The 72,089-nt window shown below is 33.6% G+C and overlaps 4 protein-coding genes, 1 long non-coding RNA gene and 1 pseudogene across 6 annotated transcripts; 4 read left to right on the forward strand and 2 right to left on the reverse strand.

Moving 5' to 3' along the window:
* Positions 1-2,005: 2,005 nt before the first annotated feature.
* LOC148611335 (uncharacterized) lies at positions 2,006-18,313 on the reverse strand. The gene is made up of 8 exons (XR_015924110.1): positions 18,177-18,313; positions 16,620-16,734; positions 14,472-14,590; positions 9,292-9,481; positions 8,496-8,605; positions 6,053-6,152; positions 5,133-5,262; positions 2,006-3,678 (listed from the first exon to the last, which is right to left on the reverse strand). It is a non-coding gene; the product is annotated as an uncharacterized LOC148611335 (long non-coding RNA).
* On the forward strand, positions 17,693-18,387 carry LOC148611336 (uncharacterized). Its single transcript, XM_088595242.1, has one exon. The coding sequence runs from the start codon at positions 17,803-17,805 to the stop codon at positions 18,385-18,387; it is 585 nt and encodes a 194-aa protein (XP_088451368.1). The 5' UTR covers positions 17,693-17,802.
* A 111-nt stretch (positions 18,388-18,498) lies between these two features.
* Positions 18,499-20,870, forward strand: LOC148611337 (uncharacterized; annotated as a pseudogene).
* A 7,857-nt stretch (positions 20,871-28,727) lies between these two features.
* Positions 28,728-34,444, forward strand: LOC148611338 (phospholipase A and acyltransferase 3-like). Of its 2 annotated transcripts, XM_088591790.1 has the most exons (5): positions 28,728-28,834; positions 28,928-29,087; positions 30,499-30,682; positions 31,102-31,231; positions 34,305-34,444. In XM_088591790.1, exons 2-5 carry the CDS (start codon positions 28,973-28,975, stop codon positions 34,395-34,397), a joined length of 522 nt encoding a protein of 173 aa, XP_088447916.1. In that variant the 5' UTR covers positions 28,728-28,834; positions 28,928-28,972; the 3' UTR covers positions 34,398-34,444. The 2 variants fall into 2 exon arrangements, with proteins under 2 accessions (XP_088447916.1, XP_088447917.1); XM_088591791.1 differs by having other exon boundaries at positions 28,767-29,087.
* A 9,711-nt stretch (positions 34,445-44,155) lies between these two features.
* On the forward strand, positions 44,156-49,461 carry LOC148611339 (phospholipase A and acyltransferase 3-like). The gene is made up of 4 exons (XM_088591789.1): positions 44,156-44,302; positions 45,478-45,658; positions 46,815-46,944; positions 49,133-49,461. The coding sequence occupies exons 1-4, from the start codon at positions 44,188-44,190 to the stop codon at positions 49,232-49,234; spliced, it is 528 nt and encodes a 175-aa protein (XP_088447915.1). The 5' UTR covers positions 44,156-44,187; the 3' UTR covers positions 49,235-49,461.
* Positions 49,462-67,632: 18,171 nt separating this feature from the next.
* Positions 67,633-71,094, reverse strand: LOC148611340 (alpha-N-acetylgalactosamine-specific lectin-like). Its single transcript, XM_088591792.1, has 5 exons — positions 70,987-71,094; positions 69,610-69,744; positions 69,112-69,206; positions 68,206-68,293; positions 67,633-67,897 (listed from the first exon to the last, which is right to left on the reverse strand). Exons 1-5 carry the CDS (start codon positions 71,042-71,044, stop codon positions 67,707-67,709), a joined length of 567 nt encoding a protein of 188 aa, XP_088447918.1. The 5' UTR covers positions 71,045-71,094; the 3' UTR covers positions 67,633-67,706.
* Between the last annotated feature and the right edge of the window lie 995 nt (positions 71,095-72,089).

Raw genomic sequence — 72,089 nt, forward strand, 5'->3', positions numbered from 1 at the left:
AGCATGCAATTGTTTGGGTAGTGTTTCTGTCATACGGCCATGTTAAGACTACAGTCCGCATCAGATGTAATGAGCATGAATGAGTTCCGACTCGAAAGTGCTATTTCACGGACTATGGCAATGTTAAAGGTACAGTTGGGATCTGATATGATGAGCATACTTTGGTAAGGAAAGTGCAATGTTAGTAGTATTGGCTATGTGAAGAGTAGGCTTCGAATCATCTGTTTAAAAGAGTTTGGACATGTCAAGCATACAATTCGCATCAGATTACATAATCAGGCTATATTTTGGTTTTGGGTAGTTTTTCGGACAAACGGCCATTTTAAGCGCAGGGTCCGCATCAGACGTTATGAGCATGAATGGGTTTTGACCGGAAAGTGTTATTTCACGGACTATAACAAAGCAAAGAGTGCAGTTTGCATCAGATGTAATGTGCATATTTTGGTAAGGGAAGTATGATTCCAAGTAATATGACCATGTGAAGTGTAGGTTTCGAAAAAGGTGTGAGGGAAATGAATGATTTAATGGATGTATAGAAGGGTAACATTTGTATCCATTCAAGATCCTTGATATTGTTCAATTTTTCACCGCTTTAATTACATATCACAACTTTCTAGGTATATGCCTTTAAAAAAAAAAAAAAAAAAAAAAAAAACGCTTTCTTAAGAACAGACGCATGATGTAACCTTCTGATTTAAACAATAACACAATATTTGAATGGCTAGATTAGTATACAACATTTTCCCTCCCAGGTTTTCTAGGTTAAGTGAACTATATTTGACATTACGCGTCACTTAGATTTAAACAGCGATTTGAATTTGAGGAATAGTCATAAGCTACAACCTTCAAACAAAAACAGTCTAAGCCATTAAGCAAGCCATTTTGTATCAAATATTTACTCTTCATATTACATAAAATAAGAAATTGAATATTATTTCAAGATTACCTACTGAATTATGTTACACATGCCTTATTTTTTGGTTGATAAGGAGACAAATTAAGGTTATTTTTTTTACATAATTAAGTCCATTTTTCAGTTAGTGAAATACTTAGACTTACCAATTTTATACGACTGCAAAACACATTTGGATGTATTATGTTAAAGGTGTGTAGTTGGAGTCTGTAGACAATTTGATTTCCGTAATTTAATACGAGTTTCCCTTGTATAGGTACTTCTAAGTTGGTACATGAAAGTTTAACACATATATGTCCACTGTGGTGGACGCCTTTTTCAACAAATGGTGGGCATTCCAGTGGGAACAAATTGTGCTCTTCTACTAGCTGACCTATTTCATCACTCTTATGAGGCCGACTTTATAGCTGATCTGATTCGAAAGAAAGAATATCGTTTAGCTAGAACCTTTAATTTCAGTTTCCACTATATAAGTGACGTATCATCTTTAAAATTCCTAATTTAATATTTGATACATAGCATCTATGCCCCCCCCCCCAAAAAAAAAAAAAAAACAAAAAAAACTTTGAGATAAAGGATACAACAGACCTTGACCTACAGTTAGAAATCGATGTATGATCAGATTCTAAAATTACAGTTATTTAAATGGTTGAAATTTTTACCATTATTTCTTTTCTCAGCTCTTCGCTTCACACAAAATTACTAGAAGATTTTTGTTGTTTATTTTCTAGTGATATTTAACTGAACTTTTTAGTGCCACCTGGGGATAGAACTACTTTGATTTGTGTATGACTACAATTAAGGCAAAGTCTTCTTTCTCCTTCTGATGTTATTTTTTAGTGTAACAGAAATGGCCAAATAATTTGGATTGACAAATTAATTCACTTTAAGACATTAGAGTTAAATAACTTTGAGGCCTATCGAAGGACTAACTGAAAACACTGCCATTGGTATTTGACCACTTATTGGTCAATTTGCTCAAATTTCTTTGTTGAAAATAGGGTAACTTTGCTAAGGGTTTAAAAAAAAACCTGGATGGATTTTGGTAAGTGTTGTTCAAAAGTAAAGGTAAAAGATAGGGGAATGGCAACATATATTTTTTCAATTTATTTAAAATAAGTGGAATACAAATACTTTCAACTATTATCATTACACAATTATCAAGTATCATGATACTTGCGAGAAACATACTTTAAATTATATAAATAACCCCATTCCCTCAAAGTGTTGTAATACTTTAAACAAATGCTACTACCAATTAATTTAATGTTAATTCCAGTAAGTAGTTAAAACTATCACGAAAGAAACTAGAGGCTCAAGAGAGCCTGAATCGCTCACCTGGTTAACCATTTCCTTATTTGAAAAACTTGAGGAATGAGACAGGCTAAGTTAAAATCAACTAAATTGTCAAATGCAGGAAATGCTTTTCATAGCATTTTCATGGCCTGAACCAGAATTTTGCTAAAGGCAACAATTTTTTTTTTTTTTCAAAAACCCGTCTTAATCCGAACGGTCAATTTGTGTGGGATACCCTAAGGAACATGTATGCTAACTGTCATTGAATTCTGTAAAATGGATTTTGAGAAGCAGATTTTCAAAGTTGCATATGCGAAAATATAAAAAAAACTGTTTCAGGGGCCGTATGACCAATCGTTTTGAAAATTTTGGTCATAGGTCTGTCTCATAATGCTAATATTACCCAGACAGAAATTTGCTAAAGGCAACGATTTTTGAGTTATTTGCAAAAAATTGCCATCTGAACCTATGTTCTATTTTTAGTAACGGCGGCAATATTTTTTCATGAATCAACAATACCAACAACCATTTTGTGTGGAATACCCTAAGAAACATAAATGCCAAATTTCATTGAATTCTGTCCAATAGATTTTGAATAGATTTTCAAAGTTGCACATGCAAAAAATCCGAAAAAAAATCTGTTTCCGGGGCTGTAACTCCTACATCAGTTGACCAATCATTTTGAAAATTTTGGCATAGGTCCATCTCATGATGCTGAACAATTTTATTCCTGCCAGATATTTGCTAAAGGCAACGATTTTTGAGTTGTTTGCAAAAAACTGCAATCTGACCCCTATGTTCTATTTTTAGTAACAGCAGCCATGTTTTTTCAATGATCAAAAATCCCAACGATCATTTTGTGCAAAACACCCTAAGGAATAATCATGCAAAGTTTAAAACCTGTCAGTTTAGTAGTTTCAGAGGAGAAGATATTTTAAAATTTGTCCACGACGACGACGGACCCCAAGTGAGCTAAAAAGCATCGTTATAGAAATATCCTTATTGTGACATGAATCGCCATTCATACAGAAGTTTAAAGGTACCAGAAGTTCAGCAGGTTTTTTTTTCCACACTCATTTGTAATATGCAATCTATCAAAATTTCATATTCTATGTATTTTTTAAAATAAAATAAACCTATTTTTTTTAAACTTCTATCCTTAAAAATCTGAGAGAAAAATGCTCATTACAAACTGTGTCAGTATACCAATCTGTTATTCCAAAGTTCTTCTTCCTTTCATTTGAACAGGGTACGTGACTGATCAACCTAATGCCGGAAAATAAATGCTATTTTTCCTCCATTCCCCTGGGTGAACAAATAGGAAAAGTGTTTTTTTTTTTTTTTTTCAAAAAAATACATCCATTTTATGACACAAATAAATATTTACAAAGGTCTAATACTATAGTTTGACCCTTGTCTGGGAATATTACAATCACTGAACACATCAAGGAAGACAGCTTTTTTCCCTCCTGAAAAAAAGAAATAAATTCAATGCAGTTCAATCCATAAATAATGAAAACTGAACAAAATAAAACCATATTACTTATGGCTGTCATGAACTTGTAGTGAATCCATCTGCACAATGAATACTTATTTGTACAAAATGCCAATAGTTTTTCTTTCTTTTTTCTTCTTCCCTGAATTGACTTTTTATGAGCAACTGAGCGGGTGTTGCTAGAAAAACAGAGGATGCTTACCGTATCAGTGCACTATGGTTATGCTTCCAGTTTTTGTGGAGTCTTAGATGCTTATTTACTTCTGTTTTACCTTGCATGTACAGTAGTCCCACTCTTGAGAGAACAACCCATTTGCAACATAAAAGAGGCTTTACAAAAGGGGTGGTCTCTATAAAGGAATTGATCTGAAAATCAAAATGGCTGAAAATATATACAAAATGTTCCTTATGTAACAGATTTGCTTTTCTTTTGTAGGACCTTTATGTATAATCCAGATAATGTCTGTTACATGTTTTATGAATATTAAAATGCCTTTTATTATCTGTTTAAAATGCAAGTATGACACATTAAAATATAACAATGTATTTAAACATAAGATGCATTCATTAAAAGAACTTGAACGTGTACATTGTATCAGATTTACTTTGAAAAATGAACTGATGTCAGACTGTTTTCATAATTAAAATGTTCTCCTTTTTCCAAATAATATTTTGAATTTGCATTTTACACACCTTAAAATCTGCCGCCAGCTTCCTCAAACTGTGACCCTTTTCAGTTAATTTAATGACTTTAACTTTGTTTTCGAGTGTCAACACTTTCATTTTTTTTTAACAGATGTCATCTTTGTTTACCAATTGTGCAATCACAGAAGTGTAACTTTAACCTTTCAGGTCAAACTATTGAACATCCGGTCTCAAACTTCTGGTTTATCATTGTTATCAAAGTTGTCAATAAACAACAGCATGGTTGTTTTTGAGAGGACAAAGGATATTTTTGGCCGAAAAAAGGTGGCCTTCAAAAAGGGGTTAATTAGTATATAAAAGAGTTAATGCAAGAGAAATATGGCCAGGAGAAAGGAGTGGTCTTTCAAATGAGGGGCCCTAGAAAGGGGGACTGCTGTATAATATTTCAGTGATTTTTTATTCTTGGTTGTGTGTCAGTTATCCATGCCTGTCTTTGTCTCTGAATTACATTCTTTTAGTTTCCACTATAATCCTTGAACTCTCTCATCATTAGTTTGATAAAGAAGTGTATTTCTTATAAAAAACATATCCCCAATACATAAACAAAACTGTAAAATTTACTTATTTTATTCATCTCTTGCTTTCTAACCTACTAGGTAAATTAAGCAATGAAAAACACATTTTTTACTAAAATGCAGTTCTTTTTTCTGGAAAAGTAGAAAATCAACATTTTAACTACACAATTTGATTGTGCTTTATATGCTAACAAATAAAAATGCTTACAAAAATCTCTTAAGAATGTCATTTCCAAACAGTTTCCAAATACATAAACCTATGGTGCTGCTGCAGGGCACAGTTGTTCAGTTTAACCTAAACAACCTGGCATCTGACATCTATCATTGATTGCTTGATCCTATAAAAAACAGATAATTACTTTTAATACATGAAATAAAACACAATTTGCCAAAATTATACCACAATACTTGAAATTCTATGCATTATGCTATGCAAATTAGGCCTCAGACTGAATCATGAACAATTTATGGTTTACTGCAAGAAATATCACTAAAGTATGATAAAAGAAGATATTCCAGACCTGTCAACAACTACAATATTCGTCATAATAGAAATTTGCATTAAAATTGTTCTACAACATGGCAAACATGAATAAATTTGATATTAAGTGACCAAAATCCTCAAAAATATATATTATTTTTAGAAAAAATACCAATTAAGAATAGCAAAAATGCATTAGGTGAGTGATTTTTACTTTCAAATGTAAGTGTGCACACATACACAGAAAAATTCTATATCAGCCCAAACACAAAAATATGTTTGTTTGCTGTTTCTCAACCCAATGATTTAAAGCTTAGGTCAGTAGGTAGGAAAAAACAAATTCTTCTATTGAAATTATCAGAGAGGAAGAAATGCATAAGGAATGTAACATAAGTGAGGTAATTAGTTAGTCTCGTATCCATGATGATTTATTATTATTTTATCCATAATTTTATGTTGCTTATGATGTTATATAAAAAGTGTGTATCAATTATATCATTGATATGTTAATTTGTAATTATATTGTAATGATCAATATCTTGAATTATGATACATGTACAACTTTCATGCATATAGAATGTTTCAAGAAATTTGATTTTAACTTAAAAAACCTAGACCAATCCACAAAGATTGGGAAACTGTCAAACCTTAAAGTCAAAAGCACATGTTTTCTACTTTCACTTTGGTGGTGTTGTGCTGCAGTACTCCTTATCAACTGGACATACCTCCTCTTTCCTGTCTTTGAATCTGTATATAAAAATCACACATTTTATCTACTTGGATACATCTTTAAATATGGCCAAAATTCAAGTCAAAAATTACATGCAGCTGTTTAAAAAAAAAAACATAAAAGGAACTCTGACTATTTTATTAGCCTCCCTGTTTTGACGTAGACCCGCTCAAGAATATCAATACAATACTTGTACCTATTACTATAGGCAAAGTTTGCGATAAATTTTTTAAAAAAATCTTGAGTAAATGTGATATGTTTTGAAATACCTTACAAGTTTTTTTTATAACTTCCATGGGAAATAAGGTTGTAGCCGAGAAAGAAGTTGGTTTGTTAAGGGCAAAATTTGGCCTCAAAAACAAAGTCTACATGAAAAAACTCTAATATTGTTTCTCAAGCTCTTTAATGTGTTCTATAGTTGATTTGATTGGTTTATGGTAATAATTTGAACATATAAGCCCTTCAAACTTGACCGAGATTGGAAAAATCTGTTAAAAAGGCTGGAAAACACCAAATTTTGTGTAGTTTATTACTCTTTGAACAATGGCCACATGCATGTTGAATCTCTTGCTTCATATATTTTGTGTATAATTGTCAGTTACAACTCGTGTAAAAATATCTTGAGTCAACAGATGTGTGGCAACTTCCGCTCCACACAAAAATCACCGTAAAAATTGCAGAAATGTTCAAGGTTTTTGTAAAAGTCTCATAAATGCACACTGTTATTTCTGGAATAAAATCATAAATCTTGTCAAAAACATCTTAAATTCAGTGTTTGCCACCATTTTACTATACTGCTATTACTTAGAAATCAGATAATCAAATTTTCAAAAAAGCCCAAATTAAGAGGCAAAAAGGGTCCTTACCAAACATTCTCCTTTATAGGTATAAATTCTGAAAAAAAAACTCCCATTACTTTCTATGCTTAGCCATCACAAAATCAACACCCATATTTTTTTACCATTCAAAACCTGGATTTTTCATATATTGTTTAGATAAAAAGATATATAGTTTCATCTTATGCCGCTGTCAAACTATATGGTCATGCAGAACTTTTTGGCAATTCACATGGCTTGTTTGTAAACAATGTATTTCAGCACTGTGTTTCTATACAGGACATCCCTATTCTTTAGATCTTTGGTGAAAAAAAATATTTCAGTTCTTGAAAAAAAAAAAAATAAAAATTACTAGAAAAATGAAAGTACTGTAAGAAAAAAATTCAAACCAAGCAGTGTTATTCAATGGTCTAAGTTCTGGCACTCATTTCCTTACCTCAAATTTTTCTCCCCAAAATGGGCAGTGCTTGTTGATCTCATGAATATTTAGTGGTTTTATACCTATAAGGGAACAAATTCCATCAAACCTAAATATTTTTCAGTAAATTACTCATTTTTATATTCAAAGACCAAATATTATGCTTTATTTAGTATCTTGCCTCCACTTGTGGCCAGAGTAAATTTTATATTATTCAGCAAAACTTTCAGGGGTTGAACATTTTTTTGGGAAGACCCGAGCCCTGGACTTTTTCATCTTTTGTACACTAAGCCCGAACAATGTTATGTCAAGTCCCAATAAATGCAATTTTGTTATCTGATATTCTTATGTATAATTCTAGGTTTGCAGGGAAGAAGACACAGTGTCAATTGATTCAATCTCCACATCTGATGCCTTGTCATCAGCTTTCCATTTCTGCATTTTTTTTAACTGTGAAATTATAATTGAGCAACGATCTTATCCTCAAAAAATTATCAACAAAATTTGATCTTTATCATTCCAGCGCTTGATTAATAAAATTTGTAGCATGTCAAAAAATGTGTCTGATCAAGCGCAGGTGTGATTCAGACTTGAGAATGACTAATCAATAGATCGATCTAGTAAATACCCATTCTAAAAATAAAGTTATTACTATTTATAGGTCAGGGAATAGATCAAGAAACATGGTCCAAATAATGACAACGAAATCTTTCAAAAATTAGTTCTATTTTTTTTAGATTTGCCATGCCCGACAGACTTATTTCATTGAAAAACGACAAGTCCCGAGGTGCATTTTTTTTAGTCCTGGGCATCGGGCTTTAGGAATTTTCAACCCCTGACTTTTCAATTTAAAAAAAATTCTGTTGATTTCTTGAAGAAAACCACTTAACCAAAAAAAAGGCACAAGAATATCTGGTAATGATAATCAAATATTGTTTCTAGAATTTTACAATGTAATTTCATGACAAAATTTTAAAAAAGGGACACTATGCTGTTCACTTGAAAAAATACAAGTTTAGGAATGGAAACACACCCCACAATAAAGGGCTTACACATACAAATTCTGAAGTATATGAAATACAAGTGACTAATTTTGTGAAACTAACACTGGATGAATATGATCTTGTGACTAAATCTCCAACAAGCAAACATTCAACAGAAATTCCAGTCTCCATGACATCTATGCAGTTGTTGTGTACAAATCAGGCAGCTAAGACTGAAGTAGAAAATGTGCTGAGAATAAAATTAAGACTGCACAAGACAAATCTTTACATTAATCTAACTAAATAAGTTATTCAGAAGTACTTTGATATATGAAAGCCATATTTATACATGTAAAAAAAGAAAGTTTTTCAATACATGTAAAATAGAGAGTTTTGGAGTTTTTCAAATGTCTATGGTAGAACACATGAAAATAGCTCCCCCCCCATTTTTTTTTTGAAATCCCTAAAAACAAGAGAAACCTACATAAAACTTTTATTTTTATTCACTGTCAAGAAATACAGTTATGAAATTACTATAAAAAGTAGATATGGAAAACAGAAATATGAGCATATGATGTAAATGGTGCATGATAAAAAAAATAATGAAAACAAGGGAGGTAATTAAATAGACCATTTTTCAACTGATTGATTATATGAAAAATAAATCCTTTCTAAAATTGAATTAGAAGGAAATTTATAGTAAAAACTTTTATTTGTGCCTACAGATCTGAAAGAAAGACAAATAGAACTGTAACAATAGGAAAAAATAGTGACATGTAGAATAAAGTATTTAGAGAGCACATACAAATGTCACCGAAGTAAAAAGGTTACTTAGACAGGATTTATTGAAAGAACAGAAATGGGATTCAGCTTGAACAGAAGTGGCAAAGTGTACTAAGTGCAAATACAAATCAAAAACCTTTAACTTGTACGAAGACGTTGAAAGCAACAAGCACGGTCGTCGTGCAGCAAAATACATGTAAATGTAGGCAGGCAAGTGGGTCTTCAACACACACCAATAGGTACATCAAGTTACCATCAAGTTTGTATGGCATCAAATATCCCCCCTCCATCTGTATCAGGTATGCAGTATAGATCAAATTAAGTGGCTAAAATAACAGAAAAGAAAAATGAAGACATGAAAATGCAGAGAGAAAAGGTAAAAAGGGTGAAAAGACTACATGGCTAGGATCCTAAGACAAAAAATGTCCAGGCCGATGGAATCTATATCAGCAGAATATATTAAGGTATTGGAAAAACGCCATTCCAACTAGCAACACAGTCTAACTTCTCTGTAACTGACAATGAAACATTCAAACATTATGTTGTAGCCACAAATCAAAAATCAAAGCTGTGCTCATAAAAAAGAAAAAGCATACAGTAAACCAGAGGCTCACGTGAGCCTGTATCGCTCATCTGGTTTAATTACTTGCTAAATATTTCATATAATTTTGCGTAAATTTACAAGGAATTTTCCTTAGATGAAGATTTTCTTGCAATTTAAAGCATTGGTAAACAGGAATTATTGCATGGGACAGGTTGGAAAGGGGACATAATGCATAGTTTGCAACCCCAACATACTAAAATCCGGAACCAGGCCTTTAAAAATGCAGAAATTGCCATTGTTTTGCGGAATCCATGAAATTTCTGCAAAACACAGCGTTTCTTAGCCTCCAACATGATTACTTTGCTAAAAAACTAATCTTATTAAACTAGGCATTTCACATCCAGTTTTGTATGGAAATATAGTTTACAAGGCACATAAATGCAAACAATGTCCATCAAATCTTAAGAATTATTTAAATAGACTGATTCATAAAGGATATAAATTCGACATTGTTGTCAGATCATTAAATCTTGTCTTTGTAGGAAAAAATATTGATACTCTTATTAGATCATTACATTATAACTTAATCATTCATATTTTAGCATTTTAGTCATTGCACAACTTCTTGCTAGACCAACATAGTCTATGATGTTGCAGTTCTAAATCCTTTGGAAGTTTTGTAACTGATATTTTTTGTGTTGGGAGGCTTGAAGATTTGTCATCCTTATTTGTGTCCTGAGCTTGCTTTCAGTAACTGCGAGCATTCATTGTTTATACCTCATTTGTTTGTCTTCTATGTTATTGTTAATAATTGTTGAGGTACTTTTCTAATGAATTGGATGTATTTCAGGTTGATTTTTACTGTGTGTCTAACTTTGTATTTATTTTAGCCTTTGACCATATAGAGGGGGAGGGTTTGGATCCAACAAAACTAGTTTAACCCCGCTGCATATTGTTTGCGCCTGTCCCAAGGCAGGAAATATAGTCGCTGGCATGTAGTTGTCTTTTTTTAAAACATTTTAGTTTCTTACCATAAATGATAAACTGATATAGTATTGAGGAAGGGCCGGACCTTTTTCGGGATGCTGGGATCAGAGGTTTTTAAGCTCAGGATTTCGGGATTTCTAAGAATTAAGCCCGGGATTTCCGGAAATAAATCCACCGGGAATCGGGATTTTAGCAGTTTTTAAGTTCCTTTGTTGTTCGGGATTTCGGGATTTAGTAAAAATAAAGTCGGGATTTCGGGATCAGACCCCCTCCAGCCCCCTTCAGTATTGTGTTCACTGATTTATCCACTTTGTTTTTATTGGGGCAATTTAGAGCTTGCTACATGGAGGAAATTTCCCACTTGTTGAAGATCATGTGGCGACCTCTAGATGTATATTTTCTCAAGCGGAAACTTTGGTTAAGTTAAGATCCACATTGGCAGCCATTTTGAAATGGCAAAAGAATCACAAGCTTTCATCTCCTCATGCCAACGATCATTTGTTTCCAGTTTTGTTTCATTTGGTCAAGCGGTTTCCGAGAAAAAGATTTTTACATGTTTTTCTCATAGGGTCCAATGTTAAAGTAAGATCCTCAGTGGCGGCCATTTTGAATTTCCGATTGGCACCAAAATCACAAACTTACATCCCTTCATAAAAGTGAACATTTGTGTCAAGTTTTGTTTAATTTGGTCAAGTGGTTTCCGAGAAGAAGATTTTTACATGTTTCTCCCATAGGGTCCAATGTTAAACTAAGATCCTCGGTGGCGGCCATCTTGAATTTCCGATCGGCACCAAAATCACAAACTTTCATCCCCTCATACCAGTGAACATTTGTGTCAAGTTTGGTTTTATTTGGCCCTGTGGTTTCAGAGAACAAGATTGAAATGTAAAAGTTTACAGACGGACGACGGACGCCAAGTGATGGCAAAAGCTCACATGGCCTTTGGCCAAGTGAGCTAAAAACTAAATTAACATGCAAGACAGTATTGGAAATGAACAAGCCTGGGCAAGAACTGCGAGATGGGTTTGAGCTTAATGAAGTAACCACAGATCCAGACAGTAGTGCATATAATGCTGCAGAAAGCATGGTCAACAAAGGTCTTACTTCAACTGAACCAGTACATTACCTCAACAAAAGACCCATGTCAGCCAACCATAGGAAGTATGTGACAAATCTGTCAAGTGTGTGTGATATAATGCCAGCTCGCTTGAAAACCCCCCCAAAAAAACACCTCCATGGGCTGTTTGCTTCTGACATAGCAGCAAGGTGACAAGCAGAATACATGACACTACAAAATTCCTGATGGGGCTCTATCAAAACTATCATATGTTACTGATGCCATAGTATCATAGTGAACTGTTCCTGTGGTAACCATTCAAAATGTTAACTTTATTTATTTGCATGTTCAAAAATTAAGAAATCTAAGACTTGGATTGAAAAAAATGCTTACTTAAAGCAGGGAAATTTTGAAATTGAATCAAATGAGAAGTCCAAACATGTTTTACAACAAATTATAAACTACCGCCTAGATAAAGTGATGCTTGCTACATATAAGTTGAGCCCCGTAATCACGCTATTAGAAGTACTGTACCAGCAAATATAAACTATGCGAGAAATTTTTCCAGTTGAATCCATACGCCAATCCATAAAGTCAACAAGGGCACTGGCAACTCTATCATCAGACTGTGTGTAGTCTGATCAAATCAGGGTCAACAGTGGCCAAGTCACTGAAAACCAGAGGCTCCTAGGAGCCTGAATCGCTCACCTGGTTGAATTTTGCCTTTCAAGGGCAATAAATTAAACAAGAAATTCCCCAACAATTTTGACTCAAGAAAACTTTGATAGGACTTATCATAAGTATCATTTCAGCAAATGAAAGTTAAAATCTATCATAGTTTTCAAGACATTGGCTGAAAACTGAAAAAATAAAAACCTGTCATTTTCCCCTGTCAAGGGCAATAACTCTTATAAGGAGGCATCTAACAACTCTTATGCCTGAAGACTTTTGTAGTCCTACAAATAAGGATCGTATCATATTTTGAAAGAATTTGGCTAAACCTAATGGTTTTGGAGATATATGTGAAAAACTACTGTCTAACCCCTTTGTTCTATTTTTATTAACGTGGACCATTTTTTTTATGGATCAAAAATCCCCACATCAGTTCTATGCAGGATACCCCAAAGAACACTCATTAGAAGTTGGGTACCAATTGGTCAAGCAGTGTCAAAGGAGAAGATTTTTTAAAGAAATAACATTAAAAATAGGAAAAAACATTGAAAAAGAGCAATAACTCCAACATGGCTTATCATATGAAAATGAAAATTTTTTAAATCAGCTAAACCTACAGTTTTGGAGATATTTGCAAAAAACTACTGTCTGACCCCTATGTTCTATTTTTAGTAACGGAGGCCTTTTTTTTTGATGGATCAAAAATCCCCACTTCAATTCTATGCAGGATACCCCAAAGAATATTCATACAAAGTTTGGTACCAATTGGTCAAGTAGTGTGAGAGGAGAAGAGTTTTGAAAAATTGTTTAACGACGACGGACAAGTACGACGGACTCCAAGTGATGGCAATAGCACATACGGCCTTTGGCCAGGCGAGCTAAAAATGGCACTTTGAAGATATGGGTTCCCAGAAAACACACCTATACTAGCTGAAACTGACACACAATACAAAAAAATTCTTGTCACCATAGAACAACACAGTTTCAGCCTTCTACCCAAGCTAGAAGCTCACTAGCAGAAATGTAACAGTAAAGAAGAAACTTATAGTTTCATGATGCCTCCAAGTGATGGCAATAGCACATATGGCCTTTGGCCAGGCGAGCTAAAAATGGCACTTTCAAGATATGGGTTCCCAGAAAACACACCTATACTAGCTGAAACTGACACACAATACAAAAAAAATTCTTGTCACCATAGAACAACACAGTTTCAGCCTTCTACCCAAGCTAGAAGCTCACTAGCAGAAATGTAACAGTAAAGAAGAAACTTATAGTTTCATGATGCAAACATACTTTGTAAGACAGCAAGCAATCTAAGATCACTTGGACGAGATCCAGAGTGCCCAGGCTATCCTGGTAACTGTTCAGCCAACATGAAATGGAGTGCTACAATAGGCAATGAAGAGAGGTATTTTGAAATACTGGGTGATATGCTAAATGACCATTTATATTTGGACAATTAACAACAGATGGTGATAGTCATACGTTCAGATGATTTAGCCGGAAACAAGAAGAAAATTTAATTATCATACCTGAGAACCGTCGCGACACCAGATACTTAGCCAAATCACAAATGCGAGACTGTGACAATGCTAAATTTAATGAAATGATGCTACAGTTTGTAACTAAAACAGATTGCACAATGCTAAAAAAAAAAACGATTTGCTTTTGACTTAAGCAACAGCTGCACAAAGGGTTCAACTTCGCTCTTAGTCTTAGGGAGTTTGCAAGAGATATGAACAAACTTGTAAACAGATTTAGCTATGCAACAGATAGTATCATTGCGTGTTATACAAGACATTGTTTAGAAAAGTACAAATCATACTCCTATGTATGTAAAGGTACTGAGCAAGATCACTGGGGCAAAGACTTTATGCCAGATGTGGAAGCAAAATGCTTGTACATGACAGAGGATGATAAGAGGCTTGGGTGTAATATAATCAACATTAGATTTGGTCGGACAAACTTCGTTAAGACTCGTTTTGGGACAGTGACACTTAAGTGTGAGGCTGTAAACCGAGGCTATGGAAAGTCAGGTCCAAAAGAATCCACTCACCTGAGGATCTGTTCTGCTCCTATTAATTCATACTACTGTCTGACTACAAGTGCAAGCAGGATTAATCATGGACCAGGGGAATCTTGCCACTTCCGACAAATTTGTATCCAGTCACCAAGCTGAAAAGACAAAATGAGAAATATGAATATGATAAACAAAAGACACAAAAAATGAAAAAAGTTAAGAATTGTTTCTACAATCAGGAATTTTACAACTTATGACTCAATACTGGATGAGCCTGGAACATATAAACAAGAGGCTCCCAGGAGCCAAAATCCCTCATCTGTTTAAATTTTTGCTTTCAATTGCAATAACTGTAACAAAATGGTGTTGGACAAGTATGACTCCATGAAGACTTTGTTAGGGCATATCATGAGGATTATTTCGTCAATCAAAAGTTTCATTCTATCTATTATAGTTTTCAAGATATTATCATATTTTTTTTTAATTCAAACTCATATTAAGTATTTACATTTCATGTCATTTAAAGACATACAATTTGTGTTATTACTAAGAGCACTGAAGATGAAATGTGTAGATTTCAGATATTTAATATCACAAATCTACATGTATTTACCATATTTGACTGCACAAGGCAAACAATAAGGGCATCTTACCATATTTGACTGCACAAGGCAAACAATAAGGGCATCATGTTAATATAGTATTAATGTATGGCTTTTTCTGTATTGGCCCTGTTACATGCCCGAGGTATTAATAATGGCCATTACAGCCATCCGAGGCTATTAATAAAAAGGGCATATTACAGGGCCAATATGGAAAAAGCTTTGCATTGATACTTTTTTTAACCAACTTTATATCTATTACTGAAACATATGATTTCACCTTAATTTGAAATAAGTCTGTATCTCGATGAATCAAATATTTATGAAAATAAATCATGATGGTGTTGTTTCTAATAATCACCCCCCCCCCAAAAAAAAAAAAGAAAATAATAATTAATCTCTAGTACAAGATTAAACATACCTAATAATTCAATATACTCAGTTCCAGTACCATCTTTCAACAAATTTAAATCTCCTAATCTAATTACATGTAATTGAATTAGATCACTCTTACTTAAAGTTGTCACTTATTAAAGGTAAGAAAAACTATTAATGCCCCATACTAAAATTAGTAATGCATGGCTGTGATTTCCTAGTGACCGGCTGTAGGAATTTCCAAATCGTAACTACCAGTTGTAAATGATGGGCATTTCTATACATTTTATGTTGGATAATAAAATTCTATAAAACTTTTAAAGTTTGGACAAACAGAGAAGACAAGCAATAGTTAGAATTGCAAACTAATTCTTGGTCTATTTATTAACAATTGACATTATTTCTATCTTACATCTACTCCACATGATTTTTCATTGATACATGTAGGAATTAATACACATTTGTACATATATGTAAATAAACTAAACTGGTCATTGTGCCCTGTACAAGTAATACAAATGTACACTCTCCCTTGCATAACTACTATTGATCCTGTCACATAATATGTGTCTGAACAAGGTTTAATTTAATATATATACATGTATCTTCATATGTAGACTGCTCTATTTAGGTTACAGACCACCAATTCAACCAATGAGCATTTGGAACGTACGCAAAAATAGTTCTACGCAGAAATTACCCCTGTTCCTCATAGTGCTGTGAAAAAAGTTCTCATCTCCTTTAAAAAATTTAAACAGTTTCTGAAAGGAAAAACATTTCTGTACATTTTATAGGTGCATTTTGCTTCTTGTGATGTGAAGCCTAATCTCCATAATGATTTCTAAATATACCCCTATCTTGTGAAAACACTGGGATTTCCCATGCTATTTATAGACACTTCACTTCCGGTGACCAGTACTGCACTGCAAGTCAGCTAACCCCACATGCCATTCAGAGGATTGTGAGCTGGCATATGTAGAATCATGCTGATATATAGTCCTCTGCAGGTTAAAGTTAAGGTAAAGTCCAGAGAAGCCATTGAATATTGTGAAATTAGCATAGAAGCCTATGGGAAGTGGAATTAGTGGTTTTTAGCCTCTACTGTTATTGGATGAATATATATATAATAAGGTTAAGATTATGTTTTGTAAAAATAAATTCATCTTTTCTGATAGTTTTCAAGCCTTTTCCTATTTTTTTTACTTACATTTATTTCAAACAGTGAATGTGATTTTTAAAAACTTCAGGAAACACATGGATGTATGTACAGGTACGTGTATCTCCGTTGTTCCACTGTTGCTGTTGTCAAGAACCTACCTCGCCTGGGAAAAAAATATAACTCCAAATGTATTATCCACATCAAAGCATAGCTTTTCCATGATAGGAAAGGCAATCATTGTCTTATTTGCAGCTGTCAGCTGTGTCTGAATTTTGTTTATGTTACATGATATGTGTAAAATATTCCCATCATCCATCGAGAACTGCAATAGGATACAAGAGTACAATTATTCGTAATGCATTTTCCATAGGGTACCTATGTACTTTGAAAATTAATTTCAACAAAACCACACAAATTAGCAGAAAATGGGTTTCAGTTCCTAAAACTAGAAAAGCATACTTTTTATTTGCATAAAAAAAAGTATATGGTCATGCGGCAAAAGTTGATCGAAATTTCAGTTGTTATGGACTCTTGAAAATTCAGCACAAAATACACTGGAAAAAAATGAAGCACCTAGATTTCATTTATGAGAAATCATTTCAACCCTATAACAAATTATTAATTATTACCAAAATAAAATCAATCATAAATGGGTAAGTTTTGAAATGAAAATAAATTTCAAGCCATATCCAACCAATCAGGTACCACCTTGTATTCAGTACTCAGTACCATGTTGGAGTAAAAAAGTTCCCGGTAGAATGTAAACAAATAATTGCGCATTTGTATCCTATCAAAACATGAAGCGGTTAAGAATCAGTACTCAAGTTCGCATTTATAAAGCACATCTTAACACAAGTACAGAAACCAAGTTAGGTGAAAATCTGTTAAAGTTTAGTCGAGATATTCCCTTTTTAGGTTGGAGTGCGAGTTTGCGGCCAGTGCTGAAAAATTTCCACAGAAAGCAAAAATCAAAAATTAAAAATGGAAAATTTCTTGTTAAAATATCTTAGAAATTATTCTCACTTATGTTTTCCAGCACTTTAAGCAATACTCCTTTTATGCATGTACAAGTTGAAATCTAAATTTATTAAGGGTAGAATCTACCCTTTTAATAGTAAAAATACAAAAAAAATGGAAAAAAGGTTCAAAACTTTCTAAATTAAGTGAAATGAAGATCCACTTTCTAACTTTATCATGTAATTTTTAATCGTTGGTGATAAGAGGTACCAGAATGACAGCAACAAATTTTGCTTGTCATCATAATAACTATAGAAGAGCCATGAGATCATCAAATGGCATCTTTGAAGAATTTTATATGTTTGAAGGGGGGGCACCTGTTGTTTATCCTGTAAATAGTGCAAAGACTGAACTTTTCACATCAACCTGTACTGCAAAACAAGTGTATAAAATAAACTTGCATCAGAGCACATCAACACTTATCAATGCTAAATTAACAGAGTCAACATTTCTAATTTATAAAATGTCAGGATTCAAAAAAGGAAATAAATACACATTTAAATCTGGGAATTTACCTCACAAAAAAGCAAGGACTAAACTTTCAACAGTGAAAAGTGACTTAGAAACACCTAAATACATTAGACTTACAAGGAAAACTCATGAACTGGTTGTTAATGATCCATACACTGATCCTGAGGAGAAGGCAGAGCGGTCCAGTTGTGCGGCCAAGTTACTGCGACCAAAATCTAAATCTGTTCCTGTTGCTAGGAAATCTAAGAAAGGAGCTAAAAAAAAAAAGGTAGGACATGTAATAATAAATAATGTAATTAACTTACAATCAAACAGCTTATTAATGTAGATTAAAAAAAAAATAAATAAACAATATATGCCATATGTGCACAATTTTCAAACTATTTAGTTTTTCCTTAAAACTTGCTAATTTATTTCCAAGAACACAAATTCTTGCACTTTGTATAGTAATTAACCTTTATTTAAGTTATAAAGTAGGAAAAAATCAACTAGATATCAGCCAAATGTACATAAATGCTCCATTAAAAAAAAAATATTAAAATTAAGGGGGAGATAACTGTAAATTGCATTTGAATATAGAAATAACTTTAGTGTTAGTAGGACATAAAATATGGTTTCTTCTCTTATTTTCAGGTTGAATTCTGATTCCCACAGAGTGCTGTGCCTTTACAAGTCAGAAAACATGTGGAATTGCGCATTTAGAGAGCATATGATGAAAAGTCCAGACTGTGATGGTATTTTACTATACGATTTGGACATAGAAGAAAAAAGAGGTTTCTCATCAAGATTCCGACTTATTTGCGCATCGTTTAAATACTTTTCGAAGATGTATACACAGTATGAGGAACTTGAAACCGGCAGACCGGGTAGAAAACCCTCAAAACTAACAACTGGTGTACTAGTTGGCCTGAGTCAGACTCCAATTTGTCCTACAAGCTTGTGCAAAATCTTTCTAAGTGGCAATATCTCAACTCCAGCAGCCTCTAGCCTGCAAAGAAGGACAAATAAAGTATATAAAAACATTGTACAAGTTGTAAAAAAAGACATGAAAAGAAGAAGGGAAGAATTAGTTGAAATAAACCGCCTCCGAGGAAAGAAAAATCCAAGATGTATTAGTGTTCAAATGGATGGCATGTACAGCAACAGACCCAACCCAGGAATTGGACGCACACCGTTCCAACAAGCTAATCAGCTGAAAATGTAACAAAAAAACATAAAATTGTTAATTTGGTTGACAAAAATAAGCTCTGTTCAGAGCATTCTTCTTAGATATTGATTTTTGACTCAGGCCAACTCCAGTCTGAATGTACTGATGAATGCAGTGCTAATATTCCAATGGTGAAGAGCATTGGTGATGAATATGCATGGGCCAGGGAGTGCCTTGAAGACCTTTTAAAAGACAACATAGAAGTAGACTATTTAGTTACTGACCCAGACAGTTCAGCTTACAGAGCTGCAGTTGATTTGTATGAGGAGGGAAAATCAAAAACTGAGCCTCAGCATTTCATTGATACCAGGCATTTGTCGGAAAATATGCGGAAAAGTGTGGAAAAAGACAAAAGTCTCCTAAAAATCATACCAGCACGGACACAAAAGCAATGCCAAAAGCTACTGAATAACTTTGCAACAGACTTAACTGAAAGGTGCAATTCTGAAGTTGCTGTATGTACTAAGCAATTCGGAGGAAATTTTAAAAGAGTTAAATCAAAGATGTCTCATACAGTTGATGCAGTTATACGGTGCTACATGGGAAAACATGACTTATGCAAGAAACATTCTTTTGTATGTGGCAAGAGTGAGTGGCTCAAGAAGAGAAGTCTACTACCAAAGACATTCAAAATCATGCATACCCATGAAAACATGGATTTTATTCGTATCGCAGTAAATAAGTGCCTCGGACCAAAAGCACTTGAGAAGACCAGGCTTAATATGAACACTAACTTTGTCGAGGGTGTGAATCGTAGCATAAGGCGTTCCTTACCTTCAAATGTAATGTACAAAAAGAACTATTCTGGAAGGGCACACTCAGCCATCCATAGTGTAAATCTTGGTCCAGGTGAATCCATCCTTAAGTTGTGTAGTGCCTTACACTGTGACATTCCAGTTGGGAGTACAGCTTACCAGGCTCTAAAAAGTGTGCAAAAATTAGACATTTTACAAAAGCAGCATAAGCAAACACTGGAATACAAGAAATATAGAGGTGAAAAATGTGAAAAACTGTACAAACTCAGGGATGTCATTAGAAGCCAGCAGCCGGCAAAAATCGCCGCCTACTCTTTCAAACGTCGCCGGCTACTTTCGTACCCCACAAAAATAAAATTCATGAAATATTCTTCAAGACCCTCTTTATATAATATACTGACAATATTCATCCACAAATATTAAAGATTGCACTTGAATGACGCATCAGTGTGACTTTAATGTATTGTTCGGTTGCTAAAATAAATAGTCCGCGTTTTTTCCCTGTTTCTAAATATAGACTTTCTTATTTTTACTGAACTAAAAATACTTCGTTTCCGGTCAGCAAAAAGCAACATGTCGGGCCGTAAAAGGTCAAAGCCTGTGACACAGGGACAATCATCTATCTGTAGTTTTTTGTCACCAGGGCCAGCTAAGGCCAAAAAGACAGACAGTGACAATGGTAGATATAAATTAACAATCATATTATTGATGATATTTAATATCTTATTTTAATTCGATAAAATACTAGCAAGGTCATTGGGTATGACAAGTGCCATTTTTGTCAAAACAAAATTTTCAACAAGATTGGATCGATTGATGGTTCAAGCCTGTAATGAGAGAAAAGATTGATATGGGAGTGGTTAATTATGCTAGTTAGCAAAACAATTTAGAAAAAAAAAATAATTAAAAGCTCAAATTATTTATAATTACTTTGTTGTCACTTGTCTTAAGTGGAAAAAAGAAGGGTCTATGCAATGGGGAACTTTTCAATAATAAACAATTTGTTCAAAATTTTTAAAAAATATCACATTTTTTAGGCTTAACAAACAGAAACTTGTATAAAAATTGTAATCTTATTGTCCTGTACAATGGCCCAGGAGAGCCCTAGAATGCAGGATATTGCACCATTTACCCCAGAGCTTACGGGGGCCGCTCGCGGCCCCCGGACCCCCTGCCATAATGGGCGGGTTCGCCACCTACTTTATCTAATTAGCCAGCTACTTAAAAACTTAGTGACATCACTGAAACTGTATGAAAAATTAAGTGAAATTATTGCGTATGAGAAAAACTCGCTACTGAAAAGTGAAAAAGAACAGAAACCTTCTTCTCGAAACAAACACACAGACCATTCCTACAGTGTAAAAAAAAGAAAAGGAGAATTTCTGTTAGAAAATAGTTTTTATATTAATAAAATGAAATATTAAACAATATGGTTTCTGTGATTTTGAGCAGAGGCCTTGACTTTTGCAGTGAATTCTCTCCTGGTTAAACTCATGTTGTTATATGGCTATGTGGTCTGGCTTGACACACAGTTTCTCATGGCAGATATGGCTGCACTCTTTGTCATTAAAAGATTTTTGAAAATCATCCCTTGTGATCCTATGCCTTATCATGTAGGAAAGCCTGTGTGCAGTCTCCCTTTTGCCCTCTCGATCAGGCCATTTCACTACTAGGACCCCATAACCTGACTTGGACTTCCGTGCCCCTATCCATTCAATGCATCCCTTCTCATTGCCCATTAAAATAGCCTTTTTGAAAAACTTTTTCTCAATATCAGCCCAAAAAGCATCAATTTTGAAAAAAAAAGAATGATCAAAGTCACCACAGAGTTTGCAGGAAAGCTAAGCACCAAAAAACAGTGATGAAGAAAAAAAGTGAATGTGATAGTACACATTCTCTATAGGATACAAGAGCGCAATTATTAGTAATGCATTTTCCATAGGGTACCTATGTAGTTTGAAAATTAATTTCATGTAGTGTATGAACCACAACATATCAATGCAAGTATGATGGCATTCGATTGTTTTCTTGTAAAAAAAATGCCATCCCTTTAATACTGTCCTGTCATTCTGACATCTGGAAAATCAATGAAGCGTTCTTCTCCTTAGCAAAAAATCCCTATCACTATCAGTATCTTAACACCCTTGCGTTTTAACATTGCCTAGAGAAAAAGAGGCAATGGAAATTAAGATAACCATAATCCATATTGGAGGGCTTGGCCTCAGGTCACCAAGAGGCTTATCTCTAAATCAATCCTTTAGCTAATATGGTCCACATACAAAATTAGTCCATATTTCCTCTGACCCTGCAACTCTCCTCTTTTTCATTTGGATATTGATATGTAGGGTTGGGTCAGAACGATGTGTTATACAAAAAATTGGAGATTCAGCGGTACCACAGAGTACAGCCCTTCAACCGCTTGCAATGACTTTCAAGTTGAAATTGTGCATGTCACACCTACCTTGTTCGTGGATCGTTATGGTGTATCCATCTGCACCATGAAAACTGATTTATTCAACGGGTCATAGTTTTCCTTTCCTCTTTTGTCTACCCAGACTTGACTTTTTATGAGCAACTCCGCAGGTGTTTCTAGAAAAGCAGAGGACGCTTACCCTACCGGTGCACCTGGTCCATGCTCCCAATTTTTAGTGGAGTCCGAGTTTTTCACTTGCTTTTGTTACTTAGTATGTATGATTTTAGTTACTCTACAGTGTGAGAAACCATTTTTCCCCAACTTGCCATTCTGGCTAGTGGAATATTGATCTTGCTAGTCAAATATAAATTCAACTACCCACATTTTCTTTTTTTTTTTCTGTACTATCATCTTTTTTCTCTTGGATTTGACTATCTCCTGTCTTTCTGCAACTATCTTTTCATTTGTTTTTAAATTTATCAAAAACTTTTCCATTTTCGAATATACCCTCCCATTTAAGTTTTTCAAGTACTTTACAGTAACAAAATAAGTACTCCATTTCTTGTTCATTTTTATTTTAGCAATAAACAACTAATTTGCAAGGTAACAAATCTTAAATTACCAAGATAATTTCGTTTAAATACTAATACGAGATCAGGACCGTCGCCTAGGTTTTGACGCATCCCATTTACCAGAAATTAAAATGGCAGATCGTAAACAATGCTTTACAAGTCAATAAAATTGTGCATATCATGCCAAAATTCACTTGAAATATTCAAGCTAAACTTCTTAAAATGAAGGGAACATATTTATAATGTATGATGTTAAGGGATGTTTTACTAAGTAACCTGTTGGCTGGTTAACTTTCCTTGGACCTTGCCAATCAATTGATGGTCGCCAAATTGACGAGTGTAAGCAAATGAGAACTCGCCAAAATACACATCTACTCGTATTTGGCGAGCGGTTGTTTTCCACACTGCTCTATGTTCTTTGTTGTGAATGTCTGTTTTCCATATCTAGTCTTTGTCCCTAGATTACATTCTTTTTATTACCAATATAACCTTGGTTCCCTTGATTACTCTTTGATTCTGGAATCATTTTCCTGTATGCTAATACCAAATTAACTACAAGAATTACATTATGGAAGGAACAGAGCAGAAACGATTTTTAAGACTGGAATCTAACAGAATATTTCAAAATTCCACAGAAAACTCACGTGTGTACTACCCTTCCGTTCCAAAAGTAACATGCTCTCTTTTACGGTTCAAAAATTTTAAAACATTTTAAATGTCAACAAAACAGGGTCTCAAATGGAAAATGATCAAAACTTCAAAAAAAAAGGTAATTTTTGTAGCAAATTTGGTATCAGCATACAGGAAAATGATCCTGGAATCAAACTAGGTAGATATGACATGCACAATTTCAACTTGATTCTTGAAAGTTGTTACAAATACAAGCAGTTGAAGGGCGGTACTTTTTGTATGGCACATCATTCTGACCCCAACCCGGCATATCAATATCCAAATAAAAAGAAGAGGGTTGCAGTGTCAGAGGAAATTTGGACCAATACAAAATGACCTGAAATGTTTTTAAAATGGACGTCCTTGTTTTGAATGTAGGTTAGTGAGGTCTTACCGCTGATGAATCTGCGAGAGCAGTGTACATTTTGTAAGTCAGCAAAAATTACACTATGACGATTTCAAAAGTTGTACAGAGCTTATATTTCCTGTTTGATTTATCGACTTTAAATAAGGTTTACTTGACTTGATTACCTGCCTGTACTGCCATTACACATTCAAATCGTCTCGGGTCTTAATTATCCTTAATTATGAAAAGGTCCGATAAATTCCTTATAGCAAAAGGATGGTTACCTGTTTGGAATGACTTATGTTCGGATAACAGTCAGAAAAAAAAAAAAAAAACGCATATGGGTGTGGCTATCGTTCGAGGTTCTGTTGTGGAACATTCAAGTCCCAAATAATCGTAGAATTTTTCATGAGAAAATTTTGCTCTTCAATCCTTTGAATAAGTGTCTTTCTTTATTGAAATGGTGGTAAAATCTCAACGAAAATGCTGCTGTTGATAATGTATTACACTTACCCTAAAAATGAACCTCTTTTCCTGGTTCCCCCAACATATCCATGTTTCAAAACAACTTTTTTCACTTGAGTATTATATAATAAGGGCGAAATTTGATGGGGAGAATTTTTTTTTCATCAAATTAAACTTAAAATACAACTGACCAATCGATTGACCAGCAAAAAATTACACTATATAACCTCCGATATTAAAAAAATGCCTCATAACTTAATCAATATTTTCGACCAAACAAATTCTACTAACGTCGGAAAATATCGTATTCGCCCAAAACGGCCAGGGCGCATATATATAATATTGTTTTTATATAAGCTCCATAATTATATTCTTTTTCTTTTTACAAATAGACTTAATATCGGATTTGAAATTCTCAATATCCTTAAATTTTCACTTCATGCTACGTGTTAGTGCACAATAATTATTGACATGGATAATATACTCAATTTTTCACATGCATTAACTAATATACAAACATAATCAGTTCTATTGCTAACAATAAATATATGTTTATATAAACATCTGTTATCGTTGAGTGACTTAATTGTACACTGAACGTTGGTCGTTTAGAGGTTCGAGTTTTCGGAAAATTTACGTTCATATCAATCAAAGGCTTTTTTCTTCTGTTTCCAAACCGAAACTGGTGGGTATTATTCGTCACTTTTAATTTACAATATATATCGTCATTGTGAATGGGACGTATTTCATCGAATGTGGTGAGGGTATATTTGATTTCATGCTTTGTTACCCGGAAATCTTCTATTTGACCAAATTAAAAAGCAGCACTAAATAGGAAGCCACTTAACTACTAAAATTTAAACACAAGCATTGCAATGGCGTAAGTTGCCGTTCGAAAAGTTTGTTAAACTTTTGAATTGTGAAAAAATGTTTCAATTCTAAAATGGTCAGGCAACTCATTCCATAGTTTTGCCGCAGAGTAGGGAAAGATTTCAAGCCATACCTTGTGGTTCTGGGTATGTCAACTGTATTATTGTATCTAAAAGATAATTTACTATTTTTAACAGTGATAAGATTTGGTAAATATATAGGACTGTCTTTATTCATAATCTAAATACTTCAATTGCCATTGTCCTTAAACGTCTTACTTTTAAGGATGGCATTTAAGATTTCATTAATAGGTTTCATAAGAACAGTTATAATCTTGGTATATGAAATGTAGTGCCCTTTCCTGTATTTTGTCAATTTTCTTCGTATTTGTTCCCTGCAGAAATCCCATGACGATGAACAAATCTTAAAATTTGACAAGATAAAAGAATGATATATTGGTAATTTTTGTAGTTTGTTGAAGTAGTTTCCAAGGTGTTTTAAATATTGAGTTATCTTGATATCTTTCTACAAAAGTTAGGAATGTGTGTATTGAAGTTTAGTTTGAAGTCTAAAGTTACGCCTAGTAGTTTCATCTCTTTTTCACACTTAATTTTGCTGCCCTCAAGATCAAAAATAATATTTTTATCCATTGTTTTTGCCAATTTTTAAGTTTATTTTATTTGAATTGTTGAGTAAAGTAGTTTGACACTCATAGTTTGGTCTGAAAAGATATAAGTATGGGTGAAAATGCTCGTCAAAAGTATTCAGTTAGAAGATTATATATTGCTCGCTCTAAAAACTTTTAAATTATTGGAAGTATGCTAACAGGTCTGTAATTTGAAGAGTCTAATACATTGTTTTTTCTTGTGAAGAGGAACCACTTGTTCATGTTTCAACTTGTCAGGAAATTCTGATGATAAAATGGTTTTAATTATGAACTGAGTGATAGGTTGTTAATGCAGGCTGAGCTAGTTTTAGAGCTTCGAATGGTATGCCATCTATTCCTGTTGCCCTTTTTATTTTTCGATTATTCAATTGTTTGCTAACAAAGTCTGTGCATTCTTTTTTTTTTTCTGTTATCTTTTTTATGTTCGAATGGTTTTGGTCAGATGAGGTGCTGTTGCCCATTTATGCAAACAAGTACTATCTTTAAAAAAAAGATGGTCAACACGGTAATTTTTTTTCTTTTACTTAAAATTTTCTACAATTCATTCACGAAAATAACACATGGCATGCAATTTCAATTTCTGATACAGTTTTTTCGAACGCCACTAAGTTATAAGTATTTGTCCAATCGGGAAACAGAATTACGATCAGGTGACTTGCGTTTCCATAGAAGTGCGTCTTTAAGGTCAAAGGGTAAAAAGCGTGGGAAGAATGTTGAAATGTTCTGCTACTTTTTTGTCATTGAATACTTTTCATTATCAAAGATAATAATATTTTTTTTTGTAAAATTTCTTCCTTTGTTTGTTATAAATAAATAGCTTAACTGTGGGCAAAAAGTCATTTGTTTTGATTACCGCTATAACCTTGGTTCCCTTGGTTACTCTTTTAGGACCGCCAATGCATCTTTAATGGAAATAGGTTTACATGGATTTTTTTCTTTATTCTTATGCATCGTAAGATTGTATCTGAATACATAGCTATGTTAAAATAATTGTATTTAAGTGTTAAAAAGACATAATTTAATGGTCTCATCGCAACACGAAAAACGTAAACATTTGACGTTAAAAGTCACGTGACAAAAAAGGTCGAGTGGAACTCTCCTATTTCCGTGGCTTCCCGGCTGTAAATAAACATAAAAATTATGGCCAAAAAATGAATCTGGTCCGTGACTACGCAAAAATCATCAAGAACGTCAGTAAAATAATTACGATCTGCGGGAATGCAGTGTGACCGTGACGTCGCCGTTGCGGGGCAAACGAAAACGTCAAAATAATATAATTTGGCAAAGTGTTAAATGCCAAATCTGGGTATTCCCTGCTAACTAGATCACCAACACGGGAAGCAAAGTCATTCAGTGTCTCCCTTAAATTGTGTCGTATTGATCAGGCAGCAAGGGATCATCGTACCTCTGTTTTAAAGCAGAGTAAATAGCCACGATACTATTCGGAGTTGATGGTTGAAGCTTAGTCACAAATGTTAATGCATCATCTTTCAGTTAGCAAAGTAGCTGTTCTATTTACTTTCCTCATCCCAAGGAAACTTCTTAACACCAATCTTAAACATGGTCAAGAAACTTACGCGACTGTCTTACCGTTGAAATAAAGTAACCTGAACAAGTTTGGTTTTCGTTCGTCACAAGATGTCTATAAAGTCATGGAAACGAACGGGCAGTTTCCCTTAATAGGCATATTTTGCGGACTTTTCGTGATATTCTTCACTGACAACATAAAATGTAAAGAAATAATCATTTAATATGAATACAAAAAATGTTATGATTAGTCCCGGTCTTTGAACACGAAATTAAGTTCCGTATACAGAAATTACTTATATTAAGGTTCAAAGAACAACAAATCTGATAGGAAAATGAACCGATAGAGTTGGTGCAAATTGTTAACAAAGACATAATCATTGATTACTATGATAAATGGCCCCATGCATGTCCGGGTGTTAAAAGAATAGGTATGCAGCAGCGCTAAGCTTGTCGTAAAAGGCGACTAAATAGTGCTCAGAAACCTAGCCGGGGCTAGGCTATCTGCCACTGAGCAACTGGGATGTGTGCCCCAGGTGGTAGAATGAGGTACCCCTGGCGTGTTGCGTGATGGGGTTGTCAGGCTATAATACAGATAATCTGATCGCAAACCATAGTGGTGCACCGTGTTGGGAAAGATGCCACATTCCTCGCATGTTAAAGAACCCTTCCTGGTATTCGATAGGAGTAGGAACCTTTGCGCTCTGCCACAAGAGGCTAAATTGCCCGACCCTACCCATCCCTCCCTTTTATCTTGTGGCAATCAAAATTTGTCGACCCTATTATCCTTGTGTCCCATCCTTATTTTCCTTTAATCACCATCATCATCATTTCGTGTTCATTTTATCATCCATTTCATGTTCATCGCCTGAATATAGCTAAAATATTGCTGCTCGGGCGTTAAACCCCAATAATCAATCAATCAATCTATGATAAATTATTAAATTGACCTAAATTATAATTAGTTAACATTATCAAAATAACTTTAATCACAAAAGCTTTGAAAATCATAGATTCATGTATAAAAATAGGTATCCTGGTAAATCTCAATCTAATCTATATCCAGACGCCATTACCACCTCACAACAGTTGTAAAAGTAAATTTATATGCTTTGTTATCTTTGACAACTCAATTGTCAATATATTGCGAAATTAGAACAGCGTTTTCAGAAAATCTTATCATGACATTTTAAATCTCGATTGATTTCATTCTTTGCCCACGTGTCATTCGAAGGTTTTGATGATACCATCTGATCGAATTGGATTTTGGGTTGCTTTATTCTGGTAAACTTCTTGTTTCTGGTACGTTGTTCAAAGAAACAAAACTGATCAATCTTATCATTTTTTAAACAGATCATTTTTTTTATATTTTTAAAGTAAATAGGTTTTGAATAGAGGTCTGACCAGATTGAATTATAAGTCATGACTCTGCAGATGATAACTAGATTTCACAATCAGATGGTGATAGATGACCTTGAAGAAGGAGATTTGATTGAGATAAACAGAGGACTTTATTCACACTGGGCAATTTATAACGGTAAATTAATCATATCTTCAATTATAAATGAATGTTTTTACAAAGAGATTATTATTATTTTAGTCAATGTGTGCTACATGTACAGTCATGTGACAACAGTGAGTTCCCAAGATGGCGGACTTCATATTATAGATTTGTACAGACCGACAAAATGAAAGTTACAAAATAATGACAAAAATAGAGAAAACTTGTTGTTGACAAATTCTTTGTTATATATCGTTTTGCTCTCAGAAACAGTCCTTATCCGCTCTGGTAGTGTGTTATACAAGCTCCAAGTATAATGAAGTTTCAGTGCAAAACTTCTTGAACAGCCATTTTCAAGTCCTCAGCATTATTTATAGTATCAATTCGTCGCTGTATGCGGCCAATTTAGATAAATTTCTTTACATTTTCGATAATGTTTAGGTCAAGACTTTGTAATGGCCAGGGATATCATTTTTCTGTCTACCACGGATCGACTATCGGGAAACATAACATCGAGCATTGTCATCTACTTGGAAAATAGAAGGGTTCCACAAAGAAACGTAGTGCTATCACAGGCCATAAAAATCACCAAGAATATTTATATAACCTTCACTATTCACGTCTTGCTAGGTAATACATGCCAAAAACATGACGGAAAAAGTTCGCTTTGTACGATTTTCCATGATACGGACCATTGAATTTGGGCTTCAAACGCCCCGTGCAGGTCCAGGTGTTAAAAGAATAGGCCTACAGCAGCGTTAAGCTTGTCGTAAAAGGCGACTAAATAGTGCTCAGAATCCTAGCCGGGGGCTAGGTCCTCTGCCCACAGAGCAACTAGAATGTGTGCCCCAGGTGGTGGAATGGGTACCCCTGGCGTGTTACATGCTGGTGTTGTCAGGCTATAATACGGAAAACCTGAACGCAAACCAGAGTGGTACACCGTGTTGGGAAAGATGCCACGTTCCTCGCACGTTAAAGAACCCTACTGTGGTATTCTCCAGGAGTAGGAACCATAGGGCTCCGCCACAGGAGGATAAATTGCCCAACCCTGCCCACCTCTCCCTATTTCCAGTGGCAATCAAAATTTGTCGACCCTGTTGCCCTTGTGTCCCATCCCTTTTTCGTTTCATCATCATTCCATGTTCATTTTATCATCAATTTCATGTTCATCGTCTTAATATAGCTGAAATATTGCTGCTCGGACGTTAAACCCCAACAAACAAAAGGGCTTCAAACACTCATCGGGCTTACGCCACACATACACTTTGTTTTTGTTGCCAATCCCCATTTTGTCTCATGAGAGAGAGCAATGTATATCCCTAAAGTTTTTCACACTGTTCAAATCGATTTTCAGTACTTTAAAATTCGATTTTATATGGAATATACTTGTATTTCAGGAAGATTGTGTTTTTTTGAATCAAAAGTAATTTGTTTCTCCCTTTTTAAGGGAACGAACAAGTTATACATTTGGCTGGAAATGAAGACCGTCTTGTTCCTTCAACATCTGACGACTTGTTGTTTACTATCTGCGGGGTCCAATACAACAGAGCTGTTGTCAAACAAGAAAACTTGTGGAGGGTTGTCGGAAACGATAGAATGTCTAAAAACAACCAGCATGACTCCACTCACCAGTAAGTCAAATGATAAAGCCAGTTAACCAGCATGACTTATAGTAAATCATACAAAATAGTGTTGTTAATAATTTGAAAGGAAGAAAAGAAAATATCTACAATTGAAAGTCTTTTATTGTGTAAAAATATGTGAACATCTGAATCTTGCATCGTGAGACATGATATTTTTTTACTGTAAATGTAAATACGACTACACGTATTTTTCTCGTTATTAACACATATCTTATTATTAAAAATTGGTTTCTTCGCCTGAAATTACTTGGAATGGAAACATCAAACAATACACGACAGTCTAAAAATAAGATTATGTTCTTATGTTGCGTTTTTATCTAAGGAATATATAATAATCCAATAAATCTAAACAGTGACACGATTTTTAATTTTACCAAGTATTTGATTTTTTCTGTTTTTCTTGCCAGGGCTTTCAGCCCAAGAGAGATATTACAACGAGCAAGAAGTAGAATTGGTCCCGTAGATTTCAACGCTGTATGGAACAATTGTGAACACTTTGTTTCTTGGTGTAGATATGGTCAAAATATCTCCCGACAGGTTTGTTTTTTTAAACCATGTGTAATGACTGATATGTTAAGCGAAACAGGTGTATATATGGTAAAAACATCTCCAAGAAGGTTTGTTTTTAAAACAATGTGTAATTATTTGTATGTTAATCGAAGCTAAGCATTTATGGTTAAATGGCATTTTATATGGACACTTTATATACAACAATGTGAATGCTAAGTATAGTTCTTCTGATAAAACATATTCACACACTAAGAGACCAGTTCAAACTGTTCTCCATTCGTTGGAACCCTGATATTTTGAAAAATTAAGATTTTGAACAATGATTATTTTGTTATCTTGAATAAAATGAATTCACATGCCAAACATACTAGACAATAAATATCATCCATTTTAAAAGAGTAATCAAGGAAACCAAGCTTGTAGCGGAAATCATATTAATGTAATCCTGGGACAAACACGGGATATAGAAAACTGACTAATACAACAAAGAACATAAAATAACCAAAAAAATACATACAAAGAAAAAAAAGTAAATTGACAACTCGGACTCCACTAAATACAGGGAGCATGGACAAGGTGCACTGGTAGGGTAAGTGTCCTCTGCTTTTCTAGAAACACCCATCGAGTTGCTTATAAAAGGTCAGACCGGAGTAGAAGAAAGAGGAAAAGAAAACTGATACGTTGAACAAATTTTCATTGTGGAGATGGATAAACGGTAACGATGTCATGATGACGACCATAAAACGTTTGTAGTGATGATTTCAATCTTCAAACTCGATAAATATTTATCTGACACACAAACATTACAACATTTATTAACATTGTTCACAAAAATAGCATATAAGTTCAGCTATATTCTAGAACAAACACTAAAATACTTCGTTTTTCGGAATACATATATATAATGTATAGGGATTTCTAGACAAAAAGCTGTTGAATTCAATCACATTCACACTAGACTGCACTCTATACTTCTCACTACTTCACTATCTTTATAAGTCTTGAAACTCTTTTTTCTGGGCCTACTTTTACCCGACTCATTACACAGCCTTTACATTAGAGCTTAACCATGGTGTTTCTGCTGATCTCTCTGGCATTTTAAACTTTTTTTTTCAAAAGGCTGTTTTTGTTTTGCTGATTCTTATTATTCGATGTTATTTTGAGTGCCTCCCGTGAGGATCACTTTGCTTCCAAGGTAGGTGAAGAGGGACACATCTTCTACATCTCGGTCTTTAAGCTTGATATGATCTGCTTTGTCAGAGTTTTTACGCTTTATCTTTGTTTTTCTCTGTTTATCTTGAAAACATTATTCGCAGCTGTATCTTGGAGGAGTCAGATCATCAAGCTGGTCCACGATCAATTCTTTTCCTTCTGTAGGTTTTGGTCCAGGCGATTGCCAATAGGAACGAGAAAGATTACACAGCTCTGACGAACACATGTCTTAAACGGGATCTTTTTTTGTCCCATCTTCACCATGAAGTACTCTGCAGCTCGTATATTTGTACAGATGACAGCTACCTATTTCTCTGGTATCCCGTAATGTCTCACGATGTTCCATATCGATGTTCTGTCCGTAAAATGCTTTCACAAATTTTATGTACAGTGGCGAGTTTCATTTCAGAGTTTGTTCAATGATAACCCTCAGTTTCGTTATCTGGTCTGTGCATGATTTGTCTTCCCTAAAACCTGCTTTATTGTTTCTAAGAAGCTTGTCAAAAAATGACTTTCATTTTTTCCAAAATCACTTTGTTAAAGACTTTCCCTGATGCTGGCATTAATATGATATCTGTAATTCTCGCATAAATTTAAGTCATCCTTTTGGCTCGTCTGCTCATGTAAGAATATTTCCATTAATGTTCTTAATTATTTTTTCAGGTGTAAATCGTTTTCATAATAGTAACCTACAGGTCTCTGATGTTCCTTGTTTGAGCAGCTGTTTCTGCTTATGTTGCTATGTCTTAAAAAAACTTCTTTTTGTCTGCTTTTACTTTCCTTCTGACTATTTTTCTGTTTGCATTCTCCATGGAGTCTACTTGTCTCTGATCCTGTTCGATCATTTAAAAGAAAGATGTTGATACAATACACAAGGTCATCACTACAAACATTTTCTGGTAAACATCTTGAGTTGTAGATCGTTATGGTGTATCCATCTGCAGAATGACAACCGATTTGTTCAACATGTGATAGTTTTCCTTTTCTCTTTTAACTGCCTTCGACGTAAAATTTTATAAGCAACTCGATGGCTGTTTCTCGAAAAGCAGAAAAAGCTTACGCTATCAGTGCACCTGGTCAATACTCCCAGTTTTTAGTCGAGTTTGGGTTGCTTATGTGCCTTCTTTGTACATGTTATTTTGGTTATTTTTTTTTAGCTGTCTTTGTCTAATTTTCCCTGTCTAGTCGTTATCCTTGGAATATATTCCTCTGATTGCTCTTTGGATCTCGGCTCGATTTATTATCCTTTGACAATTGTTTTCCCGACCATACAATGACAAGGTTTTAATAAACTTATGACTCGTAAATTGACCATTCAAATAAGTTTCACTCGCTTTCCGTCGTCATGTTTCGTAAGCGGCTAAATTTATACCAGGCACTGTCAAAATTGTAATTTATGATGATATGACATTTTATACCATCGTATTTCAACACTCTAACCCTGGTTGCATTATAAGCGATAAGTAAACTATTTTTGCCTATTATATAATGTAGCTTGTACTTTTTTCAAAATCTCGAAAATCAATTCCACAGTCAAGCTCTTCAAGAACTCATCGACTTTAATTTTGTTTTCGATTCCATACATTTAAACGTACACATTCGCCTCTCTTTGAAAAATACAGTAAATACAAATGACTTTACAACTTAAACATGAAAAACATTCATAAAAAAGCAAGGCACACGTTATGTACTGTTGTCTCTAGTGTATTTTCCCTGTTTTTAAATGGTCACATAAGTTTCGATATTGCTGTCTTTGTCCGATGTCATTCAGATTTGCACTAAGCGTTTTTATCCTTGGATTTACTTTGAATATAAATTTGATTGTATTTGTTCAGAAAACAAGGTGGCAAATTAACAACACATCAAATGTATAATTCTACCACTTCAGGCGGAAACTTTTCTTACTGGTGTGGCCGTGGCTGGTACAATGGCAGTAGTTGGTGGGTTACTGAAAGATTGGTTTAATGGAAAGGATGATTAAAATAACATGGGGACACTTGATGAAAATAAATCTGAGCTCTTCACGAATTATGAACATTCATTAATGAATGACAAACTCTCGATTCCGTTATTATATACTAAAGCAAATAGGTCAACTCTAAATGAAAATTTCTTTGGTTTTAAAAAATCCTTTACACGTAAAGTAGTATGTAAAAACAAACTTTATTTCAAGTTTTGTTTTTTTTTAATTAAGAGAACTTTAAGAATATTTGGTTGAGCTCGATATGAATCGAAACATTTGTGATATTAATGACATTCGTGAATCATTATGGTGGTTAGATTAATGTTTATCGTTTCATCATAGTAGACTGGGTATTGTAGTCTAGGATTAAACGAGGAACACATTTCCAATAATGTAACTTAAAGCTGCATTAGCTGTCATTTTCGTAGAGTTTTGTTTCTGTTGAAATTTACATGTACCTGAACTTTGAATTATTTCTACTAAATAGCACTATTCCTGTATAATTCCATTAAATATCCGCAAATAAAATGCATTAAATACATGAAATAGGTGTCTATATACATTTATTGTCTTGCAAAACAGAAGATCGACCAAGATTAATTTTTATGCATGTGACTTCTGGTGACCTTAATCAGCGCATGTGCTGTATGAATAGCCTCTTAAATAACAAATCTGATGGCAAAGCGAGTCTGGTTACTCAACGGCAAAGAAAGACCGACGGGCTCAAGCAATAAAAGAAAAAAAATCGAATATAACGCAAGGATCCTTTTTGAAATTTACGTATTGTGATATAATGTAGTTCAAATATGGTCATTATTTATTTGAAAACTAATAAAAAAATAGATAAATGAAATGAAAAGAAGACACGTGCTTACCTGTGTATCTGTTATTGTTATTTTTTTACCAAGCTTAAAGTATTTTGTACCCAGGTGTAAGTAATATTGGCAATCGTTGGAAGTAATGGCGAAAAATAATCAGATCAGAGCTATCTATATTATTTAATTGAAAAAAAAACCGTTGTTTTTACAATATTCTGTACGTATTATCGATATTTATTGCTTCAATTGCATTACTACAAATTTATTTCATTGAATCAGCAAATTTCAGTAGAATCAAAACTGAACAACTTTGGCAGCTAATGCAGCTTTAATGATTATGTCTTATAAAACATGTTGCCAATTGAATTTATCCTTTTAAAAATGTTGTAATTTGTACTTAATAGTTTTTAACTTTGTCTTTTTTACATGTAATTTGTTTGACGAACTTCTTGCAAAATTGAAAAAAAAAATGTTAAGAAAACACTAAAGCGACATTTTTATACTTAAAATGTTTTCACCAAACTTCTTTTCATGTTTCTTGTTACTAAAAGAAACAATATTTTCGTAAAATTGTTATAGAACATTTTTTCCATGCAGATTATCTCAAATTTAAAAGTGACTTTCAAAGTAATGTTTGTAACTGTGTCATAATTAGTTTTATTCGTTTTAAATTCTTTTTAAATAATCAAACACTTTTTACGCCTTATCACAATTTCATAGTTCAATTTAATTTGCAAGATAATCATAAAGAATGACCTACAGCTATTGAAACATTTCTCCATGGACGGAATCAAAACAATCTAAGAAACCCCAACAGGAACCACACACTAACTTGCAATAACAGGTTATAATAGCTTTTACGTTTTATGCCTGAGGAAGTTTCCTACCAGGAGACACGCTTGGGTTGGGTTAGATAAGGGGACTCTCTCTGGGGTTGTCACTGCTCAATCTGTTGTATTTTTTGTTGTTGTTTGGATTGGTTGTTTTTGTTTGGCTTGTTTTGTTTTATTTGTGTTTTGTGCTTTTTTACATTATGATTATGTTATCAAAACGTGTTTCTAAAACTTTTTTCACAAGGCATTTAAAAAAAAAATACTTTAAATTTATTTGAATCACTAATACATGAATTGGATATGTTATAAGGTCAAATGATATAATTCAATATTCACCGTATATAATATTCCATTAATTAACTATATTACTTGGTTAACAAACTACTTTTCATGAAAACTAATGACAGAGGAAGAGGATGACATTTGTTTTGATTGTGTTATTCAATCAAATGTAGATAGGACTAATTTTTCATTATTCATTAAAAATGCGGGAGGTGTTTTAAATAAATATTTATAAATCAAAAAAATATTCTTTTTTCTTATTTCCGACGGTATCCAATCCGACAGACTGGTTTACTGTCCGATTGGAGCAATGTTTAGTGGTACACAGGCAAATATTTTTCACGTTAAATTCATGCTAATCGAGCTTCACATAAAATTCATCAGAAATTCACATGAAATTAACATGATTTTCATGTGAAATTCACTAAAGACGAATTTCATGTGAACATTTTGTGTGAATTTCACGTGAAAGCTCCATTCACCCGAATTTCACGTGAACTCTGTCACTTAGTTTATTTGCTCATTTCAGGTGAAAATCATGTGAAATTCGTGTGAAAATAATGTGAAATAATTTTGCCTGTGTTAACTTTAAATTAAAATATTGAATTTTTAGGCATATGTATGTACTTGAATACTTATGAATAATTAATTTCACACCATTTAGCTACTTACCGAATTGAAAATAGTTTTTGCCGATACAGTTCTACCTGCAAAGTTCTCATGTACATGTACTTTCCTGCTTAATAAATATAGAATTGTGACCAAATATTAAAGTTACTATTTCAAACCATTTCGCTACTAAGTGATAGTAGTTTTAGTTTTGAAAACAGTATTTACTGTTCTTACCTTCTCCGATGTGGCTGCCAACTGCTGTCTTGTGTTGATTGGTTATGTCCCTTTGAAAGACTTGCTAAAAAGGCGTGCATTCCGTTAATTTATAAAGATTGGCTTGAAAACCATGACAATAATTTAGTTGACTTCATGCGTTCATCAATTAAATTAGGTTGAAAGTGCAACAGTTATTTACAAATTAATTTATTTTTGTTCGTATGAACTGACCCCCTCCTTGACAACATTCTTTAGAACTAATGTGAGAAAAAAATACATCATCAACTCTTTAAGTACCCAGTAACTTTAACTTCGTCATTGTAAGTCCTAACCAGCAATTTATACAAGACACAATGTATGAAACATTTATCCTCTACTCTCAAAATCATTCACATCAAAACATTCATCAAAATAGGCCTCAGTGACTCTTTTTAATCACAATATACGATAGTCCAAATTAGATATCCGGAATTGTTCAAATACCGGAAATTTTTCATATCCCCTTCTTTGACTTCCTTTTAAATAAAATCAGCGAAGGGATGTAACCTTCCAACCCGAAAGACTGGTTAATTGTCCGATTGGAGCAATGGACAGCAGTAGACTTCAAATACGAATATTTGACTTACTGTAGCTGCGGTAAGTACTTAGTTACTTTTGAATAATTAATTTTAAACCATTTAGCTACTTACCGAAGTGAAAATGGTTTAAGTTTTAAAAAAATGTTTACTATTCTTCCTGGCCCCAATGAGACTGACAACCAGGTGGTCGGGTGTTGGTGGGTTACACCCCTTTAAAAACTTGCTAAAACGGCTTGCATTCTGTAAATATGAAAAACGTCTATTATACAGCCTTACTGGACACAATTGTACTTAAATAAACATACTTATATAACAAAACTTTTGTTAAAAGGAATTGACAAAAGGAAAGTCCGTATGATAAAATTGCTATATCAGGGGAAAACCGGAAAGTTGAAAATCGCCGCCATGATTCTGACTTGCACTGGCATTTCGAAATGAAAGGTAGGTTAAACCATGTTCTACAACGCGCTAAATCTCCTACTTCAATAACGTTTCTTATATCCGGTATATATTTCAACATAAATGGGCAGAAAAATAATTGCGAACAGTCAAAATCGGTAAAATCAGTAGCGGAGACAGTATATGTGAACAGTAGACAAGTGAAAAAATAATACAATCAAAAATATGTAAATCCAAGCTAGGAAGAAGTCCTGAAATGTGGAAAATGTGCGTCAAGTTAAAGAAATAATAATGTACAAGTGAAAACTACAGAAAATTGATTTGTAGACATTATGAAAACCCATAATCTATGATCTGTCAGAAATACAATATTTTTCAAGGAGATATGGAAATCTGAAGTAAAACTTCTTCCGCAGCGTATAAGACGTATGTTCTTATAGCTTCGGTCCAAAACCTTGTCTCTAAATCAACGATTGCGTCTTAAAAGAAGTCAGAATAGTCGCTTCTACTAGCTCTGATATACCCTAACACCTAAATAAATACCATATACATGGATAGCTGGTATATAACTGCACAGAAAAGGGTTATTTGTAAACTCAAAATCGTCTCGTTTGTCATAAATTTCTTGTACTGTGGTGATTACTGTCGAAGGAGGACGCTGTGTCAGCAGTACCAAAATAACATGTACAAAGAAACAAAAATAAATGTGCAACCCTGACTCCACTAAACACTTACCTTCATTTTCAGGAACTTAAAAAGAGCATCATGACAGCCGTCATTTTTCTAGAAACACCGAGTTGTTCGTAAATGTCACGTCTGGGTAAACGAAGGAGGAAAGTAAAACATAATATCCCTGAATCTTGATTGTTTAAAGACAAAAAGTCATCCATTTAGCAGAAACTAAATTCAAAGGATCAAACGTAATTATGTTTCTAGTTTTGGATAAAATCAGCTGTAAAGTTAGCCCTGTACAAGTGAACAAATGGGTCAGCGGGAAGCAAGCACAATTGTTTCCCCATTGGAATGCCGACCGTGTGTTGATAATAACGTCCACCATACTGGGCACATATGGTGATAAAACTCAGCATATTGACATCCTCGGTGTACATGTAGGTAGAAGGCGATTTCGAATTATTTGTTGTACAAAAATGGCTAAAGGTTTATCTTCAACCTATTAAAACTGAAGGTGCTGTTCTATCAGACGAGAAAACAGTGCACAGGCTGTAAACAAAAACTACCGCTTTTCATAGTCATTTCAGCAGACATACAATCAAGGTCTAAAACATTCTGGTAGATGACAAACATTCAGATAGATGACAAACATTCTGGTAGATGACAAACATTCAGATAGATGACAAACATTCTGGTAGATGACAAACATTCAGATATATTTTCCGTTAAACAATGTAAACTTAATAGATTTTAAATTCTTTATTGTTTTACAACACTTTTTGTGTCATGAATTGTTAAATCATGATATTTTAACTACGGATAAAACAATATATTAACACATAAAATATATAGAAGCAAACAACGAATAAAATGATATCTGTATTTTCATATTAAAATCTCTACGGTCAGAGGTCAAACTAGTTTGTTTATACATAGAATTTCATTTGATGATTTCTCATCTTACCTTTGCATGGGCGGACATGAATCATTTATATTAAATTACATCTAATTACAATTAAAAAAATTAGTATATGGCACCAATACCCATAACATAATTTTAAGTTAATGTAAAAGTGGTTCAATACTAAATAGACTTTTTAATCATTATTTTTTGTATGAGAGGTAATATTACATGTATTAGGAACACAGTTGGTATTTATACATTGCTTTTTAATTGATCACTTTGGAATTATATATATGTAATTTGGGCTTTTTAGGTAAGCATGTATATATAATATTGTTTTTATATAAGCTCCATAATTATATTCTTTTTCTTTTTACAAATAGACTTAATATCGGATTTGAAATTCTCAATATCCTTAAATTTTCACTTCATGCTACGTGTTAGTGCACAATAATTATTGACATGGATAATATACTCAATTTTTCACATGCATTAACTAATATACAAACATAATCAGTTCTATTGCTAACAATAAATATATGTTTATATAAACATCTGTTATCGTTGAGTGACTTAATTGTACACTGAACGTTGGTCGTTTAGAGGTTCGAGTTTTCGGAAAATTTACGTTCATATCAATCAAAGGCTTTTTTCTTCTGTTTCCAAACCGAAACTGGTGGGTATTATTCGTCAGTTTTAATTTACAATATATATCGTCATTGTGAATGGGACGTATTTCATCGAATGTGGTGAGGGTATATTTGATTTCATGCTTTGTTACCCGGAAATCTTCTATTTGACCAAATTAAAAAGCAGCACTAAATAGGAAGCCACTTAACTACTAAAATTTAAACACAAGCATTGCAATGGCGTAAGTTGCCATTCGAAAAGTTTGTTAAACTTTTGAATTGTGAAAAAATGTTTCAATTCTAAAATGGTCAGGCAACTCATTCCATAGTTTTGCCGCAGAGTAGGGAAAGATTTCAAGCCATACCTTGTGGTTCTGGGTATGTCAACTGTATTATTGTATCTAAAAGATAATTTACTATTTTTAACAGTGATAAGATTTGGTAAATATATAGGACTGTCTTTATTCATAATCTAAATACTTCAATTGCCATTGTCCTTAAACGTCTTACTTTTAAGGATGGCATTTAAGATTTCATTAATAGGTTTCATAAGAACAGTTATAATCTTGGTATATGAAATGTAGTGCCCTTTCCTGTATTTTGTCAATTTTCTTCGTATTTGTTCCCTGCAGAAATCCCATGACGATGAACAAATCTTAAAATTTGACAAGATAAAAGAATGATATATTGGTAATTTTTGTAGTTTGTTGAAGTAGTTTCCAAGGTGTTTTAAATATTGAGTTATCTTGATATCTTTCTACAAAAGTTAGGAATGTGTGTATTGAAGTTTAGTTTGAAGTCTAAAGTTACGCCTAGAAGTTTCATCTCTTTTTCACACTTAATTTTGCTGCCCTCAAGATCAAAAATAATATTTTTATTCATTGTTTTTGCCAATTGCGAGTATCTGATTTTTTAAGTTTATTTTCATTTGAATTGTTGAGTAAAGTAGTTTGACACTCATAGTTTGGTCTGAAAAGATATAAGTATGGGTGAAAATGCTCGTCAAAAGTATTCAGTTAGAAGATTATATATTGCTCGCTCTAAAAACTTTTAAATTATTGGAAGTATGCTAACAGGTCTGTAATTTGAAGAGTCTAATACATTGTTTTTTCTTGTGAAGAGGAACCACTTGTTCATGTTTCAACTTGTCAGGAAATTCTGATGATAAAATGGTTTTAATTATGAACTGAGTGATAGGTTGTTAATGCAGGCTGAGCTAGTTTTAGAGCTTCGAATGGTATGCCATCTATTCCTGTTGCCCTTTTTATTTTTCGATTATTCAATTGTTTGCTAACAAAGTCTGTGCATTCTTTTTTTTTTTTCTGTTATCTTTTTTATGTTCGAATGGTTTTGGTCAGATGAGGTGTTGTTGCCCATTTATGCAAACAAGTACTATCTTTAAAAAAAAGATGGTCAACACGGTAATTTTTTTTCTTTTACTTAAAATTTTCTACAATTCATTCACGAAAATAACACATGGCATGCAATTTCAATTTCTGATACAGTTTTTTCGAACGCCACTAAGTTATAAGTATTTGTCCAATCGGGAAACAGAATTACGATCAGATGACTTGCGTTTCCATAGAAGTGCGTTTTTAAGGTCAAAGGGTAAAAAGCGTCGGAAGAATGTTGAAATGTTCTGCTACTTTTTTGTCATTGAATACTTTTCATTATCAAAGATAATAATATTTTTTTTTGTAAAATTTCTTCCTTTGTTTGTTATAAATAAATAGCTTAACTGTGGGCAAAAAGTCATTTGTTTTGATTACCGCTATAACCTTGGTTCCCTTGGTTACTCTTTTAGGACCGCCAATGCATCTTTAATGGAAATAGGTTTACATGGATTTTTTTCTTTATTTTTGTGACTAAATTTCTTCTGTTCCCAGTTTGTGCTAGTTTAGAACATGTTGTATTAGTTTAATACAGTTGCTTTTTTATAAACTGCAATTGTAAGTTCTTGGTTTATGAATGGTGCAATCTCTATTTTATTGGGGCTTGTTTGTCTAAAACTGTTGTGAATTCATGTTGAAAATCTGAATATGCATTCTGGATGTGTTCTTGGTCTGTTATTTTAGAAGAACCAATTTGTTTCAAATTATTTATAAAATTTCTTGATCTTACTTCTTGTAACCATTTTATGTTTTGTGTTCCAGAATGTTATACGGAAACTGACCTTTGATTTGTACACTGATGATAATATATACATCACTAACTCCACTGGTAAAATTTATTGTATTTATACAATAATTTGGATTATTTGTCAATACAACAGCCAATAGACTTAGGTTATTTCCCTTTGAATGATAAGTTGGATTATGTACCAGATTTGTAAGTTGACACATATCAAAAGCCTCTTTCGGATTATTACATTTATCAGATACTAGCATATCAAAATTTAAATCATCCAATAACAGAATATTATCATATTTGTTTGTTGTCTTGTCAAAATCTATGTATTCTTCCCTAAAATTTTAATTAGGCATTGCTGGTTGTTTGTATATTGAAATTAACTATTTTCTTTAGTTTACACTCCGTTCTTGATCGATTGATTTTATAAACTTAAATTCTAACTTACATTTTCTATCACATGCAAGGTCCGATCGAGCATATGCAACTGATCCTCCACCGTGTTTGTTCATGTCTGCTCTCCAGAAATGGTAGTCATTTATAGGGATATGTGTATCTGGAAAAGAACTATCAATTTGTGTTTCTGCTTGGAATAACATTTTAACTAGACCAGAGTTTAATTGGTCTTGAATAATACAAAATTAATAATGTAACCTGTGAATGTTTAAATATGCACCTGCGCATTGTAAAGGGTGTTTCCTTTTAAGGTCTTTAAGTTTGTCAAAGAGTAATCAAGGAAACCAAGTTTATGGCGGTAATCAAAAGAATGTAATCCAGGGACAAAGACCAGACATGACAAACAGACATACACAACAAAGAACACAAAGTAACCAAAATCATACATACAAAGTAACAAAAGCAAATGAGCAACTCGGACTCCACTAAAAACTGGGAGCATGGACAAGGTGCACCGGTAGAGTAAGCGTCCTCTGCATTTCTAGAAGCACCCGCTGAGTTGCTCATAAAAAGTCAAGTCCGGGCTAGACAAACGAGGAAAGGAAAACTATGACTCGTTGAATAAATCAGTTTTCATGGTGCTAATGGAAACACCATAACGATCCACGAGTTCATGATGACGACCATAAAACTTCTGTAGTTATAACTTTAATCTTGTAGCAACACAACCCTGTTCCAGAAGCCTATTTGTTAGAGTTCTAGCACGATATAAAAAGTCTGCATAGTTTCGGCAAGCTCTGGCATAACGTATGAGTTGTGTTATGAACACTCCATACGCAAGAGCCGAAGGGATCAAAGTGCACAGTCTTCCTGTATAGATTTGTTTATACCATCAGTTTGTAGATTGACACTTATTGACGACAACAATGATATACATAATGTGCTTAAGTTGTTTAGTCTTTTATTGAATTTTTATCGAAGAATAAGTTTGTGAACGGGAAAGACAGACAATTCAGGTTTAGGAATCCACTGGTCCTTTGATTCACTAAGTGTTTTGTTTGGATGTAGTTACTCCTCATTTAATGTGGATCCCTTACCGTTCTAGTTACAGTTTTACTATATAAACAATGATTTGAAGAAATAAGTAGAAGAACAATCATAATGCATCTATTAGATCTTAGATGGCGTTATTTAGGTTAATCAAACAGTACCATTGTGAGCAATCGATGGTGAGTACAATGTCCCTACTGATACAAAACACAAATGATAAATCTTATCGCTTACCAAACAGATCAAAAACTTTTTTTTTAATTAAAGCCCTGATTAGATTGATTGAAAAGTTATGGCTCTTCAGATGTTAAATAGATTTCATAATCAGATGGTTCTATATGAACTTGAAGAAGGAGACATGGTTGAGATTCACAGAGGATTTTATTCACATTTGGTAATTTACAGTGGTAAGTTAACGTATTCTCTATTTCATGATTGATACTTTCACACAAAGGACGACTTGAACTTCACTTTCCATGTATGATTAAAATTGCAATCTTCTTTTTCATTACTGTTTTAAAAGTGTTATGCTTCATGACTTTAATTCTCATGATTCATACTACAAGTTTTAAGTGGGGTCTTGGTCATTCATTTATTCTAGTTTTGGGTGTTTATTGTTTCAAGTCAATTGGTTTTACATATAAGCCCACTTATATCCCCAAACAAGCACTTTAAGATCAAGAAGAAGAATAAGTACATTTTTACTGCATTTATGATGTTTTGTCACTTTCCTTGTTTTTGTTCTTCAATGATGATGTCCGGTCATTTACTCAATAAAGCTTGATTGGACGAAGTCTAGAATAAAGTCAGTAATCTTTCTTCTTACCTGAACTAATAAAATCTTTTTTTTTTTAATTTAAACGTTTGTGTCGTAATGTTCAAATACGAAACATACTTTTCGTTTCCGGTGAATAACAGATGAGAAAGAAAGTATATCTCCTCTGAAGACTTATAACCGCTTCCTGATTTACTACGCTATCTGATATGCTCTGCTGTACAGGATATGCAAAAAAGCACAGAGCATGAGCACTATTAATTAAAAATCTGCGATGCTTTTTTCCGGTGTACTATACTTATTTGCATAAAGTGCTAGGTTTATCACACTGAGTGTGTCATACGTGTATAGTTTTGAAATAGCGAATAATCTCTTTGTGCAGAAGATTGAAAGATAGAAACTGTGAACAATGATCCAAAGGTTTCGGTAAATACATGACACGGGAATATCACAAAATAAAACAAAAATACTATTTGATTTGTCTTTATACTCAATCCTTTAAACAAGTTGTTCATTTGTCCCATATGTCACTGCATGACGGTTATTAAGAAGCCGTTTTTGACAATCTTATAAAACCTAATGCTAAAATGATTTGCGTAATCATTTTCACAAAAAGTAACAGATTAACCCAATCCTGAAAACAAAAACTAGAAATAAACGTCTATTTCGAATAGCCCGAAGTTTTCAAAACTTGTGCATTGCTATAATAAAGAAAATACAAACATCTCTCTAAATATAATTACAATACGTATGGTGGTACGCTGTTTAATCAAACTTTTAAGTTGTTCTTGTCGTTTTCATGTTCAGGGAACGAAGAAGTAATCCATTTAACCGGCAATGAAGATGAATTTGTTCCTTCAACTTCTGACAACTTGTTCACTATCAGTGGTGTCCAATACGACAAAGCTGTTGTCAAAGTAGAAAATTTGTGGAAGGTTGTAGGTGATAATAAAATTTCTAAAAACAACCAGCATGATTCTACTCATTCGTAAGTGATTTCAGCAAGCCAAATAGAAAATATGACTATAAACAGTATTCGTATATGATAAATGATGTATGTCACATGTAAACAAAGTCTTTGGTACAAAAGACCGAATCATTAATGATAAAAAATTTATAGAAAATTCACAATATCAGGATATCTTTTACTGATAAAAAGCGCAAAAGAATTTCCCAATAGAAGCTGAAACATTCAGCCATTAGATACCAAATAATCAAATCTCCTCGTCATAAAAGATACATTTATTTTGCTTTCAACCAATGGTTCGCGGTTATCTTAAAGACATGTAAGAAATACAAATGCGAAACTTAAATGACCGGCTAAAATTGAATGAACATAGTTTAGCGCTATGAAACCTGGTTTAACCCACCTTTCATTTTGAGATGCCTATACCAAGTCGGGACCATTGCGGTGATTTCCGACTTTCCGGTTTTTACCCTGCGATTGCCATTTGTTAAATGGACTTTGCTGTTGACTCCGTCTAGATTTGATCAGTTCGGTAATTTTGTTATTACCTTTCATGAACTGGGACATACCAATAATTAAAAGCGCATAAATCTTGCAATTTGTTTTAAGAATTTGTAGAAATATAAAAAGTCACAAAACATTTAACTGTTTGTCTTATTATGAATATTCCAATTTTGGTTTTTTTTTATCTTAGAAAGTTTTAAAGAGTAATCAAGGGAATCAAGGTTATAGCGGTAATCAGAAGAATGTCAAAAATAAACCCGATTTTAAACAATTTGCAGGGAACACTTACACTGCCGGTGCACCTTGTCCATGATCCCAGTTTTTAGTGGAGTCCGAGTTGCTCATTTACTTTTGTTACTTTGTATGTATGATTTTAGTTACTTTATCTTCTTTGTTGTGTATGTCTGGTTTTCATGTCTGGTCGTTGTCCCTGGATTACATTATTTTGATTACCGCTATAACCTTGGTTCCCTTGATTACTCTTTTAATGCATGGTGAGAATGAAAAATAAGGCAATGAAAATTCATATTTTAAAAAAGCATATTTATTTCCCCTATAAATGTGTCATGCTTGTCTTTAATCTTATGGTTTGTAACAAAACTAATGAATTAAAGGAAACAATACTGCGATAAACAATTATAAGAAACAAAATACCAGTATTTTTTATTGTCAGAGTTTACAGTCCAAAGGAGATATTACGAAGAGCAAGAAGTAGAATTGATCCCGTTGTTTATAACGTGATATGGAATAACTGTGAACACTTTGTCTCTTGGTGTAGATATGGTAAAAATATCTCCAAACAGGTTCGTCCTGTTTTTTTATTCATAGCGTAATTTTACATTGAACGAAACTATTTTTCCAAACCACGCTTTTATTCAGTTAAGTTGGTATATGACCTGAATTATAGGATAATTATTTTGAAAAATGAACATTTTCCTCAAAAGAATAAAAGTATGGCCAAGAATGATCCCAATCAGACAAAGTAGTCATATTTTTAAGTTTTCGGGGTCAAACAAAATACGTGTGATAAAATGTTTATATGTTAATATAGAATAATACATATTTCAAGCAAATAGTGTTGGAAATGATGAAAATGTTTTAAAAATCGTCTACATTAAGTTCGGTAACCTTTGTTATTTTTTTTATTTCAAAATTACAAGGTATGTTTATTCATGGTAATCTTTTAGGAGAATAAGAAAACTTTAAATAAAAAAAACAAAAAAAAAACAAAAACACAAAAACAAAAACAAAAACAGAAACCATAAAAAATTCAGAATTTAAAAAAAAACAACAGTATGAGGTCTATAATCAGATGGCTTGCCTCCCACAATCAATATGCAGCCCGACTTATACATAAACTCGAAAAGGGGGATCCCAGATTTAGAGGAGCCTCGAGTCACCTCACTTAAAAAAAATAAATCGAATATGTTACTATTTACAGCTCTGCAATCAATTGATAAATGAAGCCCCTGTGGTCTATTATATCTTAGAACCTACGTAGTGACTGTAGTCTTTTGTAACAATGTTAAATGCCTCTTTTCTATGTTTTTTTATAAAACTACTCATCAAAGTCACTTAGTGTTTTGAAGAAACGTTATATAATTAAGTATGCCATATTGTAGGATTCGACTTCAGACTGAAGCGACATAAATTTTATTTATGTTTTGGCCATCATGTCTAACCCCTAACGCAAGTTCTACGGTTCAGACGTCTGAGTCACCGTTAATTTATCTCCGGTTTTTATTGATTAATAGACATTTCCGGGGAAAAGCTGTAAGTGACGTAAAGACCCATTTACATACACTTTAACGAATTGAGCGAACGAAAAATTGTCAAATTGTCAAATTCGTGGATTGTTATGGTGTATCCATCTGCACCATGAAAACTGATTTATTCAACGGGTCATAGTTTTCCTTTCCTCGTTTTTATGAGCAACTCGGCGGGTGTTTCTAGAAAAGCAGAGGACACTTACCCTACCGGTGCACCTGGTCCATGCTCCCAGTTTTTAGTGGAGTCCGAGTTGCTCATTTGCTTTTGTTACTTTGTATGTATGATTTTAGTTACTTTATGTTCTTTGTTGTGTATGCCTGTTTTCCATGTCCGGTCTTTGTCCCTGAATTACATTCTTTTGATTACCGCTGTAACCTTGGTACCCTTAATTACTCTTTGATGAGATTTTTTATCAAACAAAGATCGGACACTGAAGCCAATACAGAACGAGCCCCAAAGATAAGGAAGGAATTATCAAGACGTTATTTTCTCATGAAAATGTAAATAAAGTAATGAAAATTCCATGATCTTGCAAAGACGGTTGGAACGGTAATCATTTTGATACAAAACATTTGGTGAAAGATATTAATTTGATGTGTTTGAAACAATTTTGTAACTATGTAATGAGCGAATCGTTCAATAAAACTCACTAATAATACCACTCTCAGCAATAATAATTCACCAGTTTTATGCAAATTAGAATTATTTCGTAATTTTTATTGTAGACGAAGATGACATCAATAAATTACTTTAAAATGAATGAAAAATTAACTAATCCTTATAACAATTATATTATCATTTTGTGCTAAAATGGTCAAACTTTAAGATATCTGTCTCCTCAGGTACAAGTGCGTCGTCTTTTTAAATCATTCTTGAAAGAAGGAAACGTAAACAAAGCGAATTTTGACCCATTTATTGCTTTTTACCTGAAAATACACTGTCAGAAACCTCATTTGCGTGTGTAACACTTCTATATTCACTCATATATTCATTATTTGTATCTATGGCATCATTTTGTAAAACTACAGCAACACTAATGCTAGAAATAATTAGATAAAGAGTACCAAATACATGTTTACCAGGAAAAAAATGCAAAAATGTCTGAAAAATGAACCAATAAAAATGAATACTCTGTATACCATATAAAGGGAGTACCCCACCCTCTTCCCCTAGCTTTTAGTGAACTTTGCTCTCAGTTTTTTTCTATTATTACTATTACAGGCAGATACATTTCTTAGTAGTGTTGCTGTAGCAGGGACAGTTGCAGTTGTTGGAGGTCTACTGATGGAATGGTTTAAAGAAAAGGATGATAAAAAAACATAGATACATTGGATGAAAGTATATTCTGATCAAGGCACTTTAAACATTATGAGGTTTCATATGTAAATGAACTTTCGATTAAGTTATCATACTCAAACAAAGATTACTTGTATATAGAAAAAATAGTTTCATTCCAACAATTCTTTATAAAACGTCGAAATCACAAAAAGCAGTCTGTAAAGCATCTTTATTTTGATTTTTATATTTCTTTACTTATGCGTTTTATGGTTAGTCACATTAAATGTATTCTTTATGCATCTATTCATGGATAACTCGTGGTTCCAATGTCATTCATAAATCCGTTATATACCGGAATTTATTTTAAAAAAACGCATATAGCGCATATATGCGTATTTATTGGTGAGCTATTTGATGATGATTTATCGGTTGATCAAATCTACTTAATGAAGGAGTAATCAAGAGAACCAAAATTCTAACGAAAATCAAAATATTGTAATCCAGGAACAAAGGCCAGACATGGTGAACAGACACACACAACCAAGAATATAAATAACCAATTGCAAAATAAAATTTACAGAGTAACAAAAGTAAATGAGCAACTCGGACTACAATAAAAACTTAGAGCATCGACCAGGCGCACCGGTAGGGTAATCTTAGTGTACGAAGCTTCTGTAATTGCTGGAGTCTCCTGTGATTTTTGTTATCTGTTTTATGCTGTGCTTGTTATCGTTATTTTCTGTAGTTTTACATCGGAAACAAATCTCTTTGTGTTTTTCCTTGGTCATTGTATGTTTCCGTTATGCGCATTTACTACAGGTATGATATGGGTTTGTTCCATCAAACTAACTTAACCCCGCCATACTTTTGCCTTTTTTAAATGAAGTAAGATTTTGAATTTGAGGTTTTATAAGAGGTTTTGGAGATAGTGAAATGCAAACTTTGCAGAACCGATGTTTTTTTTTAGTTTTCACTGACCAAGACTAGTTGAAGGCAAACCCCGTACCATATTTTTAACTATTTATTAAAAACCCATTACCTGCCTTTGAGTTTTGTTTAACTATTTGGAAGGGTTATTGTCTCTTTTATCCATTTCCCTTTTCCACTTTCTTTTTTTAATTACCACAAATCAGATTTATCAATGATATTGTCATTGCATATTCTTCGAAAATTTGTAAGCTGCTTGACATTATTCTATAGTTAGAAGTTTGTACAGGATATATATAAAACGGTCTGAATAGAATGTGATAAAACAACGAGCATCATGCTCAACGTCATTTGTAATATGTGTTATCTACTGTATATATAACGGTCTAAACAGAATGTAATATAGCACAATGCAAGTCCAAATTTATAGCTTTTCTTAGCAGAACAATGACCCATTTTTCACAATTTTGACCTGTCTTGATTATGTTTGCTATTTTTACCTTTATCAACAAGATTTGTTTTCATTATGGAATGTATACATCACTTGTCCTGCCCAGTGTCTGTTACAAATCGCCCCGTGCAGGTCCGGGTGTTAAAAGAATAGGCCTGCAGCAGCGCTAAGCTTGTCGTATAAGGCGACTAAATAGTGCTCAGAAACCTAGCCGGGGGCTAGGCGCTCTGTCCACAGAGCAACTGGGATGTGTACCCCAGGTGGTGGAATGGGGTACCCCTGGCGTGTTACATGCTGGGGTTGTCAGGCTATAATACGTAAAACCTGACCGCAAACCATAGTGGTGCACCGTGTTGGGAAAGATGCCACGTTCCTCGCACGTTAAAGAACCCTGCTGTGGTATTCGATAGGAGTAGGAACCTTTGCGCTCCGCCAGAGGAGGCTAACTTGCTCTATCTTGCTCAATCAAAATTTGTCGACCCTATTATCCTTGTGACTCATCCTTTTTTTTTCATTTCATGTTCATTTTATCATCCATTTCAAGTTCATTGTCTGAATATAGCTGAAATATTGCTGCTCGGACGTTAAACCCCAACAAACAAACAAGCAAATTGTTACAAATCACCCCTTGTTTTAGAGCAATCAAGGGAACCAAAGTTATAGCGGTAATCAAAAGAATGTAATCCAGCAGAAAAGCAGTATAACATTTACCATTGAATTTCATTGACAGGGTGTGAATTTCCAAATTAGGATCAATTCATTGCCTGGGTTATCTTTAATTATTGAATGTCACTGACAGGGTATGATTTTCCAATGTTCAGGGTCATGATAATGCTCCAGTTGACCACTACAATCGATAATTGGCACGTAAGTATATAACCAGATTAATGTTTCTCGAATTCTCGAAGATTCAGAATATGGAGACAGTATTACAATTACTTGTATTTTTTGGTTGTAGCTTAAAGTTGATCGTTCCTGCTGTCTGAATACAAATGGCGATCTCCATGTCTAACCGAAGTATCAATTGTATCATATAACCAATAGTGAACATCTTGTTTAATCATGACCCCCTCCATGTTCAATAAATCAGAAAAATACATACCCTCATCAAATTCATCGTATTGTTTATAATAGGTGCAAAAATAAAGAACCTTCTTTAATTACACACTTTTTGAATAGTAAAATTACACAATAATCGACAAACACTAATTTTCCGCGCAACAGTGGATTAGTCAAATATACCGGTAACCGAAAACTTACAATGATTTACAATTTAGAATGCAGTAGCACTAATGCTCAAGATCATAATTATAAATGTAAATACATTTATGATTCATTTTAGTATATTGTTGATGAATTCCAAAAAGATTCTTCCGAGGTTTTTCCTTTGTGTAACTAGAAGGGGCTGAGGTGTTCCGATTTGCTCAAACGTGTAAAATTGGGAAATCAATCACGGAAACTCATTTTATCATAATTGCTTTACCAAGGGCTGGCCATTGTTTCACCCCGAGCGACAGCGAGGTGTTAAATAACGACATTGTTGGCCATCGCGTGGTAAAACAATGATAAAATGGAGTTTTCTTGATATATTTCGATTCTAATAGGACTAGTTTCTTCGTATTTATGATTAGACGCACAGAATGTTGGTCATGTGTTTGTCACTTTTTACAATGGTTGTGGTCTAAAAAGCCTTAAAACGCGTCATATTAGAGTTAGAAGATTTTAACATACAGATGTCCGATGAACTAAAATTCAAGTTGTGTTTCTTAAAGTCTAGGACTTTTCTTTTGATCGTACATATGAAATATTAAAAGTAAAAAAAAACATCTAATGCTAAAAAAATGTTAATATAAATACTCAACTTTTTTCAAAGAAATCTTATACAGAGCAGAATTCTTTTAAACTCTTCTAGTTGGCGTGGAGAGCGACACCGCGGGGTTTTAACCTTTCATTCAACTGCTTAATAAAAAAAACATTGGCAAAGGTGTTGTAATAGATATAGTTCACATAAACTTTCCGGCATATTATTTGACTTTAAAAACACTGTCAAACAAGGCATTGACACCCCTCCCCCCCATAAAAAAAAAAAAAAAAAAAAAAACGGAAGTAAAACCCTCCTGCTTATGACCCGCTTTTATACCTCTTTTACTGGCACAACCTGTGACCACCATGGTCAATCAAGGTCGATCATGGAGCTTCAAAGTTTGAAAATAAACCCATTCTTTTAATGATGTTCGGAAAGATATAAAATTATCCAAAGTTCAAAAGAATCTGTCACAGGCAGTAATTACCAATTTTATTCAATCCGGTAAAGACGGTAAAGGAACTTGGAACTTTATTCTACGACATCATGAAAAGTTGCAGACAGACTGAGTGATTAATATGAAGGAAGCCAAACACAATGCATTGAGAAATTCAATTCGAATCTTTAATTAAATGACAGCAGGGCTGACATACCACCATGCCCACCCGTCCAGAATTCCCCCTCATTTGATAGCAATGCAACAGAACTTTTCAATCCCCTATCTTGTTTGATGAAATAGAAAGCTGTGCCAATTTGGTAACTATCCTAAGACTCGCCTCCCTTTTTTGAAAATTCTGAACGTCCAGAGCCCTTGGTAGTCCGGGTATAGTGCTTTCCAAATCAGGCCTGGCCTAAACTCCCAAACTTGATCCTGTGACTCCCTATGGGTGCACTATACAGTCACATTAAAGCGCACTGTTTTAATTAGTCTGGCAAATTTTTTTAACTTAAAATTAAAAGTTGAAATTTGGTGGATATATTGTTTAAATGTAGTTAAGCATTTATATTAAGGCAGATGTAATATATGTAATGGCAAACAGGTGTAATTTAAATGTAGAATGGTATCCGGAACGTTTCTGAATTAGTCCCCTGCCGTATTAGGTTCTATCCTCAGCATTAGATAGCTGATTTTCAAAAAACCTCATTTCGCACTAAATTTTGGGACTAAAATTGTAAGAGAATGAATCGAAAAGTGTCATTATATTTACCCTTTTTCCGCCTACTCCATGCATGCTTTCATCCTGTGGTAGTGTCTAAGTGCCTACATTTTATAAAATATATTATTTGGCTGTTAGTTTTGAAAAGGCACCCTGATTTTTACTAAAACTCAGTAATATTTTTTTCTGTATGTTACCATGGCTACTGGATTTATAACAATAATCACTAAATTTGAACATAAACAAACAAAGGATTTCAAAAATATGCACTATTTTATGACAAAACACTAGAAATTTCTGTGCGGACTGCCTCAAAACCGCTTTATTTCAACAAAATGAGGCAAAATTTTCAGACATGACCTAACTGTATTATACTACCGAAGCCATTTTAAATTGCGGACGGATAATCTGTCGTCGTTAGGCAAACGCATCACTGCATTTTTAATGCCGCGTCGAAGTAGCAGACGACGAACTCACAGTAATCAGAACGGCCGATTGATTGGACAAATCGTCGCCATATCGCTGAATGGAAAACAGTAAGACATTATATAATTAGCGTGTTCCAAAGTCATTTATAAATCCTCTATATACCGACATTTAGTGTTCAAAATAGTCGCATATATGCGTATTTTATTTGTGTGCTATTTTATGGGGATTAATTCTTTGATCAAGTCTATTTAATGAAGGAGAACCAAGATTTTAGCGAAAATCAAAAGAATGTAAGTCAGTAAAAATGGGAAGTATACTGGCTGATACTTTCCTCCAATGGGTTACTAATCAGGATCAATGTATGATGTCAAACTTAATACACGCATCAGAGCAAAGCCAATTATTTCTATGGGGAATGGGAAAGTAGCGGATTAGAATCCTGCTGGTCTTTTAAAAAAATAATCGTCATTTTTAACATTTCTGAAGTCATCTCGTCCTTTATTCCAATTTTACATTGGGCAAAATATGGTGTAAACTTGCTTGTCCATTGGATGATTTCAATTTAGTATTTAAAAAGGTATATGTACGGTTGAGCTTCTAGAAATCGGGCGAAGAACTTGACCATGGACAAAATTTGGTTGAACAGTGTCAAGAATTCGCGATCATGGTTGAACATGGTTACGATCATGGTCAATCATGGTTGAACAAGGTCATACATGGTTGACCATGATTGATCATGACATACCATGGAGATCATGATCATCATTTCGTCTGGGCGCCGAGCGAGGGAACCGTGGGGGAACCGACATTTTGTTTATATATTTTGCTACTGTAAAAATAAGAAGTTCCCGCTTACCAAAGTACAGACATGATTTATGTTAAAACAATGTTGACTTATAAATTGAAACATGAATAAAATATCAACAAGGAATTTATATTTACTACCGTATTCCCCACTTTGTATGGCCCTATATAGTACGAACTGCGTATAAATGTCAATGGGTTTTATTAAAAAATACCTAAAATTTGCGCATTGGCAGATCCGTCAGATCGAATTGTAGCATCAAGTCTTTTAAAGGCTATTGTACGAACTGCGTAAATATATCAGTAGGTTTCATTTGATATGTAAATAGAAGATCAGTGAAGCGCTGTAAGTATTAAAAAAAGTTTGCATTGAAATAGGCAAAGTGGTCAATTAGTAACTGATATACGGAAAGTGCTATCTTTTTCAACTTTATTGTTATACTGTTATTTTTATCATTATTATTTCTTTTGACGTGGCGATACCATGTCTTATACACTGGAAGAAGAGTCATGGCTCAAACACTGATAACAAGTCTCAGTTATAACCGGAAGTTGGTGACAAACTTCAAGGAAGGAGACTTGGTATACAATGGTACATACAAATAGCATTCGCTATTAGAACATAGTTTTATAATTAACCAAACATGGCAAACATTGTACTGTTGAGAAAATAATAATATCAGGATGTACACATTAAAATATTGCTGGGCTTTTGTTATATTACATGCGTAATTTGTTCTTAGTCTGGTATTAATTTACAAACGTACGGTAAATTTACAGGCTCAGTTTATGATTACCGAACTCAAAGTATTCTTGCTCATCCTTATTCAAAATCCAAGAATATTTTCCCGGGGTGTTGGGAGAAGTTTTATGACTCTTGCCATTTGGATTTTTAACATATGATAAAGAACACTCTTAATTTGCCAACATAATATTACTTTAACTTTTTTAGTTTTAGTAAATTGTAGGACCCTTGTTGATGTCAGGAATGTTTTTAGTCGTTTAAAATTCCCTGACACGTTGGTGTCAAATATATCATTACATATCTGATCCTAAATTGGCATGTAACTGAGATGAATTTTGTTATTTTTATGTGTAGCACAGTGATTTTATATCAGTGTTTTTATATTCCTGTGAATAGTTTGTATTTTCACAAAGAGGCGCTTGTCACATGCTTTTAGAAATGATCAAATTTCATACTGTATTGTCATCGTGATGTATTTCCATGTAATAAATTTATTGTATTGAGTTTTGGTTTAGCAGTGCCTTAGTACTTTGATTTGTTTAGTAGCTTAAGCCATTGATTCCTATCTCATTAGTTATGCTAATAATATGCGACCCCAGTTGAGCTCTTTGGGTCGTATTGATTTTATTGGGTTCATTGGTCAATTGGGTTCAATTTTGTGAATTAGTATTCACTCTTTGTATTGGTTTTGATTTGGACACTTGTTAGATTGAGTTTCCAGAGTTCGATATTTTATGTTGTTTCTCTGGAGTTCTGTTACTTAGACTAGAAACTATTTTGCATGATTGAGACCGATTGTGCTCTTTATGATATTAAAACTATTAACTATTTTAATATCTTACTTCACCATTTTAAACGTAATGTTATTTACTACGTTTAATACAGCACAGAGTGAGTCAGATATCTTTATATATAAACAGTTCAAACATATTAAACTTGCAGTAAAATCATAATCATTTCGTAGAGTATTGATATTTATTTTGCCCCGTGCAGGTCCGGGTGTTAAAGGAATAGGCCTGCAGCAGCGCTAAGCAGAATTAAAAGGCGACTAAATAGTGCTCAGAACCCTAGCCGGGGGATAGGGCGCTCTGCCCACAGAGCAACTGGGATGTGTGCCCCAGGCGGTAGAATGGCGTACCCCTGGCGTGTTACATGCTGGGGTTGTCAGGCTATAATACGGAAAACCTGATCGGAAACCATAGTGGTGCACCGTGTTGGGAAAGATGCCACGTTCCTCGCACGTTAAAGAACCCTACTGTGGTATTCTTCCGGAGTAGGAGCCATAGGGCTCCGCCACAGGAGGCTAAATTGCCCGACTCTACCCATCCTCACCCTATTTCCAGTGGCAAACAAACATCTAACGTAAGTATTAAATATCTCTTAATTTAAAACGAGAGGTAGAGTCGTTGTGACCTTCTAATAGTATTAAATATCTCTTAATTTAAAACGAGAGGTATAGTCGTTGTTCTAATAGTATTAAATATCTCTTGATTTAAAACGAGAGGTCGAGTCGTTGTTCTAATAGTATTAAATATCTCTTGATTTAAAACGAGAGGTCGAGTCGTTGTTCTAATAGTATTAAATATCTCTTGATTTAAAACGAGAGGTCGAGTCGTTGTTCTAATAGTATTAAATATCTCTTGATTTAAAACGAGAGGTCGAGTCGTTGTTCTAATAGTATTTAATATCTCTTGATTTAAAACGAGAGGTCGAGTCGTTGTTCTAATAGTATTAAATATCTCTTAATTTAAAACGAGAGGTCGAGTCGTTGTTCTAATAGTATTAAATATCTCTTAATTTAAAACGAGAGGTCGAGTCGTTGTTCTAATGGTATTTATAGTTGATTTATTTGATTGTTTTAAAAGTGGTCAAGTAGCTACATTGTACATTGCCTAATTATTGGCCCATTTAATGCAACGTATTATCAACCTGGTTTTTTTTTGAAGCGATAAAAGCTTGTTCTGACGCGTTATTGATGGCAACGAGATTTCCGCATCCTGCCATAAATGCCGCCTGTCAATTAGATGTCATTTCAATTTGTGATATCATTGCTGTGGTTTAACATATTATGAACCATGATCATACACAAAGGACGCCCAACAGAGTATCCTAAAGGATTGTTTTTTATTGATTCACAGAGACGTCTATTGTTTTGAAACGATTGTTCCGCCAAAATGCATGTCTTGCAAATTTCAAAAACTACAAAGTGTAGTCATATTAGAAACGAATAATTCACGATGTATTAACTTAATGATTAAGTAAAGCAAAGGTTGGCGATTTAAAGAGATATTTCAGCCCCCATTTTTACTAATACTTTAGGTGAAACACAAAACATCAACCCGTTGTTATCACAGCGGTGGTCCACTATAAATTTTAGGTATCAATAAACATTGGGGATACTGTTGTTTTAAAAATTAAAGTTTGGTTTTAAAATGTTGCTGTAAACATTTCTATCATTTACTTTTAAAATAAGGTAAATATGTAAACTTCAACAATAAACTATTTAAAAACTCCATGCTCACCAAATATTATCCCATAATCGAACAAGCGAACCAATAAAACAAACGAACTGACGATGCTAAAATCTTTAATTTCAGATCTTAGCCTTTTTATTGACATTGTCAAATAACGCAATTGATTAAACTTGCTTAGAGATGAAGCGCCTTAGTGTATTACATGAAGCTATTCTTATCCGCTTGGTAAATCTATTGAGGTACCCACAAGTAGCAGTGGATGCAGGTGGGTTCCCATAATTATTGTATGTTATTGTACCTCCGTTGACTTAATTCCATCTGTTAGCTTGGATAGTAAGTCCAGTATATCATGGCCAGTTACCTGCGAATATAGCCAATGCTTTCCAATTTCGTGTGAAGGCAATTAAACAAAATTTAACACAATTACAATTTTAAAAATCAAAGAAAAATTATAGTTCGACTGAACCATATATGACAATTTTATCCAATTATATACACATTTTACACCATCATTTCTATATAAATGATTTGACTAGGTTTTCATAGATTGGCTTTATTCAAATTTTCTTCCGCAGTTTACAGGCTATATCTTGACAAATGTACCAAGCAAGATTCAAGCTTTACAAATCCTATCGTGTTTAATCAAACAACAAAATTTTGAGTCATACTCTTTAATAAGGGTTACACATGCTTATCTATAATCAATAATATACGTAATAGGACAACCCGTGCAGGTCCGGATGTTAAAAGAATAGGCCTGCAGCAGCGCTAAGCTTGTCGTAAAAGGCGACTAAATAGCTCAGGACCCTAGTCGGGGGCTAGGGCGCTTTGCCCACCGAGCATCTGGGATGTGTGCCCCAGGTGGTGGAATGGGGTACCCCTGGTGTGTTGCATACTGGGGTTATCAAGCTACAATACGGAAAACCTGACCGTTAACTATAGTGGTGCACCGTGTTGGGAACGATGCCACGTTCCTCGCACGTTAAAGAACCCTACTATGGTATTTTCCCGGAGTAGGAGCCATAGGGCTCCGCCACAGGAGGCTAAATTGCCCGATCCTACCCACCTCTACCTATTTCCAGTGGCAATCAAAATTTGTCGATCCCATTGTCCTTGTGTCCCATCCCTTTTTTTATTTCATCATCATTTCATGTTCATTTTATCATCCATTTCATGTTCATCGTCTGTATATAGCTGAAATATTGCTGCTCGGACGTTAAACCCCAACAAACAACAAACAAACGTAATAGGACACTTTCAAAATTATTAACTGCAGTCCATGTGTGTAAGAAATCATTTTATTGGCCCATTTAATGCAACGTATTATAAACCTCTTTTTTTTTTTTTTTTTAGTTTTTTTTTTTATTTTTGAAACGATAAAAGCTTGTTCTGACGCATTATTGATGGCAACGAGATTTCCGCATCCTGCCATACATGCCACCTGTCAATTAGATGTCATTTGACTTTTTGATATTATACATAATTTAAGGTGTGCATTTGAAGTATTATACACTTATTTCAGGTGTATGTTTAAGAAGAAGTATTAGAGTTTAATTGATTGACTTCGGGAATGCACTTTCCTTTTAATCTGTTATTTTTTTTACATCATATGTATGCAAGTGCCTGACCCAGGAGAGGAGTTCCGAGGGTTATTACTATTTTTATAACTACGTAACCATTTAGATATAAGTGTAAGTATTTTGAAGAATCAGGCAAAATGGGAAAATCAGAAACATGCATGTCAAAAACCCACACATCTGACAACGTAATTTCATTCATGAATGCTTTCTCTGATTGAAAAGACCATTATTTGATCTCTGCATCACTGGCTTTGCGCAGAAATATTGAAAAATATTGAAATCTTTTTGGACATTATTTCTTGAGTCGCATCATGACATGCTTATTTTCGCTAAAGCTCATTATTTAATGAAAATATGACCTGTTTGAAATGATAATACCTTTATAATATAGACATTTAAATTATTTTTAGCCTTACTTTTCTCTCATTAAAACCAGAATTTAATAAAACGATGAAAATGGAAAGTCTTCCTTATCGATAAATGCAGTCATATCAGAAAACTGTATATTTACTTTAATTTCGGGACAAACACTGAAACAATATTTCTGAAAATAAAAACCAATACATAAAATTGAAGATTTACCTTCAGAAACTATTATTATGAACTATTATTATGGACTATTATTATGAACTATTATTATGGGCTATTATTATGGACTAATGTGGAGATAAATCAAGTGTTAGATCATATATATCAGGATTCAAATCAAATTAAGGGCTAAGCATTTACATAAAATTTAACACTTACCTTCAGCATCATGAGTTGTGACAACAAACACTAATATTAAGAGTACCAACTTGAACATCTTCGGATTGTTTGATCTTGAAGTCTTGCATATTTGTATATGATGTATTTATACATTGTTCTGAATTGTAGAGTTAAGGCATATGCTGCAAAGTTTTTTATTTATTTTTCTTAAGTTTGAGAATTTCATTTCAAAATTAAAGAGTTTTTTGTAAACAACTTATTTTTTATGCCAAAGTTATCACAAGTAGAAATAAGTAATATTCATTAAAAAGCGCCCAGTGTAGATATATCACGTACGTTGAGATGGCTATATAAATTATATCCCTTTTCTGTGTTCAATTGTCACATTCATGAACAGTTACGAATTCAAAAGTAATAAATGCACGTGGTTTAAAGTGTTGAACTCCTGATTCTACTCATGACTCTGGTTAGTGTAAATATTATTGCAATATTTGTACAATGGGAAAACTTGCAACAGGGTTAATTTTGCAATAAACAAACAAATTCTTGACACTCACTTTTTACAATGCACTGAAAATATTTCAGGTATTGCAACACATCAGAAGACCTTCTAAATTTAATCAGATTGATTGATTAATCCAAAACATTACGCTAGCGTTTTATTATGCAAGCTAACATAATTAATAGCCTGCAGTTAGGGATGCAACCTTACTTGAACAAATTTTCCTAATTCAATAATCATCGGTCATATTCTATCGCCTGCATGCAACGTGCTTTGTGAAGAAGAAATGACAAGAGATCGAACCTACTACATCCGCACTATAAATTTGCAGTAGCTTGAAAGAAGAAAAACCGAAGGTACAATCGAAATATATTCTGTAAACAAAACAAAACAGGGAAATAGCCAGACTAGGATAACACCCAGAGAAAAAAACAGTATTTATCCATCTAAAACCAGATAAAACATAGGTGCTTTAGAAGGACGATATGAGGCGAAGGATCATTATGTCTTTTTTTACATTGTTTAACCCCTTCCAATGCACCTGGTCATGCTCAAAGTTTTAAATGGAGTCCGAGTTGCTCATTTACCTTTGTTGTTATTTTGTACCTTATTATTGTGGTTATTTTATTTTCTTTAATACGTGTGTCTGTTTTCCATATCTGGTCTTTGTCCCTGGATCTGGATTACATTTTGTTGATTTCCTCCAGAATCTTGGCTTCTTTTATTACACTTTAAAAGAACATTTATATTTATACAAATATATTGATAAAAATATGAATAAACTACTTCAGGTTTTATGAACATAACTTTTACCCAACCCCTGAACAAAAAATCCAGAAATTTACTTCAGTACGAAATAGAAAACGCTAAATTTCATTGTAGCTTATCAAATCAGAAATCTGTCTGTTTTTTTATAAGTTATATGTACAAAAGGTCAACATAACATGCAATAGGTTTCTCGGTGTATCCCGTTAGATTAGCCTCAAATCAATAAAAGAAAATGAATCAATATAAATGTGAATATTGCTCTGTTTTGTTTTTTAATCATTTTTCCAATTTCCAACAGTATTTAAACAAAGGATTTTGAAAATAAATGAAATTCCTAAAAAAAATACTAATTAAACCAGTATTTGTTTCTGCAATAATAGCTAACATTTACTTGTAATTTTGAAAAAGTAAACCATACCATCAATGTCTATATGTTTTAAAATAAGTTCATCTGTGTAATATTATTATATCTGACATGTGTGTCTTCAGAAGCTACTCACAATAAGATAATTAATACATACAATGTTTATCTGTGTCTAATTATTATTTTATAAATGCACATGGATACAGCTTTTTATATGATAAATCAAGCTTTTCTGAAAACAAATCCTGAATAAAACAACAAATTATCATTATATTGAAAGTTTTGACTGCAAACATATTTGTCAAGTTTGACAGATTGATACGGTATTTTACAGATATACGGCACCTGAGATGCAGATATTTTGCTCATCTATCTGTTTCTACTCGGTTGAAACTTACACGAATTCTAGAAGCACAAGTTGTCACACTGTTTCCTCTTTTTATAATATGATTTATCACTAAGTTATCTTAGTTTTAGTGACCGTCTTAATCTTGGCTGTTCATCTAAGCAAAGATATTGAAATTAAGGTTAGTACGGAAACACTACATATACCTATAGTCCTGCCCTTTATCTTGAAATTGAAAAAAAAATGTGTCTGCCATCGTTTTGAATAGAGTAAAATTTAATTTTCCCAAGCATAAATGTCTTGTCTATCAACTCAAACGCTTTGCCATGTATTTCGAATCACACTGATTTTCTAGACAGGATTCTTTAGCTTACTCAAAAGATACTTGGACAACACGGTGTTGCCTATAGATGAAGGTCGACACTTCGAACGTTCTATGGACGTCAGCATGACGTAATTGTGTATCCGCCCTCTCATTACTCCTAGATAAAGTGTACTTTGTAGTGAATCTAGACTCTGATCGTTGACTGTATTTCTCTCGCGCTTCCTTTCTCTGCTATAACTACTTCTTCTATTGAACATACCAAAAAAGCCAAATCGTTCGATAAATTGATTAATTATGGTTTAACATCCTATTTTATTCATTTCAGGACATGAACGATTGACCAATAGAAATGTCTCGAGCATGTATTATTCTGACAAGCTGAGACGGATTTTTATTTTGCAAGCTCACAAAAGCAATAGGCCGCTGATATGCATGTCAACCCATTCGGAAACATTGTTCTGACTCCGAACCAACCAGTTATCACTCTTTCCCTTTAAATACAGGGCTTGAATACATATGATTATATTACCTGACCCGAGCAATCTCGAACTTTTGGTGACTTGTATTTGACATTTCTGTATGCACAGATCAGTTGCAATGAACAGAATATGCATATAGTTATTTCTTGAACAACCCTATCGAACTATTCAAAAACTTTTTTTTATTGATATTGTTTTGCAGTTCTTTTATGGCACGTTATTAGTTATTCTATACATAGAGAGTATTAGGCGTGTTTTGTTCATTTTTATATCACCACAATCTAATGTATTTTAAATTTTAACTTTGATACCAATGAAACCTGAAAAGTTGCTCACACAATACATGAGACGTTCTTAGTTTACGAAACTTTTTTTGTCTTCATTTTATGCAAATAAAAAAACACAACATTTCAATCGCGGGTTTAATTACTGTGTGCAAAAAAGAAATGCAAATCAAATAATAGCTAATCACAAAAACGGAACATTATGTTTCAGAACAAAAATAATGAAAAAAAAACAAAATAAATGGAAATAATCTAAATTCACGATATCCTCTGTCTAATGCCTAACAAAATGATAAGGAAAGAGATAGTCATTTGTTGTAATTTAGGGAAGCTTTTCGTTTGCATGACATTTGATAAAAACGGAAATTTTACCTTAAAAAGATATACATTAACAACAAATGAAAGTATACTATCACTATAAATAAATACTTTATATTCTGTGTTGATCGACCATATCGTTTACCGCATAATAAACGCTCTCAGGAAGGAAGAAGGAAAATATTTAGTATGTGCGTTGTATTTCATTGGACAAGAATAATCGTGTATTTTTTCTGGAAATTCTTTTTTTTTTCTTCATAGCCAATTTACTAAACATACTTTTTTCCAATTCTTTGCATGATAGCCGTCGATATCTTATTGAATATGTTTAAAGAAGTTGGTTTGGTAAAGGCAAAATTTGGCGTCAAAAACAAAGTCTACGTGAAGAAAATTCAATGTTGTTTCTCCAGTTCTGTAAAGGGTTTTATAGTTAATTTGATTATTTATGAAACAAATTTGAACAAATACGGTCTTATATGCCCTTCAAACTTGGCTGAGATTAGAAAAATCTGTTGAAAAGCCTGAAAAACACCAACTTTTGTGCAGTTCACTCTTTTAACAACGGCCACATGCGTGTTGAATATCGTGCTGTGTATAATTGTCAGTTAAAACTCATGTTAAAATATCCCGAGTCAACAGATGTGTGGCAACCTCCGTTCCACATAAAAAAAAATAAAAATTTAAGAAATGTTAAAAGTTTAATATTTTTGTGTTTCATACTTAAATTCCTTTTCGATAATTCTGTTTTTAAGTATCTTTATAGGGACAGTTACACGAACTACAACAAAGTTATGCATTTTTTATCCAAAGCTATAACCTTATAAAAAGTTGTCGAAAAAACAATTCCAGACACCATGCACATCTTTTAAGGATTGAACACTTCATAAATGCAGTAATGTATGGAATTAACGGATAATAGTCTGTCAATATAAAGATGAAATTATAACACCGAACTAAAACTCTACGGTTTGTTTGTTTGTTTGTTGGGGTTTAACGTCCGAGCAGCAATATTTCAGCTATATTCAGACGATGAATATAAAATTGATGATAAAATGGACATGAAATGACAAAAAAAAAAAGGATGGGTCACAAAAATAATAGGGTCGACAAATTTTGATTGCCACTGGAAAAGGAGGGATGGGTAAGGTCGGGTAATTTAGCCTCCAGTGACGGAGCGCAAAGGTTCCTACTCCTATCGAATACCACAGCAGGGTTCTTTAACGTGCGAGGAACGTGGCATCTTTCCCAACACGGTGCACCACTATGGTTTGCGGTCAGGTTTTCCGTATTATATCCTGACAACCCCAGCATGTAACACGCCAGGGGTACCCCATTCCACCACCTGGGGCACACATCCCAGTTGCTCTGTGGGCAGAGCGCCTAGCCCCCGGCTAGGTTTCTGAGCACTATTTAGTGGCCTTATACGACAAGCTTAGCGCTGCTGCAGGCCCATTCTTTTAACACCCGGACCTGCACGGGGCAAAACTCTACGGTAGTTTAGAAAATTTATAAATAAGTTGAGTTCATGGTATTAAGGTTCATATTAAGAGATAACTTGTGACAAGACGATGATGAAATTAAATATCTAGTATATTTGCCTATGGATTAATTCTAAGAGTAATCAAGGGACAAAGACAAGACATGGGAAATAGACATAAGATCCATAAGCTCATGATGACGACCATTAAACTTCTGTAGTGATGGCTTCAATCTTGTAGCAAAATAACTCTGTTCCAGAAGCCTATTTGTTAGAGTTCTAGCGCTATACAAAAGGCTGTGAGTTTCGTTTTGGTAAGCTCTGGCATAACGTATGAGTTGTGATATGAACACTCAATACGCAGGTGCTGAAGGGATGTTGCCACAGATGAAAGGAAAGTTGACAATTCTGAATGAAAAGTCATCACGTTTGTCGTAAAGTTTGGTCAATAGTTTTCCTTTACCACCGATTTCTAAGTGTAGGCCAAGATATGAGGCTGACTTCACAGTGTCTGTAGTATCCTTTACCTCAAGGTCTTTGGGGTAGATGCGATGTTTCAAATCCCCGAAATCAGGATTGCGTAAAGGTTTTACGTCATCTTTATAGCAGAAACAGAAATTAAAGGATCTAGCCAAACGATATTCTTTCTTACGGAGAAGATCAGCCATAAAGTCAGCCTCATAAGAGTGAAAGAATAGGTGAGCAAGTAAAGGAGCACAATTTGTTCCCATTGGAATGCCGACCGTTTGTTAAAAACACGTCCACTACACTGGACAAATATGTTGTCGATTAAAAATTCCAGCATTTTGCAAACATCTTCCTCTGTATATTTGGAAGATTATTTGGAATTATTTCTTACAAAGTATGAGGAATCTCTACCAAGAACTATATATTTGTATGTAGCTGTACAATCATTTTTGTAAAAAAACAACTATGTATAATGTTAACAAGTCGGGAGTTTAACTGAGTATGGGGAATAGCAATATACACTGTTGAAAAATCATAGGTTTTAATGCTATTGTATTCAGATAATAGTCTTGAATGATTGTCTCCAAAAGATCTTACGAATTCTTCAGGACCAACATTGACTTAAAACCACTACGGTAGTAACAAGTATTGTGGTAGGACTGCAGTCCTCTTGGAAAGTTGTGAGTATAGAAGTTAAAAGTTTTGAAAGAGGTTTGGTGGTACATTTTACAGATCCAGCTATGAAACGTTGTTTGTATGGATTCTTGTGGAGTTTAGGAATCCAGTAGAAAGACACTAATCATACGACTAAGCTATTTTGACTTTGTGCGATACAATCATATAAATGCAACTAGGACGTGTCAAGAACAAATTGTGCATCTCTAGTTTCTGACCTATTCCTTCACTCCTATGAGACTGATCCAAAAGAAGGAACATCGTTTAGTTAGCTCATTTGATCTCAGTTTCCGCTATATAGCTGACGTGTTAAACACTCCTAGTTTCGGGAATTCGTTACATCACATCTACCTTAAAGAACTTGAGATTAAGGATACTGTAGACACTATGAAGTCAGCATCCTATCTCAACCTACACTTAGAGATCGATGGTAAGGGAAAACAATTGACCAAACTATACGACAAACGCGATGAATTTTCATTCCGTGTTGTCAACTTTCCTTTTATTTGTGTCAACATTCCTTCAGCACCCGCGTATTGAATTTTCATATCACAACTCAAATATTATGCCAGACCTTGCCGTAACTACACAGACTTTTTGTATCGTGCTAGACTTCTTACAATTTGGCTTCGAGAAGAGGTTTATATTACTACAAGATTGAAGTCATCACTACAGAAGATTTATGGTTATCATGAACTCGTGGATCGTTACGGTGTATGTGTGAACACCATGAACATTAATTTGTTCAACATGTCATAGTTTTCCTTTCCTCTTTCGTCTATCTCGGACTAGACTTTTAAAGAGCAACTCGGCGGCGGATGTTTCTAGAAAAGCAAGGGATGCTTACCCTACTGGTGGACCTGATGCATGCTCTCAGTTTTCGTCAAGTCCGCGTTGATCTTTTACTTTTATTACTTTGTATGTATTATTTTAGTAATTTTGTGTTCTTTCTTGTGTTTTTCCCCACATCTTGTTTTTGTCCCCGAATTACATTCTTTTGATTTCCGCTAGAATATTGGTTCCCGTCATTACTAGTTCGGTATTTAGTCAATCAGGTAAGACGTGGAATGTAATTGAAGAGATCTTGTCTCATATGTTACTTAATATTGCAAATCAAATTGTGATATCAACCGTAAAACGTATGAAGCGAAGATCTTAACAAAGACAAGGAATAATTCAAGGAGCATAAAGAAACTCAAACGTTGATGATTTAAATCGTTATTGTCCCCCCGTATATTTGCTATTGCCCACAGTAAAATTATTGACAAATTATCAATCCGCGGTTAACCAAACGATGAACCGAAGTATCTGTGAATAGTTTCGTATTTCAATGAACAAAAACAAACAGAGGCAACAAATTATCAATGCTTAAAAGTTTTATTTCTAACTGATTTCTAACTCTTCATTGACAATAGTCTAGTAAGGCCAGTGATCAGACTGTCTCGCAGATGAAGCGGTGAGATACATTACATGTGGTTACTCTCATCCACTTGTTAATTTGATCGAGGTACCCACAAGTAGCAGCGTTAACAGGGTTGTTCCCGTAATTATTGTATGTTATTGCTGATCCGTCGGTCCAATGCCAATTACCAGATCCCTTAGTTAGTCCAATATACCAGTCACCTGCAATGTAGTAAATGCTTTCAAATTGTTTCTATTTCTTAATGATTTGAACAGGTTTTCATAGCTTGTCTTCATTTTTTTCCTCAGTTACCAGGCCCTTGAAAGCTTAATTTATGCGTGTTTGCTAACTTGAACACAAAAGCGGTCTGTTGATACCTTAGGATTAAGTCTTACCCTTCAAAGAGGGTTATATATGCTTATCTGTAATGAAGAACATACGTTATAGGACGTCGTCACAATAATCAATCGAAGTCTTTGTTTCTAAGAATTTTGTTTTGCCCATTTAATGCAATGTATTATCAACTCACCTCCTGCAGTTGTTCTTGAAACAATAAAAGCTTGTTCTTCTACGCTATTGATGGCAACGAGATTTCCGCATCCTGCCTTACATGCGGCCTGTCGATTAAATTTCATTCGAATTTGGAATATTATACAATAATTGTATGTGTGCCTTTGCAGTATTATACAGTTATTGTAGGTAGAACGGTACTATTTCTCATTATTTTAGGTTGGCCTTTTGTTTACCCTACTTAAGTAAATACTTCCGGACACTGTGTGCTAATACCGAAAATGTTTTATTAATTCCAGGATCTAACATTATTGTACTTTTTAAAAATTGCCTTATATTTTTTGAAAACCATTTTATATAAATATTATGATTTTTTTTAAACTTATGTGCCATTCACAGAAAAAGAGGGGAGCTTTGACCCCAAACATCATCTGCTTAAAATACCAAAGAATCGAGACGGTTTTGCTATGACTTTGATCGCAATTTTAGTTATGGAAATGAAGAATTACTGAAAAAAAAAATAGTTTATAGCTCCTTCATTATTTTAAAGGTGTGAATTTTTCAAAGTTTTACTATGGTCGCGTATGGGAAATAAATAGTAAATTGTTAATGTTCTATTTTTAAGGGTATGTTTTGAATGTAGTATTAGAGCGTCCTGAAATCGCTGAATATACACTTGCATCCAACGTGTATATCTTGTGGATATCGCGTGTCACTATCAATCGTAATTTTTTTGTTTTGTTTAAATTCTTTTTTTAAAGTGAATTTTGCCATTACACAGAATTGTTTTTATATTACTGCGCTAGGTAAGTATTAGTGATATTAGTTATATTTTGAAGAAATATCATTTAAGTTGGTTAAACTTGCTCTTTAATAATTTTGTCTTAGCAAATCTTGCCTCATAACAAGCGCCAAAATAACTTACCTGTGCTTGGTCATGGTTGAGCAGTATAGTGCTGAAGGCGTAATATTTCCCATTAAATAGAAATATTTTTGCATTCGGATCATTGCTAATTTTACCTTTTAAATGAAATACAGTATATAATTATTAAAACAATTCTATCGAAATAAAATTGTATTGATTTATTAAAACATAAAGTAAGTTTCAGAGCGAATGAAGTAAACAGGTAAATAGTCATGCAATCTATTTCGTTTCTAAATAATAATAGAACTATCGGGTATTTTTTTGTTTTACACTTGGATGTATGCTATTGATGTACATGAAAAAAAAATCAGAAATTCAGAAATATTCAATATAGTTTTCAAAGTCACTTTTGCAAATGGGTTAAAGTTCTTCTAAATAACAGTACATTTGAATTGAAAGTTCATATCTTTGTTTCAGACTAGACACTCAATAAATATGTTGAGCTGAAGCAGGAGTGTAATTTTGTGTATTTTCTATTGTTATATACATTAAATTTACATGGAGGTGGTTTTGTTGTTGTTGTTGTTTTCATTGTTGTCGTTGTTTTCATTGTTGTCGTTGTTCTCCACCACGGCCTCCAATTCCATCTATGTCCCCATCTTCGGTATCCGTACCGATGTCCTCCCCAGTGCCCTTTATATTTACAAAATTTAGTTAGACCGGTAAATCAAAGATGTCAGCCCCTGACAATTTTGTCCTTTGTTGATTCAGAATGTAAAAAGATTGATTTAATGTCTTAAATGGGTACATTAAACACATATTTTACTAGATGGAAAATGTACAACTGGTGCCTTCTATCACATACTAAGGTTATGTGTTAGATGTTCCGATATTCTATAATACACCTTTACGGAGAGATGACAAGTCTTACCAATAACAGTCGCCAGTTTTTATTACATCGTTACCATTGATAGTTGGGCAAATAGATTTTCTTTAATTCCCATTATATTTCGAGCAATCTATTATCATATTTTAGCCGTGTATTACAAATTAATTTGTACAGAATAATCAAGGGAACCAAGGTAATCAAAAGGATGTAAACCAGGGACAAGGACCAGAAATGGAAAACAGACATACACAACAAAGAACATAAAGTAACTAAATCCATACATACAAAGAAATGAAAGCAAATGAGCAACTCGGACTACACTAAAAACTGGGAGCATGGACCATGTGCATCGGTAGGGTAAGCGTGATCCTCTTTTCTAGAAACACTATATGATTTTGTCCCTTTATACAGAAAATTAAAATTTGACATTATATCATGACATGCTATTATCTCTGTATTCAATGTTAGTATAACCAATATGAAATAATGAAACCTTAATAAGCATTGAGCCATTGAAATTTGAAAAAATAGACTAATTGAAAATTTATTTTAATGCCTTACCTTAAGATTACTTAAACGTTTGACAACTTTAAGGGGAATTATTCTGTTATTTTGTTACGAAGATGGCATTGTGGATCTTTTGGAAAATGAAAGATTTTTATAAAGCTGAATAATCTCAATTGCTTGAAATGGCATTCTGAAAAAAAGACCAGTCTTGGAAAAAAATGGACAAAAACTTATATTTACATACCTTTTATACAAATTTGATCAAATGTTCAGTTCTTTCTTTGAATGTTTAATAAAATCGTCCAATATTAAACATGGTTTAATTGAGCCGAAGTTTTAGATTTATAAAATTGTAAAGTTTTACTTTTAATTGTTTAACATCCGAAAGGCAAATTTTCCTTGAATTTGTTCATACAACTAATTTGTTATTATGAACTATTTTTATGGACTAATGTGGAGATAAATCAAGTGTTAAATCATATATATCAGGATTCAAATAAAATTAAGGGCTAAGCATTTACATAAAAATTAATACTTACCTTCAGCATCATGAGTTGTGACAACAAACACTAATATTAAGAGTACCAACTTAAACATCTTCGAATTGTTTAATCTTGAAGTCTTACATATGTCGTTTTTATACTTTGTTCTCAATGGTAGAGTTAATGCATATGCTGCAAATTTTTTAATCTATTTTTTTCTTTTCCGTAAATGTAAATATTTAGGAGTCCTACGTTAAAACACATTGACATTTCCTTTAACCACCAGACGATAAACCAAAATAATAAGGATGTATATAAAACACACCATTTCTTTCTGGATTAAATTTTGATATCTGTCTCAAACTTCAAGAGTTTCCTGTAAACAACTTTCTTTTTTCTGAAGTAGAAAATAGTAATATATTTAAAAGCCCCTTCTTTCTTAAAGCATGTAGCTACTAAAGGAATGTGATTGAAGCATGTTGAGAGTGATGCTTTAACTATACCCCTCATCTTAGTCCAATTGTAAAATTTAGGAACAAAATGTAAACCAATGTCATTAACCTATTATGTTTAAAGTAATTAACAGCAGACTGTACTGCTGACTCAGGTCAAATTCACTTTGTGTGGATATTATTGCAAATTTTTGTTAAAACTCGGCAGATTTATTTTTGCAATAATCAAACAACCGCTTCTCACAAGAAATACAGCAAGTATTGCAATTCATCAAATGACAGGTCATATTAATGAGATTGATTATTTGTGGGTGGTCTTATGTCTCATGGTATATGATCAATGCATTTCTGTTTTATAAAGTGTGTGCAATCGATCGAACGTTGCTTTTTACTATACTCGGCGTCACATAAATAACATACTGTTAAAATTTGAATAAAAATATTTTCTACGACTTTATTGACACCAACCGTCGTTTAAATTGTCTTAAATGACTTGCTCATTCGTTTAGCCAAACAGCTTCTCAAAAACAAGTCGCTTATAAGCTTAAATCATGCGTAACAAATCCTTACGGGAAAATCCCATACTAATATCCGCCATGTTGGTTTTTACGGGACGATTTGTTTACAAACGAAGTTCGTAAGTTCCCGTCGAACTCCGGTGACAATCGTCTGCTTGATCAACTTCTCGGTATTGTACGTTGTTCGCGT

Source organism: Perna viridis, chromosome 7, assembly GCF_037379345.1.
Source record: "Perna viridis isolate PV_CMFRI_1.1 ecotype Kerala chromosome 7, ASM3737934v1, whole genome shotgun sequence".
Lineage (NCBI taxonomy): Eukaryota > Metazoa > Mollusca > Bivalvia > Mytilida > Mytilidae > Perna > Perna viridis.

Coding starts and splice junctions, on each gene's coding strand:
- LOC148611338 (XM_088591790.1), top strand. CDS start 28,973: ATGACTCTGCAGATGATAACTAGATTTCACAATCAGATGGTGATAGAT. Junction 29,088..30,498: donor ACACTGGGCAATTTATAACG/GTAAATTAATCA, acceptor TCCCTTTTTAAG/GGAACGAACAAGTTATACAT. Junction 30,683..31,101: donor CAGCATGACTCCACTCACCA/GTAAGTCAAATG, acceptor TTTTCTTGCCAG/GGCTTTCAGCCCAAGAGAGA.
- LOC148611340 (XM_088591792.1), bottom strand. CDS start 71,044: ATGTTTAAGTTGGTACTCTTAATATTAGTGTTTGTTGTCACAACTCAT. Junction 69,745..70,986: donor CACAACTCATGATGCTGAAG/GTAAGTATTAAT, acceptor GTAAATATAAAG/GGCACTGGGGAGGACATCGG. Junction 67,898..68,205: donor TTCAAGAACAACTGCAGGAG/GTGAGTTGATAA, acceptor ACTACATTGCAG/GTGACTGGTATATTGGACTA.
- LOC148611339 (XM_088591789.1), top strand. CDS start 44,188: ATGGCTCTTCAGATGTTAAATAGATTTCATAATCAGATGGTTCTATAT. Junction 45,659..46,814: donor CAGCATGATTCTACTCATTC/GTAAGTGATTTC, acceptor TTTTATTGTCAG/AGTTTACAGTCCAAAGGAGA. Junction 46,945..49,132: donor GTAAAAATATCTCCAAACAG/GTTCGTCCTGTT, acceptor TTACTATTACAG/GCAGATACATTTCTTAGTAG.
- LOC148611336 (XM_088595242.1), top strand. CDS start 17,803: ATGACAGCAACAAATTTTGCTTGTCATCATAATAACTATAGAAGAGCC.